The 72,089-nt window shown below is 39.7% G+C and overlaps 3 protein-coding genes and 1 pseudogene across 5 annotated transcripts in view; all 4 read right to left on the bottom strand.

Moving 5' to 3' along the window:
- The window catches only part of LOC103463001 (retinal cone rhodopsin-sensitive cGMP 3',5'-cyclic phosphodiesterase subunit gamma-like), a 1,022-nt gene extending 487 nt beyond the window's left edge, over positions 1-535 (bottom strand). The window contains exons 1-3 of the mRNA XM_008406107.2: positions 405-535; positions 142-250; positions 31-68 (exon numbers count right to left, since the gene is read on the bottom strand). Coding sequence (XP_008404329.2) covers positions 31-68; positions 142-250; position 405 — 148 coding nt within the window. The 5' untranslated portion in view covers positions 406-535. The remainder of the gene's footprint in view (positions 1-30; positions 69-141; positions 251-404) is intronic.
- A 3,761-nt stretch (positions 536-4,296) lies between these two features.
- LOC103463000 (retinal cone rhodopsin-sensitive cGMP 3',5'-cyclic phosphodiesterase subunit gamma-like) lies at positions 4,297-5,695 on the bottom strand. Its single transcript, XM_008406106.2, has 4 exons — positions 5,586-5,695; positions 4,909-5,043; positions 4,792-4,829; positions 4,297-4,721 (listed from the first exon to the last, which is right to left on the bottom strand). Exons 2-4 carry the CDS (start codon positions 5,031-5,033, stop codon positions 4,645-4,647), a joined length of 240 nt encoding a protein of 79 aa, XP_008404328.1. The 5' UTR covers positions 5,034-5,043; positions 5,586-5,695; the 3' UTR covers positions 4,297-4,644.
- Positions 5,696-7,086: 1,391 nt separating this feature from the next.
- LOC103462999 (ras association domain-containing protein 7-like) lies at positions 7,087-14,250 on the bottom strand. 2 transcript variants are annotated; one of them, XM_008406104.3, is made up of 6 exons: positions 13,858-14,250; positions 12,625-12,738; positions 11,546-12,151; positions 10,788-11,065; positions 7,765-7,941; positions 7,087-7,639 (listed from the first exon to the last, which is right to left on the bottom strand). In XM_008406104.3, exons 1-5 carry the CDS (start codon positions 13,949-13,951, stop codon positions 7,786-7,788), a joined length of 1,248 nt encoding a protein of 415 aa, XP_008404326.3. In that variant the 5' UTR covers positions 13,952-14,250; the 3' UTR covers positions 7,087-7,639; positions 7,765-7,785. The 2 variants fall into 2 exon arrangements, with proteins under 2 accessions (XP_008404326.3, XP_008404327.3); XM_008406105.3 differs by having other exon boundaries at positions 10,794-11,065.
- A 7,673-nt stretch (positions 14,251-21,923) lies between these two features.
- On the bottom strand, positions 21,924-50,289 carry LOC103462998 (up-regulator of cell proliferation-like; annotated as a pseudogene). The gene is made up of 6 exons (XR_014087038.1): positions 50,156-50,289; positions 49,789-49,843; positions 48,528-48,577; positions 45,041-45,106; positions 32,304-32,361; positions 21,924-27,852 (listed from the first exon to the last, which is right to left on the bottom strand). The product of XR_014087038.1 is annotated as an up-regulator of cell proliferation-like (transcript).
- Between the last annotated feature and the right edge of the window lie 21,800 nt (positions 50,290-72,089).

Genomic DNA, 72,089 nt, shown 5'->3' with positions numbered 1-72,089 from the left:
GTCCAGGCTGAGTTTGACCCTCAGACTCACCGTCCAGCCCCTCCATCCCCGGCAGAGCGCTGTCAAAGCTGGAGCAGAAATGAAAACTGAATTAGAAAGAGGAGAAAACCCAGAAAGCTGCGTTGGGAAGACGCTCCTCACCCTTTCTGTCCCGGTTTGGGAGCTTTGCTCTTAAACTGTCTGCTGTCCTTCTGCTTGAGCTCAGCTGGACTCGGCTTACCGGCCTCAGATGATGCATTCATGTTCTCCACTGCGCATCAGAAAAACGAAACATTTCATAAGTAAACAGGAATCTGTGGCACATTAGAAGAAGTTGGTTAAATTCTGCTGTATAATCTGAAAGAACAGGGAATGTAAGTAAACATAAATCTGGTAAATACTGTGTAAATATTGAATGGACTTACTTGCTGTCCAGATGTTAGAGATGTTTCTCTCTGCAGGTCAGATAAAAAGCAGCTGCAAGACAAAGAAGGAGTCTTCTTTCTTCTTTCTTCTTGCTGTCTCTGTCTGGGTTCTCCTCGTCCTTCGCTCTGCTTTTATACCATGCAGGGATCAGCTTCCCTCAGCACTCAGGCCGATTACGCCTCATGACTAAGCCTCATTAATTCAAAATACCCACAGCAGCTTGTTGGGACTCTTTGTTTATGAAATGCAGAGACTCAAAGACAAATCAAATTAGGATTTTTTTTTCTTTCTTGGGAAACATGGTGGCCAGTCGGGAGCACTGCTGCCCAGTCTGGGGTCTTTTCACGGCGTTCTCCCTGTGATCACTGCGCTTCTCTCCAGGTACTCTCACTTCCTCTCTGGTCTCTTTAAACTGAGTGTTTTCATGGCTTTCTGTCCTGTGAAAGTCCTTCTGATTTAGTTTCTGAAAGGCCTTTAAACACTATTGGAGGTATTTAATTTCCAGTGTTTCACCTTGCAGTTGTTCTCCACTTTAATTGGTTAAAATAAACCGCGGCTGACAGAGTCGTGGTTGGACGGCTGGTCTGATAACAGGATGAGTCACAGATAATAAACGTTGCATAACAAGGATCATGTCCAAATCTGCAGGTGGGTGAATCAGCCTCAACCTTTCAGCAGCATCTGCAGATACACGTGTGTGTGTGTGTGTGCCTGTGTGTGTGTGCCTGTGTGTGTGTGCGTGTGTGTGCGTGTGTGTTACATCTTCATACGTTGCTTCCAATGTTTCAAATGAGCGAGCGTTACCGAATCCTCTTTCCGACACCTGTGCTGAATCACCTGTTCAGCTTTACTGGTGCTGAGAAGCAGCATCACACACAGAGTGATGCAATATCTCTCATAGGATTAAATAAACACCAAATCTTTTAAAGTATTTTTGACCTTAAATTAGAAAATAATGTTAAAAATATCAACATCTCAGGAACAACTGTTGTCAAACAAAAACATCAACTAAATTGATTTAGAAATATCTGCAAAACTTGACAACATTATCAAGGATCTCCTGGTTGGCTGGACATCGACACTGATGTAAAAAGATCAGCTTAATGAGACATTTAGTACAAAGTGGTGAATTATATTGGAAAGGATCATATTTACACAATGCACAGGTGTTTATTCTGCTACAGTCAGATGGTTTTAAACCCAAACGTGGGGCTGACATGCAGTGGCGGAGCTAGACTTTTAAAGTTGGGGGGGCCAAAGGGGGCCCAGGACTACCTCTGGGGGGGCAACATTTAAAATGTGTCTGTCTGTCTGTCTGTCTGTCTGTCTGTCTGTCTGTCTGTCTGTCTATCTATCTATCTATCTATCTATCTATCTATCTATCTATCTATCTATCTATCTATCTATCTATCTATCTATCTATCTATCTATCTATCTATCTATCTATCTATCTATCTATCTATCTATCTATCTATCTATCTATCTATCTATCTATCTATCTATCTATCTATAATTTAAAAAAATAACCAAACTGAATATTTGGTTATTTTTAAGCCCCTCTGTCATTTGACATGTTATAATTAACACCTTTGACTGGCGCACATGGAGACATGATAGACTTTATGCAGAGTTTATCGCTTAGGAAACTAAAATCAATCAAATAAAAGATCCTTTCTGAATATCATCTCATGGACACTGAATTAAATGCGTCTTTCTGACCGAGAGCTGACAGCGTGTTGAAGAGTTATGGACACCTTGGTTAGGAAACTCTGATTGGACAGGTAATTTGACAGGTAACAATATTTCGGGTCGGACCAGAATTATTTGCCTGATGGTGGTTCGGGCTTCTAATGAGTTTACATTTAATGAGTTTGCAGCACACAGAGAAAACCTAAAGAGAATGTGATCTACTTATTGTAGTTTAAGTAGAGGAATAACAGCTGACTGTTGAGAGAGGAAAGAATTTAAAGTGCAGATCCGTTAGGCAGAAACAAGCGCAGAGCGCTGGGCAATAAATGCTCCAATTAATCACACATGAGACGACAAACGCAAAATATACAATATATAGTTACACTGCTTAGTTAATGGTGTTTTAAAAACAAAACCAGTAAAAACTAGTTAATATGTCAGATTCCCTCCTCAGCCTCGTCTTGATAAGAACAGAGAGCAGTTCGCTGGTTTCTGTCCAGACTGTGATCAGCTGACCACTTGGTGCGCAGACAGTTTCAACTTTACGCACAGAGAACATCGTGGAGCTCATTATTAATCATACTAAGAACAATATCAGTCAGAGAATCATCTCTGATCTGGACGCTTTAACGGACCAGAGGCTTTGGAGCGTCCAGCAGCTGATCCGCTTCTGCTGGTTTTTCTCCCGCTGAGGGAAGTGATGCGGGATCAGGAACCGATCAGAGTTCTGCCGTCTTCTAATCACGTCATTTCCTGAATTGTTACCTGATTTCAAAAACGTTCTAACAGAGAAATAATAAATGTTTCGTTTGATGACTACAAATTGGAAATAAAATTATTTTTTTCTTTGACGGACAATGAAAAAACTCTAGCGCCACCTCTCCTCCAAACTATGAACATTGTCTGCCCCTCTTCGGTTTTTTCTTTTTTTTGCGGAGGATCAATAAATAACTTATTGGTGTTTTACCATCACCAGGTATGAAGTGCTTTAGCCTTTGAGTTGCACCACAGCGCAGCAACTGAAACACCCAGGACAAGAATTTCAGCTTGTTTTTATGAGTACAAAGGAGGCTGGTATCGCGCCTGATCTAAATCTATTTATTTATGTCATCACATGGACTTATATAAAGTTTTATACATTTTCTTTTGATATATTTATTATTGTTTTTCTTCTTTAGATATTAGGTTGACTTAGAATGATTCCAAATAATGTACAGGAATAACCTAGTGCTGTTACATGTCAATCATCTGGGGGGGCCACTGGGGGGGCCAATCAGATGACAGGGGGGGCACTGGCCCCCCTGGCCCCCCCTCTGGCTCCGCCACTGCTGACATGTCGACACCAACGCAGCTGAGAAATGAGCTGCAGTTGCCACCCGTCAACCCACAGGGGGCAGCACTGAGATGGTTTTAGGCCAAATATTTAAAAAATTGCATAAAAATGTCTCAGTTTGTACAGAAACATGAACATAGCAACTTTATTTATTCTTTAAGGTCCGACTAGTGATGCAATAATCAATAAACGGTGGAGAGGAAAGCCTGAGGAAGCTAACATGCTACGTTCAGTCAGAAAAACAGAGAACATTGTAATTCTGTTGGGAGAGATTAAGAAGAAATGTGTTTCAGGTGAAGATGACATCACTACAGTGTGTCTGTTCACACAGTTAAAATGCATCAGAAACAGCAGACTTGATGGTTTCTGTCAGTAATCTGATGCACTCCGGTCAAATGAGGCATTTCTGGTTGAATCTCAGTTAATCCACCACGGTTCCTCTGGGATTAGCTTTAAAATCTGATCTGATCAAACTTCACCTGCAGCTCATGTTTGCTGAACTGGTGCAACGTTTCCATTTGTCAAATAAAACCAGAAAACTGGGAGCTTCATCCAAACCCTTACATACTTTGTTCCTTCTCCCTTTTTGTAACTCCTGACTGAAAATATAACCTCCGTGTTAAAGAACGAGAGAATATTTGACTTTTATAAAAATATTCTTTATTTTCTCTTGACTTTCCTGAAATATTCATTGGATGGGAGCAGGAATTTTTTTTATCTTTACTGAAAAAAAGACCCCAAATTTCTGACTTTATCACGTCTTTTTAAAAATATTATGTTTTTTCCTTTTTTGTACTTTGGAAGAAACACAAACAGAGACATTCAAGGTCAGTGACTGGATGTAATAATAATCCTAAAAGAAACAAAACTCAATGATTAAAATTATTTTATTTAAAATTGTAAACTTGGACAAATGTTAGAGCTTTTGTGTGAAATACAGCAGAATAAATGAGAAAATTGAAGGTAGAGGTATCTTCTCTATTTTATTACATAACATAATTAATATATTCAACAGATTTTAATAATCCTCTCTTCAAACAGACAGATTATTTTATAATATTATACATTTTATCAGGAGCTGGTAAAGCTCTGATGAGTTCCCATCCTGTCACAGATGATCATAAACTTTTATGTTTTATTATTATGCTTGTAGATCTGTGGTGCTTCTGCTCCTCATCCTCAGGACGAAGGGGAACAGCAGGAAGTCTTCCTCGGGTCTAAACGGTTCCAAACTGGGCCAGTTCGCTCAGCTCCACGTCTCCGTATTCCTCCCAGGGACAAACCACTGCAGCGTCTGCAACAAACCAACGAAACCGGTTCAGTGTTTCACAGACACCATCAAACCCACTGGGCAGTAAACTCACCATCCAGGCCTTCCACGGCCGGGTCGTGGCTGTCCACTCTGTTTTCAGGGAGACAGAAACGTTTCTCACTCTGCTGCTGATCATTAGCTTCCTGTCTGAGGTCAAAGTTCATCTCACCCTTTCTGTCCTCGTTTGGGAGCTTTGCTCTTGAACTGCCGGCTCTCCGTCTGCTGCAGCTCCGGTGGAGTCGGCTTGGTGCCTCCAGCTGCTGCTGCAGCAGCTGCTGCAGCTGTGGAGTTCATCTTACTGACTCTGCATCACAAAGAGACCGGATTCAAACCATCAACCAACCCGGAGACGACCTGACTGTCCTGTTTTACATGCAACGCATCTGTTAATGTAATTATAGGAGATGAGTTTAAATACATTTAATAGCTTCATTTGGACAAAGCAACATTATTAGTTGCATTTTTTTATATTAATTTAGGTAAAAAAAGACCAAAAAGTTTGATTAGAAGGAAACCAAACACTGAGATAATAGAGACAAATCTAAAGTGGGTCGTAAAATATTATAATTTATGAGCTGTGAATATAATAATATAGATAAATAGTCCTCCAGTTGAAGAACACAAAACTGCAGCTTTAAACATATTTTTCTATATTTTTATTAATTTTTACTATTCTTATGATGGTTTAACAATATTTAGTTGCATAATATTTAGTTGCATAATATTTAGTTCCTCCCTCTTTATATTCAGTCTTTACTTTCTAGATAGTTTGCACATTCACTCTTTCAGTTGAAATGAAAAATGGAGACACATGACAAACGTTTGATATAATAAAAATCCACCTACCTGTTTCTGTTGGTTAGTTATAGAAAAGCAGCTGTGAGACAAAGGAGCCTCCTTTCTTCTCACAGTCTCTCTCTCTTCTCCGGTTTCTTCGCCTCAGCAGCGTCTTTATAGGCCTGCAGGGTCCGAGCGCCTCTCCTCCCCCAGAGCCGATTTAGGCTGCTGGCTTACGACTAAGCCTCCATAACTCTGAACAACTGGAGAACAAGCTGGATTTTATTAATGTTAGCTCATATCACAGCTGTTGAGGTTTCATAATTGACATTTTTACCATAAATAAAGTGAAAAAAAAAAACATTTACTGTGGGAATCGAGGAAATACTGACCATCTAAACATCTGTTTTATTTTTATACTGTTTTTATTTGAGTTTTCAGCTTCAAGCATTCCAGGTGAAGCAATGGATGAATATGACAAAGTATGGTGGAGGACCTGTGATGCTGTGGGCCCTGTTCTCTGTCAGATGAGAAGATCTCACCTGTCTGACCAAGACCAGACTCCCAGTGAGAGTCTGGTTTCCATCTGTCTCTGTCCCTGATTTCACCGGCCTGCTGAGCAGAGACACACCTGCAGATGGCGCTGTGATCCAGACTAACAGCCACAGACTGAGCATTTCTTTATTCTGCCATCCAGCCGGTGGATAAGTGGACAATCTGATTTGGACACAGTAAATTGTGAAAGTCTTACTCACTGATCTGTTCTCTCTCCAAGCCAATCGGATCCAATTTGGCACAATTGGATTCAGAAGGGAGGCGGTTAGATCGACGGGCTGCAGGTTACAGAAGGAGGCTGAGAGGCTGGGTCAAAGGTCGGACCTCAGTACAAACCTTATGGGCTAAAAGAGATCTGGTCCAGGTTCAGACGTCAGGTAACGTTAAAAAATTCAGACTAAATCATGTCTCCGGTTCTAGATCCGTCCCACACAGATGCTGATGTCTGCTGGTCGTCTGAGGACAGCAGCTTTACTCTGTGCTGCATGTCAGGAGGCCCCTGGTGTAATGTTACAATCCAGACACCAAGCAGTGAATCCTCCTTCACTGAGAGGCGGAGCAGACAGGGATTTATAGAAATCTACATGAGACCAGAGGAACATGAGGAACATCTGCTCAGATGGACAGCATCATTTACTACCTGCATCATTTACTACCTGCATCATTTACTACCTGCATCATTTACTACCTGCATCATTTACTACCTGCATCATTTACTACCTGCATCATTTACTACCTGCATCTAGGATCTGATCTTAGTCGGTTTATCAGTCTGGGTCACAATATGCTCCTTTAACGCAGATTTAGTTCAACCACATTGCTGAACTTCTTCTTCAAGTCTCCTCTTCCACTTCCTGCAACTAAAATTATTCTAATCTCAATTGCAAATTAGTTTTAGTACAAAATTCAAAAATGTTCAATTAAAAAAAAAATCACCTGAGAACAGCTAAAAAAAAGTTAAGGCTGTTTAAGAGGATGGGATTATGATTTCATCTGAACTGAAAAAAAAACTGTTTTCATTATGATCCTAAAATTATTCCAGCCCCTGATCAGAACTGCTGAGATGCAGCTGTAAGTTATGACTGAGATAAAACAAAACCTTTAAATACCTGAACCATCATCACTGCAGCTTGGATGAGTATAAAGTAGCAAAAAGTTTTATATACTTTTCTTCTGTTTAATATATACTATATACTTTTGATCCATTTCTGTTTAATATAAAAACATATAGTTAGCATGAATCAGTGTGTAAGCTTAATAAAAGCCTCATGTTGCAATAAAAGGATGAAGCTTTGGCGGCCTCTAGTGGTTCAAAGATGAACTGCTGAGAATTTATTTCAGAGATGGAATAAAAAACTTTATTTTTACATATAAAAAATGACATTTCAGGCTAAACAACTGTACACTCTTATAGAAATAGTCTAGTTAATTTATTTTCATGTGTTTTTACAACAAACACAACATTCACACACACACACACACACACACGCACACACACACACGCACGCACACGCACGCATACACTCATACACACATTAACGGGACTTCAAGGTTTCTCCTTCTGGTTCCTGCAGCAGATAAACAGAACACATCACAGTGAGTTATTCATCTCATTTTGAAAACATTGTTTTAAATGTGTGACAAAAAGAGTTAAATACTCAGTAAAAACAAGTCTGATCTGTTTCCATCTGACCTATTGATGCTCCGGCTGCTGCTACTTCCTGATGCGAGTCTTGCTGAGGTGAACTTCGGTGCCAGGCAGCGGGCCCGCCTGGTCGGCGTACGGGTTCCCACCGGCCTGCTGGATGAACTGCTGCAGGTCGCTCTGCCTCAGCTCCTTCTTCAGCCCATCGATCAGCTGCAGTCTGTCCTGGAGAACATCGGAGGGATGATACGTTATCAGGAAGAACAAACTGCAACACCATCAAACACCTTAACACAGACATGCACCAGGGGTGGCAGTGGTTAATGTCGTTCTGATTCTCAGCTGCTGTGGATATTTAAATCTGCAGTTTGAGGGAGTTAAAAGTTTGCTTCAGAACATCAGCATGTTAGTTTGGGTGTTTCCACCCAATTAACCGGTAAAATCAGTTCATCTCCAGCTGCTGTTTCTCTTTCTCTCTGCTCTGAGTCAAACCAACCAGTTCCCCTCCTGGCCTGTGGGGGCGCTGCACCAAGAACCACTGAAGGAAACGACACTAAATCCTCTGAAGACACTGAGAGCAACTTCCTTTCTTCACCAAATAAAAATGGAGGCGTCAGATTTCAGTAGTTTGAGGATTTCTCTTCAGTCTTTGGCTAAAGGCTCCGACTGACGCTGGAGTCTCGGGTTTGTTTTGGTTGTATTTACCCAGAATGCCCTTCACTGTAGTGCACTTCCTGTTCTGCTTGACGTTCACACGTCCATTCAAACCGCCCTAGAGTTCACTTTAAGCGAACCAAGAACGAGGTTTGTATTCGGACCAGAGTTCACTGTTTTGAACTTTGAAGCTCATCTTAAAACCCATTTATTTTACTTGGCTTTCAACACCAGCGGGATCTAGTTTTAAATTGTATGTTTTTGTTTTTAAACTGTAAGAGATGTTTTTTTTTAAGTTCTTTTTTTATTTATTTATTTTATTATGTTGTGTTTTACTGTACAGCACTTTGTATCAGTGTTTTAAAGTGCTTTATAAATAAAGTTGGATTGGATTGGATTGATAAATATGATTCCATATTCACATTTCCCCAGTCGGACTTTCTAGAAAACGGGCTTGAGTTGAATTAAAGTGGATTAAACAGGGACGATGTTGACGCACCATCTGTGTCACATTCATCTAAAATGTGTCTCAGGCATATTTCTGATTATTTTTAGTTCAAACAAGAAGAAAGGTTTGAAGAATGATTATGTTTGAACAATAAAATATTTTAATATCTAAACAAAAAGATTAAAAGATTAAAAGGTGGATTTCAGATGTTTTTTTAACTTCAACTTTGAAAATCTAGAGCTAATCTTAAGTATATAGAAAAGAGACTTTGTTGTCAGTTGCAGCTATAATTTAAATATTTGTAATTTTTCTGCTTGGTTTGGTGTTTGTGTCTTCAGTCCTGAGCGCTGCTGTCGTGAACAGTCGGGTTTTTTCTGAGCCTGATCTCCTTCCTGTCTTTTGTAAATCCGGCTCCTTTGTCTGTTCCGGTTCTTCCTGTTCTCAGGTTTCTCTTCTCACCTGATCTCAGCCTCTCTCTGTCTCACCTCCGTTCCCTTTGTCTGCTCCTTTTATTCCTGTTAAGTCATCGTTTGTCAATTAAATGCATTTAAATGCTTCACATTTTAAAGATTGTTTTGACTCATTATTGTCTCATTTTGATCTAGAAGGACATGTGGACACATCGGAGGGGACAGACATCCGTCTCTGACCGTCTGACTGGAAACTGCTCCGTCCAACCAGATCATCAGCTGCTCTGAAGAATCTGCATCATTAGAAATAAAACTGCAGGTGTGGCTGAGAGCCTCACAGCACTTTGTAATCTAGAATGTAGATTATGTTTGTTTTGTTTTTATAATTTTAATTTAAGACATTTTGGTTTGTGTTTCAGATCATTTTAAGAAACGACTATTTAACTTTCAGCTCCCTTTGATTGGATGTTGGTTTCTAATACAATTCTGAACAAAATGACGATTCTTCATTTGTTGTGGGTCGTTTCTGAGACTGATTGATTTTCAAATTTAAAAAATAGCGAGGGATATCGCATGGACATCAGGGGCAGTTCCCCTGGATTGGCAGACTGGGGTGGTGGTCCCCCTGGGGGGACCTGAGGGTGTGCTCCAATTACAGGGGGATCACACTCTTAAGCCTCCCTGGTAAGGTCTATTCAGGGGTCCTGGAGAGGAGGGTCCATCCGATAGTCGAACCTCGGGAGCGGAAGAACGAGATCACGGGTACAAGTGGCCGAAATGGGTTTCCTCCTCTGCAGGGTGGCTGGGCTCTCCCTTAGAGAGAGAAGCTCTGTCATCCAGGAGGGACTCAGAGTAGAGCCGCTGCTCCTCCACGTCGAGAGGAGCCAGTTGAGGCTCGGGCATCTGGTCTGGATGCCTCCTGGACGCCTCCCTGGTGAGGAGTTCAGGTCCCACCGGGAGGAGGGGAGACCCAGGACACGCTGGAGGGACGATGTCTCTCTATGGCCTGGGAACGCCTTGGGGTTCCTGGAGGAGCTGGAAGAGGCTGGGGAGGGAAGTCTGGGCCTCCCTTCTGAAGCTGCTGCCCCCGCGACCCGACCCGGATAAGTGGGAGGGTGGATGGATGGCGAGGGATGTAAACAGTTACATGAGATGTATTCATCTTTCATCCATGATGCTGGCGCTCGTCATCTATCAGCCAATCAGACGTCCCCTTACACTTGGGACCAGCTACGTTTTGGGAAATTATATTCTGTGATTTTACGGAAGAGTTACGTTGAAATGACACCATTTTTTATGAAAAACAAACTAATTCTAGCACAAAAACTTTTTATCAAACTTTTTTCAGAATTTCCATATTCTCATTATTTATTTTTATAATGTAATTTGTCACAGCTCTGTGGTCGGTGGAAACGCAGCTCCTGCTGTCTCATAGACTTTCCCTCTCAGTCCTTCCTCATCGCTGCTGAAACTCGTCTCCATCCGTTAGCTTAGCATGACGGTTAGCAGTTTGTGTTTCCTGATCCTCCCTCAGCCAGAATGGTAGTGATGTGGTATACCTTTACCGTTTCTTCTGCCGTCTGCAGCTTCCACTGCGTCTCTGCCAGCGCCGCGTCCAGATCTTCCCCCAGCTGCAGCCGCTTGTGCAGCTCCTGGGTCAGCGACCTGAGGGCCTCGTCGGTCAGCCGGGCCTCCTCCTCCTCGGCGCTCGGGTCGCTTGTCTGGGCCCGGTCCTGTAGGTCCTGCTGCAGGTGTTCGGAGCGGCTCTGGAGCACCTTGATCTCGTAACTCTGGTCGTCTATAGACGAGTGAATCTGTTCCAGGCGTCTCTGCATGTCTGAAGATGACAGGATGATGGTTTTAGAGACGGATCAGAGCAAAAACACTTTATGTCTGCTGCTGCTGTGTCAACCTTCCAGACCTCTCAGGTCTTCTGGTTCTGGTCTGCTCTACAGAACCAGAACCAAATGTGGAAAAGCAGCATTCAGCTTCTATGCACCACAAATCTGGAATAGCTACTTAGAGTTGATTTTGAACCATAAAAACTGGAAGATTAACCAACATATTTGATAAATATCAATGATTTTGATGATGGAACTCGTCAAAATCTAAGTTTTTTTCTGGTTTCTTAATTATCCATTTTTTTGTGTTTTTATAACTTAAAGCATTTTGAACTGCATTTTTACTGAAATGTGCTTTACAAATAAACTGATTGATCGATTAATTGACTGATTGACTGACTGAAACCTGAGAGGATTCAAACTCCAGATATTAAAGCCCAGACCGTTCTGAGTTGAGGATGGCTGTGGACGTCTACCTTGCTCTCGCTCCAGCTCCACCTTCAGCTCCTCCTCCCAGTTTTCTCCGTACATCAGCTCCACCTCGTACTGCTTCAGCCGGTACTCCAGCTCCTGCAGGTCGTCTGTCAGGTCCGGAATCGGATCTGGAGCAGCAGAGGTCGTGACCTTCTGCTCGAATAACTCTGTGTCTTTCTCCAGAGCTTCGATCTGAGCCTCCAGGTCCTGCAGCATCTCCTGCTGCTGCAGGATCTGCCTCAGCATCTCCTCCTTCTCAGAATCAGACAGATGATTCTCTTCTGCTGATTCCTCCAGACTGGGAGACCAGTTCCTGCTGGGTCTGTTCCTCCTGGGAAACGTTGAGGGGCCCAGGTTGAAGGAGAGGGCTTTCTGGGGGCCCTTATGCTGAGGTTCTGGTTCTGAGGGCACCAGCAGGGGGCGCTGGCTTTCCTTGCTGGGTTCATGTGGCCCTTCGCTGAGGCTGGGGCCCGTTTTCCGCAGGACGAACTGGACCTCTGCAGCCAGCTGACCCATCTGAGCCAGCAGCTGCATGGGACAGTCGTCAGCCACCAGAGGGCGCTCCGAGCCCCGAAACTTCCTGACCAGAACATATCGACCCGTCTGACCTGCATGTGCAGAAGGAAAACGTTTATCTTCTGCAGAAAAGTTTCATTTTTTTTTATGCTTACAGAGCAATTAGCAAACTGAAGAGATTTTTAAAAATTTTTAGACTAAAAGTAAAAGAAATATCTCATTCTCAGTGGCATTTATCCAAGGAGTTCCCCATGGCGCTGTCTTTGGTCCTCCTGCTTTTATTATCTGCTTTCTACCTCTAGGTCTCATTTTATTGAAATAAAATCAAACAGTTTAATTGCTATGCTTCATAGATATACATAAACTCTCCTATTTTCCTTCTTTCACTGTTTTCTGAAATCAGTTCCCTTCAGCATGCAGTGCTTTCAGAAAATGTTTCCAATAATGAAACCGTCCTGAAAGCTGGATCTGAGCATGCTCAGTAAGACCAAACCTTAAACTGCATGTTCAGTGTGAATGTTCACCATGACTCAGAGTTTCATACGGATGAAGAGGAGCTGCCTACCGATGGCCTGAGCCAGAGAGATGACGACTTCCTGACAGGAAGTGTTGAGAGAAAGGCCGCAGACGACCCTGACGACCCCGTCCACCCAGACCTTCAGCTCCATCCCGACCCGACCTGCAGGAAGAAACGGCACGAAGACTCAGGTCAGTAAATATACACATTAAAGCAACAGGAAAATGTCTGTTGCTACATGTCTTCAACAACAGACACAGAGTCACTGTAATAATGTTACTATAAAATAATAAACCTAAATCTGAATCTCTATAGATCATTATCAGCCTGATAACAGAAAACCAGCATCAGCTCAGTGTTTTACACATGATCTCCAGGATTCTTACCTCTGACAGCATCTGACCTGAGTTTGGATCTACGACTGATAACAGATTTATATATTTTTATCATCAGAGGAGCTCCATGGTCACATTTGATCCATTTCTATTTAATCCAATAAAACGTTCCAGCCTGCAGGTAGTTTCTAAACATAAAGTGTTTCCCATTTGAACATCAGTCTGCAGGTTTCTGCTGAAGGCAGGAATGCTGCAGAACGCGCCGACATTCCTGCAGGTTGTGGCTCCGCCTCACATACCTCCGGTCTGTTTACTCTGCTTCACGTCAGTATCACCTACAACCAAAACCCACTGATGGAAACCGGCTCTATTTATTTACAAGTGCCTCTATTTTATATTCATTTAAGGACTTAAAGCTGGTTTTGTTGCTTTTTAAAATATTTTCTGCCCCTCAACAATCATCTCAGTGATTTTAAATGGTCGAAAACTGAAACTTTACAATTATAAAGTTATTTTGTTGTTTTTTAATGTTTAATGATTTTATGTTTTTGAGCTTCTATCCACCTTCAAATAAAAAGTAGGCAAACAAAAATATATTCAATTTACTTCCTTTCATTTGAAATGTAGTGTTTTAGTAGTTTCTATGTTTTTGCATATTAGAAAAAAATGTCAAATTTAATGCAGAATAAGTTAAATTTTTTTATGTATTTTATCCAGATTTTCTACATTAAATAAATGAATTAGCGACATTTTATTTAAATGAATAGAAATAATAATTCTACAGTCCAGAAAACAAACTCAGCACTTATCAAACACAAGAAACACATGAACTAATAAATGTTTTATCTGATTCTTCTCTTACAAACCTGCCTGTTTTATGTAAAGAGTTTAAAGTTACAGAGAAAAAGCTCAATAATTATTTCTTCTGATCAGAGCCGACACTCACCTTCCTGTTCAATCTTCTCTGTTTCAGGTTGAGTGGAGGAGGATGGCTGGACGGCTGAATGAATGTGCCTGAAACGTTCAAACACAAACTTCATCCAGGTGGGAGGAGTAGGAGGAAGAGGAGGAGGAGGAAGAAGAGGAGGAGGAGGAGTGCAGCTGAGGAATGCAGCTCATCTGGCTGTTCTGCATCAAGTGATGTCAGCCTGAAGGTAATGAGGACTTTTACCGAGAGCCACTTTCATCTCAGGTGCTAAAGGTTTAGTTTAACCAATCATGACCTCTGACCTTATCGTCATCTTTTATTTTTCATTTATTTTATGTTTTCATTAAACTACTGATCTGAGGACAGAAGTAAATAAATTGTGTATTTCTTGTTATTATTTGTTCTCCCATCTTTTCCCACCTCTCTGAGTATCAGATCTAATATCAGACCCAGTATTACCTGCTCTGAGTTTTTCCTGGTTTTGAAGATCTTGTTGGTTTAAAAAAGTGTAAATCCGCTGCAGTGACGTCACTGTGACGCGTCATTTGGCTCCGCCCACTGAGAAAAACAGGAGTGTCTCCAGATCTGCATCGTTCCAGGCTGCAGGACGAGTTTGTGTCTCTGTGGCTGTTTGTGTTTGAATCTGAGGGTCAACAACTCAGAACAGATTCATCAGACTTTGAAGTTTTATAATCAGGACAACTGACAAAAAAAGGTTTATGCACCATCAAGCAAATCTAGCTTTAAAACTCAAGTAAATGTGGGACAATCTTTCTGTGTGGATAAAGTCCAGGTTTATAAATAATATAACAAGGAGGAAACAGTTATGTGAATCTTTTCATATACTGATAACATAATTTATATACAGGTTTATATTTTGACATATTGACACAGAACTAGGTTAAAATCAGAATTGTTTTTGTTTCATTTACCCTGATATTGTTCTGTAGAAGTTTTTATAAACAGTATGAGCGGAGAGTTATTCTGGTATAACTGGTATAAAATGCTCTGAGTCGTCAGTATCACATGAAAAGTACATGAGATTCAGGGTGAATTTTCCTCCCCTTCCAGTCACATCATCCATCTCTGGTTGCTCCTTTTCTCTTTGAAGAAATTCTCCTGCATCACATTTTGCCGCTCACCTCGTCCCCCACCTCGTCTGGACACTGCGGTCAGTTACTGCTTATACAGTCTGCAAACAACCACCATTGTGTTCTGCACTGCTTATGGTGAAACATTTCTTATCTCCAGCTTGGTTCAATCAGCTTAACTCCTTTTAGTGTATAAAAATGATGCTCAAAACTGTCATGCTGTTCTGGACTTATTCTTTGGATGGATAACATATTTATTTTAGCAGCTTTGCTTTCCCAGGTGAAAAAAAAGTACACTTTAGTATACTTTAAACATACTTACATTTGTGAAAGTACATTTTAAGTATACTAAGTATTAAGTGTACCACATATAAATATATATGAAGTATATTAAAAGTATGCTTGTACCAAATTCTAAATTAGAACTTTAAACATACTATATAATGGTACCGAAATACACTTTTAAGAAATATATTAAATAAAAGTATACTTTAAGTGAACAAATTATGTCTTTGCCCAAGTGTAAATATACACTTGCTTAAGTGTATATTTAAAAGATATTTAAAATATATGTAAAAGATATTTTGTGTATATTTTAAAATATATGCTCAAAATAGAATTTTTTAAAATGTACTTAACGCTTTCAATAATTAATTTCAGTTTGTTTTAAATTACACCTCAGTGTATACTTTATGCCAGTGTTTTTCAGCCTATTTTGAGCCGAGGTACATTGTTTTAATTGAAAAAAATCACGAGGCAAGCCATCAACCAAACATGTAAACAAAGATTCTCTGGAGCCGCCTGTATTACAAATATAGTCATTCTTATCAAAGTGTCTTGAATAGGAATCAAATAAACACAAAAATTTATTTTAACACATTTTACATTTCTTATTTCAAATTGCACTTAACATGTCCACTTCAAAACTACACCTGAACAGCCACAACAATGTCGTGAGTGTGCATGAATGTTAGTGCATGAATGAACTAATTCTCTTGTTTTAATGTAAAATGCTTTGTACATACTGCCATCTAGTGGTAATAAAATCACATGATTACGCCGCTAGTCACGACTACAGCAGAGACACTCAAAGATGACATTATTTGCAGATAATTAATTCGTTTTCAAAAAATCTTTTAAGACCAATTACCGTATTTTCCGGACTATGAGCGCACTACTATAAACCGTACCTTCAAATTGTTTGAAATCTCCCCCCCTTACCCAAGTAAAAAAAAAAAAAAGTATACTTTAGTATATTAAATTTTAACATACTTTAGCATATTTTGATTGATGTACTAATTTGGAACAACTTTTTTTGTGCTTAGTATACTTTAGTAGTATTTAAATAGTATTAAATTACAACTTATAGTTTACTTTAGTATACTATACGGACTTTTTTGGAACAACTTCAAGTTGTACTTAGTATACTTAAAATATACTTTTTAAATATAATATTTCAGAGCTTTATATTTTGATATAATTATTATATTTTGAGTGTAATTATTCTGTCATAGAATTATATAAAAATATTTATTTAATATACTTCAAATATATTTTAAATATACTATTCATGTATTTAAATTACACTTAATTTTTATTTTTGATTTCCTGCTATTGATAAACTACAATTTTAATTACTCATAATTAGTCTTTATTCCTACATACCTATTTTGTACATTACATGCATAACTACACTACAGTACTTACATTGTTTTTGGCTACAATTGCATGGAAAGATTAATTACACAAGATGTCCAAGGTAATTCAAATATTTTGTTTTATTACCGACATTTTAAAATTGTCCAATTTTAGTCACAACTTTATGAACTTTACATAAATTATCAGTTTACACGGTGAAGCGGCCGGGATGAGGCTCAGTGCCTCCAAATCCGAGGCCATGGTCTTAAGCCAGAAAAGGGTAGAGAGCCTTCTCCGGGTCAGGGGGGTCGTCCTGCCTCAAGTGGAGGAGTTTAAGTATCTGGGGATCTTGTTCACGAATGAGGGAAGAAGGGAGATCGACAGGCGGATTGGGGCAGCGTCTGCCGTGAAGCGGGCGCTGTACCGGTCCGTCGTGGTGAAGAGAGAGCTGAGCCAAAAAGCGAAGCTCTCGATTTACCGGTCGATCTACGTTCCCACCCTCATCTATGGTCATGAGCTTTGGGTCATGACCGAAAGAACGAGATCCCGGGTACAAGCGGCCGAAATGGGTTTCCTCCTCCGCAGGGTGGCTGGGCTCTCCCTTAGAGAGAGAAGCTCGGTCATCCGGGAGGGACTCAGAGTAGAGCCGCTGCTCCTCCACGTCGAGAGGAGCCAGTTGAGGCTCGGGCATCTGGTCAGGATGCCTCCTGGACGCCTCCCTGGTGAGGAGTTCAGGTCCCACCGGGAGGAGGCCTCGGGGAAGACCCAGGACACGCTGGAGGGATTACGTCTCTCGGCTGGCCTGGGAACGCCTTGGGATTCCCCCGGAGGAGCTGGAAGAAGTGGCTGGGGAGAGGGAAGTCTGGGCCTCCCTTCTGAAGCTGCTGCCCCCGCGACCCGACCCTGGATAAGCGGAAGAAAATGGATGGATGGATGGATGGGTGCCAGGTATCCTCAATCCTGGGGGCAGACTTCATCCTGCTACACTTGCTGGGCGTTTATTGGTCCAAAAGTTGTTCTTTTCAGCAGGAATCCGTTCTAAGCAGATGCAGGTGATGGCTCATTGCCCACCTTCATTCAAACAGTAAACATAAACTTCTCATTGGACGAGTTCATGTTACTGAGGACAATGAGATGGTTTCACTTTGCTTCAGGCACGTGCAGAGGGGGGGTGGGGGGGCTTGAGCACCTGCCCTTTTTGCTCCTTGCCCCCAAGTGCCCTTTTGGTCAAATTTCATTTATTTATTTTATTTTGGTATTATTATTTTCTAAGCCCTCTTCTGACACATAAAAACATGTGCTAAAATTCTTTGCTATTTTGTTGGGGGTTTTTGTACAACATAATAAGCCCTCTGGTCACCTTGTTACCTTTGACCTTTTGCCCGTGACGCATGACACAGTTGCCTCTCACGCAGTGAGATGAGGCGGCTAACTGGAGCTCAACGTAGCGAACGTTCCAGATTACTGAACAGTTTTTGGTGGATTAAAAAAAAACGTTTTTGGTGAATAAAGTGGAGACTTGCTGCTTGTCAGATGACGGAAAACGTTGAAGTATCGTTTCTGCTTCAGCTCGGAGTCGCGGTTTAAGCAGAGAGGTAATGAAATACAACAGACACTGACAGGCCTCTGCGTTGCCTTTCTCTGAAGAACTACTGAGCAGGAGGAGACAGCCAGGTGAGGAGAAACTGTTCTTATCTATCGATTCACTATTTTCATCATACAGACATTAGGCTGTTGTTGTTGTGCTATTAGCTAGCTGATAGCTAACGACTTTGCTAGCAAAGCTAGATAACTAAAAGCTTCTTCCCTGTATCTTTAATGATATCAGTCATTCTTCAGTATTTATTATGCAATAAGGGGAACATCGCCCGTCCAAAACCGATCATCTCCATAATGGATATATGTCCGATCTTCTAATTTCCTTTGCTGCATAACGTACATTTCATTTATTCTGGCGTTAGGTAAATGTAGTTTGAAGGAGAATAACACTTAAATAAAAGTCCCACAAGGATATTAATTTAGAATTAAAAATAACTCACCCTGAATTACCATGATAGATATAATGAATGTAATAAAAGTGACATTAATGAAGGGGAAAAAACTCAATCCAGACTTTAAGTTTAGTTTCTGGTTCACAGAGTATGAAGTTAAATTTGTTTCCCAATTATTCAATGAAAAATCAAACTAACCTCAGTTAAGTAAAATAAAATTGTAATCAAAACTTTTGGAATTGTAATAATTCCTTTAAAAAAAAGTTTTGTTTAAAAGATTTTTTTAATTAACACATTTTTACCAAACAAACATTTATTTGCACACAACATAAATCTTTTGTTGTGATTTTAGTCTCTGCTCAAGACGTCATGTGAGAATCACAAGCAAAACTTTGAGTCACAAACAAAAACTCAGAATAACAAGAAAAGATTTCTGACATGCACAAATAAGTTTGTTTTGCAAAAAAGAGAGTTAAGTTCATGAGTCAAAAATGTGTGATTTAAATTTTTTTTAAAGTTTTTTTTTCAGCTAAACTCAGTAGCTTTTCTCATGGTGACATTCATTAACAATTAATTTTATTTAATTGTTTTTTTCTGCAGTTCCAGTTAAAGTTTGCTGCAGCTCTGCTGTCCTGAATGGACCGTCTTCATCTCCACTGCAGCAAACAGGCAGATCTGTTTATAGATTACAGTCACTAAAAGGTTGCATTGACCCCTTGTTTATATTTTTAATAGTGTAATTCTGTAAAGACAATATGTCTGGTGGTCCAGCTCTGATTTACATATCTTGATAAATTGCGGGTTTGAATATTTCAATACTTTCCTATAACAAAATAGGCCTGCAGAAAGAAATTACTAATAAAATATCCTACATAGTGTTATGCTCTATATAGAGATGTTCGTTTGCTTTGATTGTATCTCACAATTTTGTAATTTATCATTGTTTATTAAACTCTGAAAGCTGAGTGGCTTTAATATTCTGTCCTATAATACGGTTAGATGGCCCTTTTTTTGTTGTTGAGCACCTGCCCCTGTGGTGGCCTCTGCACGGGCCTGCTTTGCTTTATATCATATCGTCAGGATCAGGTTATTTTTTAGCTATGGAATCAATAAAACTGAGGAGGACCTAAGAGAAAAAACAGAACACCAAATGTAAACAACAAACTCTTCAATCAGGTTAAAAGACTTGCTCTCAAATTTAATTCAAATTTTAGATTCAAGAATGCGACAGTGGGGCAGAGATGCAAAGGACACAGTTGTCGCCCTTTGACCTTTGCAGCATGACTTTCCTCTCTCTCCAAATTTGCTTTCCTGTCTGATCACTGTAAAATAAGTCTGGTTTGGCTACTAAAAAAAAACAGACTTAAAAAATGATTCACAAACCACATTAAAAGTGTAACTAATTTTATATGTGAAACAAAGGTACATTACAGCTTCCTTAAAATTTAGTTTCAAGAATGTTAAATATTTCTCCACATCTATCAGCCTGTGGAAAGTACCTGTCCACTTTAGGACTGTATACTTTAACCCCCAACAGTCATGGAGGTACCAGGGTCCTCATGGACTCATGTAAGCATTCTGAGAGTGATAGTTAAGGGGTAAGTGATGTTAGCCCAGATTATTTATTGGGTTGTGTTTTTATCCAGCATGACCAGACACCTACAGCAAGAACTAAAACCCTTGATTAAAGGGTTAAAGATGGATTAAAGATCATTCTGAAGCTGCTGCCCCCGCGACCTGACCCCGGATAAGCGGAAGAAAATGGATGGATGGATTAAAGATCATTCTGAAAAAGAAAATTCTGTCAAAATTACTGGTGGCAGTATTTAATGACTTTCTCTATCCAGGTCTTAACAATGTTTCTCAATTAAAGTATTTTAAAAGATAAAGTTTACAGGATGCTTTGGTGGTGCAGGGGTTAAGCACACCCCACATAAGGCTGTTGAGGGTTCGATTCCTGGCCTGGTGACCTTCCCTCTCTCATTACCCTACTTTCCTGTCATAGCATTTTCAAATAAAGGCCATTGGAGCCAAAATAAAAGTTTATGTCCATAAATGTAAACGTTGTAAAACTCAGTACTACATTAAAGTAGCATTCTAATTTTCTACAGCCAGGCTATTTTAACAACAGAAGACATCAAATATGTGAGGATGATGTTGCAAACTAAACCAAGAAAATGTGTAAAGTAATAACCCTATTGAAATAAATGCTTGTTTAATTGTTAAAAACTACTATAAAATGAAAGCTGAACTAGCTCCATGCGTGACTTTTAACAATCTGCCAATGTGTTTATGCCTGAGTGTTAATATGTTTGAGATCAGCAGCAGCAAGCTGTTCTTGGGCATTACATCCTTAAGCATTACACACCAGGCAGAAGAAAAAGTAGTTCCTATCAACCCCGTCTCATTCAGGCAAGATTTCAATCATTTAGTTACTTTTTAACGTGCTCTTATTAAGAGACATTGTCTCAAATGACTGAAGTATTGAAGGTATTGATACCTCAGTATCAAGCTGCACATCACTACCTTAAGCAAAACAGGATGCAGGGAAGAAGTGATTTAAATCTAAGAATGGATTAATATTTAAAACTTAAAACTAACTTTTATATAAAAAAATATGTATTTGTTTAAACTGTTACTATTGTGACAGTTTGGTATGAGCCAATCTGTGAAGGAAACTGAGCTCCTCTGCTTTCTTCCATTGGTCCCTGATGGTGTATTAGGGCCATTTCAGATAGAAAACAAGAAGTAACTTTTTGTCCAAAAGTCTCAAAAAAATTTTCTGTAGAAACAGAAAAATTTGGAAATTTGAAAATTTCTATTAATCTCAAATTTTTTTTTTTTTGCAAATTATTGACTTTTCAAACTCAGAAATGTCTTTGCTTTTTCTAGTAAATTTCTGAGATTGATGTGAAAATTTCCTTTTTTAGTGGCAATGTTCTTTTTTGTGACTACAATGACCCTTTTACGCAGTAAGAGCTCCCAGTGCCAACTGGAAACCAATCAGTGAGGAGGACGGTGTTATTATTGTCAGTCACAGTCTGGTGTCGCGCTGCTTGTTCCTTTCTTCTCCCCTTGCTCTCTGCAGCCAATTCCTGATCATATTAATTGTCATGATGCTCATGCTAGTTAGCATGAAGACGGATAAATGGTTTTTCTGTAATGGTAAATCAATTCTCTGCCATTAGCACATTGAGCATTGACTATACAAGGTTGATTGACAGCGCTAAGACCTTCCTCCTGGGTCTGATTGGTTGGTTTTTGTTGGAAGAGCTGCATTTCTTAAAGCTTCAATAGTAACTCAAGGAGAAGATCGATCGGGACATAGTGACAGTTTTGACAAAAATGGAGCAAATATGGCAGCCATGTTTTTATTAGTTACAAAAAATCTGACCAATGTTAATTCAAATCGATGTCCAGTTTATTTCCAAACTAAATTTTAAAACACATTTAAACAAAGTGCTAAATAATCACAAAAAGAATAAAAAATACGGAAAACCAAGAACCATTTTAAAAAGTGATGAAATAAAACATAGTATTAAAATCAGCCTATCAAATCACACTGTGCTAAAGACCAAAGAGAAAAAATATGAAATAAAATATAAAACAATTACCTTTGCCATCTTTAAAAATATGTTTCCATTAGAAAGAAAATGTTTCATGATCAATGCAATTAGTAATCAGTCTAGAATCTACAACAAAAAAGAAAAATATAATAGTACAACTTTGCATAACATTTGAAATTAATACATGTAGACAACTTATTTTTACGCTTGAGTTTTTTTCAAACAAAGAAAACAGCAAAGTGGACCTGAACTTAAATACATTGTGCACAAGCTTGGTGGATAAAGACGATTCAGATTTTGTAGTTCTACAGGCGTCATTCACACATTGCAATTCAATTATTACAGCATGAAAATTAGAAACATACTTGGAAATAAGGGGGTTAAAATTCATGAAAAACAGCCTGTGCGTGGCTGCACAGTGGTGCAGTTGGTAGCACTGTTGCCTTGCAGCAAGAAGGTCCTGGGTTCAAATCTGCATGGAGTTTGTATGTTCTTCCTGCATAAACTGGATGGACGGACATGGCCTGCACACCTTATATTTGTTCTCTTGTTACAGGATACAAAAGCACTTTTAAAACAAACATAATTTTAAAATACTTTAAGATGAACAACAAAAATTAAAATGACTACAATGAAATTTTAGGGGTATATTTTTACAACACAACTTAAACAAATAAAAGGAGAGAATGAGCTGGACTTAAATAATTTTTTGCTTAAAGGAAAAATACAGAGAAAATTGTAGCTGTAATAATAGAAACTACTAAAAACTTTGTAGTTTGTTTCATAATTGCTTGATTAAAATGATCAGTCATTCTAAGTGAAACCATTTCTTTCATTTCTGTCTTTTCCAGGTAATTTTTACAGAAGAGAAGTAGGGCCACTGGGGGAAAAAAGAAGTCTGAGAAAAAAGTCATAATTATTTTTTTCAGTGGCCCTAATTCTCTTCTGTAAATTGTTCAATGTTCTGATAAATTTGATCCAAACTCTCTCCACAGTCCTTAGGATTTTCAGACAAGTGTGCATTGATATACGCCGTATTGTGATTTTCCTGTTTAGTGTGTTAACGACACTAGAGGAATTTACTTTATGTTGAAAGCATCTTTTAATCCTTTCAGAGCGTCTTCCTTTGTGATGTTCAACCAGGCCTGTGGAACATCTGCTGGTTCTGCAGAATATTCTTCAGCAAATTGATCATTATATTTCACCAGGATGAACTTCCAGTAGTCTGAAGCCTCAATGCTGGGGTCTGGTGGAATCTGCCAGTCTGGATAATATGTTGTGTAATCTTTGTAAGGATGAGGCTTCCATTCAGTGAGTGAATTTTTGAATTTGGCATTACTTTGGACATGAGTTGTACAGAGTTCTGGAGCAAGTTTTTTGGTTTGAAGATAATGATATCTACCCAGACCTTGTGGTCGATGTATAGCTGCACTGTGCAGCTGGTGTTCTTTGCCTCCAGCTTCACATGGAGTTTTACAGAATGGACACTGATGCCCACATCCAAAAACTCGCTTAAAAAGTTCATCCTGAGGTTTAACTGTCAGTTTTTTCACAGTTTCATCGATGTCTTCAGATGTTAAATATTCATTCTCCAGCTGGGTTGTCAGGTTCTCCAATTCCATCTTGATACTGTCGATAAATGGATGACATGTGCTTTGGATTTGAAACAGGATGGTTTGTTCAGCTTCAACTGGAATTGAGATTTCTTTAACCAAAGATCCTCTGATGTTTTTGATGAGCTCTTTAGTGCTTTCAGTGTCATCTGGCAGAGGAACGTCACCTGGTCCTTTAGATGCTGCTTCTATAGCCTTTGAAATCTTTTCAGTTATGATTTTGAGGTTCCTGTTCTTCAGTTTATACAGCGTTTTATTCTGTGACATTTGTTGCTTTATGTGCTGAAATATCCAGTTCTTCATATATAGTTCATATTTATCTATGTCTTTTACAAAACATTCAAAGTCATCCTTCAGCAGCAACTCTTTGTGAATGTTGTGGAAAAATGAATGAGAGCTGTACTCTGCAGAATGATGGCTCGTTAAGATCTCATCCACAATGTCCACTCCCAGAGATCTGCTGATGAAATCTTCCACTGCTGGTTTGATACAAGCTGAATGTAATCATTGGCTTTACGTTGACAGTCATCTCTCTCTTTGTACAAATCAATAAAATCTGACTGATACTTAGCCTTGTACTTCTCCAGATGATTTTTAGGATTCAGGTTTGACAGAAACCTTTGATGCATTTTCAGGAATTTTCTTGAAGCGAAGCCACAAATGTGTAGCTTCAAATCAATCTCATACGTTGTATTTGTTTTATATTTCTTGTATTGTTCCAAATGTGTGTCGACATTTTCTAGTAGCTCTTTTGTGAAAGAGTCATGATAATCTTCATTTGTTTCTATTTTGCTCTGTAAAAACTGTTCACAGGATTCCAGGATAGAATCTGTAAAGTTTTGTAGTTCACTGGTCTTTATCTGCTTCACAACAGGTAATTTAACCATCCAGCCATCAATATATTCAGATTTAATTTTGAGTGGTTTTTTTCCTTCTTCATTCAAATCAACATTACTTAATTCCTGGTTTACATTTCGATTACAGAAATGGCCCTTCAGCTGCTTGAGGACACATCCAGCAATGTCTCGTTCTTTTAGGCCAGACAGATTTGCAGTAGATTCAGACCACATCTTCTCAAACTCATTTGTCAGCTGATCTTCAGACAGAGTGTAGGCCTTGGATTCACACAGGAGCCTCATGACAGCCTCTTCATTCACAACTCTGTATTTACTCTGTATTTCTTGAGCTTTCTTCATTTTTACTTTCAGTTCTAAAGTACGATCCAATTTATTTTCCACTGAAAGTTTGATTTCATTGGCAAGGCTGTTGATCCTGTTCTGAAAGTCAACTTTATATTTCTCTATCAGATTTACACCTCTGTCCGTCCTCTTGTAGTACTCATTGAGCTTTTCCTTCATTTTCTTTTCTTTATTCGTCATTTTGACTGATCCTTCCACTTTTTTTCTTATAATCTTGTTAGTTAAAACTTCCAATTGAGAGTCATTGTCATGGTTTAATATTTCTACCTCTGTCTGTTGCTGCCATGAGTGAATCTCTTTTCTGAACTCCCATTCCCATTGACTGAACTCTTTACACAGATTGTCATAAGCCTGAGCCACCAGGGTGTTTCTAAAACTAAAGATGAAGTTTTCATATTTAACTGACCTCCAGAGACTTGTTACCCATTCTAGAAACTCTGGGATCTGATTGGGTTCGTTGGTTTTGTTGCTCTTTATTGTCTCCAGAAGATTTTTCTTGAATTCAGCAACAGCTTCGCTGTAACCAGTGTTTATTGGAGCCATTGGTGGAGTGCCATGCCAGAGACCTGGGATGTACCAGTTGTTTTTTTCCACATCGTAGTCCAGGACATCAGTGAAAAGTTTAGTAGATGGAAGTTTTTCCATTTGAGATGCAATCTGAGTCATTTCATTGAGCTGATCCAAAAGACGTTTTCTCTCAGTCAGGCACTTAGAATCAGCTGAAACTCCAGCAACATTTTGGTGAACAAAGTGACACACATGGTTCTTTCCAACGTGGGTCATTCTCAAGAATGCATGGACTGTAATTTGCAGGATATCTTTCATTTCAGTTACATTCTCCATTGCTATATTGATGATGGCGATGTCACTTAAGCCAATGACGAAGGTTGCCAGCTGGTTATCATGTTCGTAACTGTCCTCAAGTTGAGCCAAATCAGGAGACTTGAGACCTTCTGTATCAATGAGAACTATGAAATCATAATCCAGTTCCCTTTTGTAATCTTCATTAACTCTGAGGAAGATCATGTAAACTCCTCTTGTACATCTGCCACTGCTGACTGGAAACTGGACACCAAACATGGTGTTGAGGAGCGTTGACTTCCCAGAACTTTGAACACCCAGAACCGTCAGAACCAGCAATCTACTCCTGTTTCCAACTTTCTTATGGACCTCAGTAAGTACAGCTGACACCCATTTTTCTGGGACGTTGGAAGCATCTCCATCCAGAAGCTCTAAAGGATGTCCATCCATCACCATCTCAGCAGCCAGTTGAGGGAGACGAGAGATTTCCTCTGTGGGTTTTTGTGAAAACTCGTATACCAGACCCATCTCTCTCATGAAATGCTCAAGTCCTAAAGAACTGTCTAACAGAGCCTGATCCAGCTCTTTAATGAGTTCTGGGTTTTTCTTTCTGCTCTGTTCTATGAATTGATTTCGCAGTTCAGACATTTTTTCTCTTGAGTGAGAGTCAAGTTTGAGTTTCAGCCACTTCAGGAAAAAATCTCGTTCTTCTTTGTTGCTTGTGGAAATGTTATCAATGAAACTCATACTTTCTTTACATAGTTTGCATTCTGCTTGTTGCTGTTTGATTTGTTTTTTTTCCTCCTGCATTTGAGATTTATTATCTTCTGCTCCTATAGCATCACACATATTTAGTCTACATAGGTTCATTTGTAGTCTTGATAACTTTTTCCAGTTTTCTCCCTGTAAAGGCAGGTCCTGTTTCTTGTAATCAGGTATACTCTGCAGCCTGATTCCTCTCATAATTTCTTCAGCTGCTCTCTCTTGTTTTTCACTTCTGCGTTCATCCACTGACAGTCCGAGTTCAACAGCTTTTTCACGGATGATGTTTGGGCCATTCTCTGTTTTTGCATGCTCCAATGATTTCTTTATATTTTCACAAAGTTGTTTTGAAAATTCAACTGGGTTTTCCTTTTTGCCTTTCACTATCACTTTGCTCATTGGGAAATCAATATTTTCCAACATTGTCTTGACAGACATCATCTCCTCCCTGTTTCTCTCCTGGCCATTCACAACCAAAAACAGTTTATTTTTCACATCTCCAGGAGCATTAAAAGTTTCCTGCTCATTTTCTTCAACCTTGTCCAGGAACACAAAGATAGCTGTAGAAACTTGAACTAGAAAACTGAACTGTGCATGTGACTCATTAATGTCTCCTCTCAGATTGACAAAACCAACTGGCTCTGGAAAAATGTCCAGATTTTCTTTCCCACTGGGAAGGTACCAGCAGATCTCCACCAGTCCATCAGATATCTGTCTTTTAATTGTTCCTCCCTCCATATCTCTGTGAATGAAGATATTTTGAGTTTGTTGGTCTCGACTGAGAATGTGATTCAGGATCTGAGACTTTGATAAACTGCTGTTCTTCAGACGAACAAAAGAAAACAAAGGAATATTTGCCTCAACAATCGTGTCCACAATGAAACCTTTTGATTCAGTCAAACTGTGAGGACGCCACTCTTTAACAATGCCTCTGAGAGCCCAAAGCATCAGGCCGCACTGACTGTTATTAACATGAGGCAACAACAGTGGGACAGAAAACTGACACATTGACATCTTGAGAGCCATTTCTTGCTGCAAGAAGCTGTCGGCACAAAGGAAAAGTGCTACTATCAGGTCGAGAGCATTTATCCTATGATCACTGGCAGTATAGAGGTCTATGTCAAAGGAGTTATCTTCATGTTCATCCTCTTCATTAGCTGGTAACAAAATACAGCTTCTACACTCAGCTTTAATCTTCAACAATTTTTTGAGGAAATGCCATGGAATGTCCTTTACTGATGAAGCAGGATCTTCATGCAAAGTGTCTTTGTTGATCTCCAGTAGAGATCGTAGAGTGAGCTTGTTGGGATAAAACTCTTCCAGGCCAAGTTTGGAGAGAGTGTTGTTCAATCCTGGAAGAGCAAAATAATCAGGTTTAGAAATTTTGCAGATTAATCTTAACAATTTAGGATATCATTGAAAAGTTAAATTACTTAAGAAATTTAGTTAAAAAAGAGGAACTCAAAAGAAGATTAATTACTTACAATCTTGTATAATATTGAAATTTTCAATGAAGCTTCATTTTGAGTTTCAATTTGCTTTAAACCATAATCACCAAAATAATTCAAATAAATTACTGAAAAAAATATGACTTTTATTGTAATGACATACATATAATGTCTTAATTTTGTCTGGATGCCAAGAGTGTTGTGCTTGTCTTTTTAGACTGCCACTGGATTTCTCATTGGATTTCCGTCTCTGACTTTTAGCTACACACTGTCATGGTGAAGTGCAGAAGATAAACCCAATAGCAGCGGGCATGGGCGCGGTATGGGGGGGGGAAAGTGATGACAATTCTGACAATTTAACAACAATTTAATTATTTATTTTTTGTTTATAGAAAATAAAAAACAAAAACCTGAGCCCTGTCAATTACAAAATTAATCATATTGTATTTTCAAAAGATTGTTTTTAGCAATCAAAATTTTATGTTCCCACTCCCAGAACAAAAACAAAAACAAAAACACACACACGCCCCGAACCCCCCTATCTGGGTTAAATGGTTTGCTCCTGCTTGGAGAGCTTCAGAGTGACTCTGTTAGCAGCAGGCAGTGGAAGATACGAATGATTGTGGCAGTTACTATGCTGCTAGAAGTTAGAAAATTAGGTTTTCAAAAAAATAGAGGGAAAGAGAAAAAGGCAAGAGTGTTAATTTGTAACCCAGTTTTTCTCCAAGAAGTGGGTAGACTGTGTGAGATTATGAACCATTTAGCATAGTTAGCTTAGCTACAAACTACTGCTTACCTCCTTTTCGCTAGCATTTAATGAATTAAGGGGAAAAATTAAGAACATATTCATATATTTAACTTGTCCCTTTTACCTTTTACCACGTGACAATAGATGAGTCAGTCAGCAGCAGCTCTGACCCACGTCCCTTCTGATCTGTTCTCTCCTGAGTGAAATTAAAGCTGCAGTTATGTAACTTTTATAAATATGTGTATATTTATATAAATAAATATACAAATGTTATATAAATATATTTTTTTCACATATTTTTTTAAAACTGTGAAAAAATTATGTTGTGACAGTATGATATCAGAGGTAATCTGTGAAAAATCTATTTCCTCTGCTTTCTCCAATTGCTAGAAACAACTAGTCTGAGGCAGGAGAGTTTTAGTGCTGTCAATCACAATCTGAACCCATATTTTTTATTGAAGTGAAACTGCAGCTTGAATAAAGTGCAATTACATAGGACTTTTGAGAAATCTGGATTGCTCTATGTGTAGTTCCACGTTGCTTTTGACTGTTGCTCATGGGGAGAGACATTTCAGTATCTAAAACTAATAGAAAAAGTTTACGCAACCTACTTGCATACTGGATGTGAACTGTTGGATGTTAAATCCATGAGCAGTAAATATTGTGCTAATTATCAGTATTGAACCAAAGAAAGGAAGGCAGATGCAAGCCTTCAAAATTGTGATGCTTTTTATGGGTCAAATAGACTCAAAAAATTGTAACACCAGCTGCACCAGCTGCAAATTTTTTGTCAGGGAGCCCAAGATTCCTGGCAGCGCCCCTGGCAGCAGGCAGGAGACTCATAGATTAATTTAATCCAGAATCAAAACCCACTTACACAAAATACAAAGTTCAGGTAGCTGGGGCAGACAAGACAGAAATGTCAGCACATGTGCTGAGCAAATAGTGAGGCTCGATCAGCACATGGTGAAGGGGGCGTGGCGAAATGTCATGGGGGCTCGAGAAGCAGGACATTATAATTGTCTTTATTCATGTAAACCAGAGGTTCCCAAACTGTGGGGCACGCCGTGCCATTGCAGGGGCGAGGGGGTTTCGGGTTGGCAGGGGCGGCTGGATGAAAAAGAAAAACAAAAAAAAACCATGAACGCTGTATGCGCTGGGTTCTTACCTTAGAACGGCCGACTCTGTTATTCCTCTGTCAATTTGATACAGTAACCCCTACTGTATGTTCCACACTTCCCATATCTGTGTCCTCTGTCACTCTATCAGCAGTTAAAACGGTTTAATCCGTTGTTAACATGTGGTAACCTGTTTTTCCGAGCCGCCTTTAAATGCAACATGAGCGTTACGACGCTGGGTTTACACCTGTGTGGCAGCAAAGGAGACCTGCTGGTGCTGTGCGGAGCTGCACAGGTGTGTTAGAATCATGGCAGCAAACCAGCAAAACGCAAATAACTTTTCACAGTTTTTCCCCAAACTAACCGACTGAGTTGAGTAAAGCTGTTGGATGCATGTAAAGTTAGCTAAAAGATGACTAGTTATATCAATACATCACCTTAAGCTTGTTAACAAATAGCTTATAGGCTAAGTTGTTGTCTATGTTCAGCTACATAGATTCATTTTGCCCCCCAAAAAGTCGAGCCCCCCACACACACACACAAAAACACATTGTTTAACCACACAGCTATTTGTAGGGAGGGGGGGGGGGGGGGGGGGGGCAGAAAATGTTTGGAAACCACTGGAGGGGCGCAGGACAAAAAGTTTGGGAACCACTGATGTAAACTAACAAACAGCAGGAGTTTAGGAGAAGCTCTGCTCTCACTTTGTTTAGACAAAGGGGACAAATGGCCTTTGATCTTGGAAGCAAATTGTAGGGAGTTTCCAACTTTTAAGAGGGTCAAAGACAATATATTAAAGAGAAAAAACACACCTTTACTGTAAAAGTTTGTACACAGGAGTAACAAATCAGATTGCTGTTTTATTTTGCTTTTGCATCAGCACTCTCCAAAGATGCATCTTTGCTCTTTTCCTTCTGTCCTATTTGTCTCAGGTAAATAAATGTATGTTTCTGTTGTTCTGCAGTTTCTGATGTAATTTCATATGTTGTCTTCTATTGGATTAAACTGAAATTCTGGAACGTCAACACTCATTGTTGTTTTCTGTGTGGCTTCACTTCGGCCCGCTGGGAGAACGTGGGATCCGTGAGAAGAAAATTGATCCACAGATTTTCTTAAAATATATTATAATCTAAATTCTTCTTTAACAAATTACACAACAAAAACAATAAATTTGTTGCTGACAGAAATTCAAACAATCTTTATAAAACGATAATAAAAAAACAATCTCCTGTCTGGACTGGAGCCAGACCAATTTTACCGTAACTTGCTTAAGGTAAAACTGTTTTGCCTTAAGGTAAATCTTAAGTTTTTTGTCATGGGACCCGAGATTTTTGGCGCCGCAGTGTTATGATGCGGTGAATGGAAGGTGGTGAGGATGAACGCAGAGACCCAGGTTGTGAAGGAAATGATGAATTTAATGATGAAGCTCGAACAGTCCAACACAGGCGGCACGGTAGAGAGTTTAGCACACAGCTAATTACCGGTAGCAACTGATACACAGAGGACTGAAAACGAGAGCTAACGCTAACCAGGACTTAGCAGTTCTACTGGAGAGCAGACGTGAGATGACAACAACTGACTTTAGACGAGGACCCGATAAGAGACAAAGACAACAGGTGGGTTTAAGTACACAGGGAGGGTAATCAGGAAAACTAGACACAGCAGCGATTAATCAACAGGGAGTACAGGACATCACAGAGACTCACAGGGGAACAAGGGCACAGGAAAAACCAATAAATAAATTTAAAAAAAAAAACGCAAATCGTCACACGCCCCTGCATTTATCTGTTTCAGTGCTTGGATGGATTTGGAGTCAACTGGTGACATCGTAGTGTAGAGCTGTGTATGGTAGCTAACCTTATTAGTTACTTAACCCAGAGAGACATTTAAAAATATGCAGGATACTAGTCCCTGAGGACCATAATTGAGAAATAATCCTCTATTCCAAGTAATTATGAATCTATCGTCATCATAATGACATACTCTGAGCAGTTCTGTCATTTCAAGAATCACAGTAATGAATTTGTGTATTGCATGAGCTACATGATCGTTTTAATTGCTTTTTTCATCCATCCATCCATTTTCTTGCACCCTTGTCCCTCAGTGGGTCAGGAGGTGCTGGTGCCTCTCCAGCTAACGTTCCGGATGAGAGGCGGGGTCACCCTGGACAGGTCACCAGTCTGTCGCAGGGCAACAGAGACAGACAACCACGCACACACTCACACCTAAGGACAATTTAGACAGACCAATTAACCTGACAGTCATGTTTCTGGACTGTGGGAGGAAACCGGAGTACCCGGAGAAAACCCACCATGCACAGGGAGAACATGGAGACTCCATGCAGAAAGACCGGGAATCGAACCCAGAACCTTCTTGCTGCAAGGCAACAGCTCTACCAACTGCGCCACTGTGCAGCCTTGCTTTTTTCAGTCTAGGCTAAATTTACACAAATAATGTACAGATAAAAATGCATATACTCTAAAACTTACCTTTAGTCTGTTGTTGATTAATTGTAGGCATGGTCTGACTTCCCTGTTTAGTAAAAACCTAAAGCAAAAAAATAAAATAAAATCATATTTTTTAGTTTCAAAATGCTGATTAATGTAAAACAAAGGAGCAAAAAAACAAATCTATATATCAAATCAATACATCATTTCATTAAACATTAGAAGGAACTATCAAAATCATTTCCTTGTTTACTTTTAATATTTTTATCTAACAAATGTGAATAGACAAATACGAAAAAAAGTTTCAAGTTCATCTTGACTTGACAGAAACTCTGGTAAAAGAAGATTTCAGATTGTGACAGGACCTGTGTTTATATCGGGTGGGCAGTCCTGGTCCTGGAGGGCCGGAGTCCTGCAACTCTTAGATGTCTCCCTGGTCCAACACACCTGGATCCAACAGCTGAATCTCCTCCAGGTTCTCCAGAGTCCTGCTAACAACCTCATTATTTGACTCAGGTGTGTTGAAGAAGGGACACGTCTAAAAGTTGCAGGAGACCAGCCCTCGAGGCCTGGAGATGCCCACCCCTGGTTTGTATCATACCTGCAACAAAAAGGAAGTTATTTGATAAGACTTGAACAGCAAGTTTCTCCCTTTATTTAAATTTGAATAGATTTGCATGACAGTAAGACCTATGCTGATGTTATTGTGACAGTGAAACTTTTCACCTGCACTTGTGATTGTGGGACAGTGTGGATGCTCTTTAAAGAAACAGCTATATGGCAGGTAGCTGGGCCATATAGCTGTTTCTTTAAAGAAAGGTGACATCCTCTGGTGCGTGTAACCCGGGGTGAAAAAAAACTGCCCTTAGTCCCACCTTTGCTGCCCCATTGGTTAGAGTGACAGTCAGTCACAGTGCATGCAGCCAATTGACACACCTGATGTAATTATTTAGGCTCCAGCTTTCCCCAGTCAAGTGTGAGGGGGAGAGCTGGAGACAAAGGAGCTACAGGCTGGTGTTTCCAAACAATCAGTTCTCTTTGTTTGTTATGCACTTTTTTTAACCTTACAATATAAAAATCATGTAGATCTGAAAAGATCCAGTGAGTTTGGAGCCCTGAAGCTGCCATGCTCTCTACTGTTGATGGAATTGGTGAGTAGTGGACACAATGTTGTTTTAGCATGTTGGTGGTAGCCAATGCTAATTGTTGTCTGATCTAATGTCTTAAATTCAACATGTTTAAGAAAATGAGATAAATATTACTTTATTTGGTCTGACAGATTAGATCTATTGCATTTATCTCTATGTATAACTGAAAAGAAAGTCTAGTTAACTAGCAGGCTGGAAATTTACTGGTCCTGTTTATTTTAATACAGGCCAGGTGATCCCTTTTTAGGGTAAAAGATGGCGAGCTTCTGAAAACTGGCTGGAGCCAGGAGAGCCCTAAGAATCACTTCATCCTGGTCTGTATCAGTTCCCCCTCCATCTCACCACTCAGGCACACACTCCATTATTCATCTCTTTATCCGAAAGAACTTGCGCTGGGACATTGTCAACTTAAATATCTGGATAATCCAACCATGGACTTCTGAATGTGTGTCGGTCAGACTTTGGACTGACCAGCGGGGAAGTTGAGACCAGTTGTGCACAAATCAATGAAGGATTGCCGCAGTACTGTGTATATTTTTTTTGTATTTATTTTGGGTTCTAAGTATGTCTTATATTGTTCACTTTAATTTTTTCCTTCAAAATACATGGTATTGAAAGCAGTTCTTTTGTATTATTTTATTAATTACTGACAACGGCTCCAGTAGACGAATTCTAGTCTTCTGATTTCTTCCATCCAGTCCTTTTACACTTTAAATAGTGCTACATGTGCACCAGTCAAGTTTGTGCTGAAGTGTTGTTGTTGTGAGTTGACTGCAGCAGTTCATGATTTGTCATCTTCAGACATCTCATGTTGGCTAGCACTGCCAGAGACGGCAGGTCACTTCCACTGAGTACACACGTGGACAAAAAACCCCACAATGGTCACAGAAATAACTTGAATATGACAAAGGAAATAATGAATAAAAATTGAAAGTCAGACATTGCTTTTAAAACATGCTTCAACAGGATTATTTAAAAAAAAAGATACTGGCTGGTATCATGAGCTGCCGCGCAATGAGCAGCAGAGCCTCCAAACGTCCAAAGCTCTGGTCAGAAGTTAAGTTGGCAAAACCATAGACATTAATATGACACCTGATGGAGCACTGAGTCCTACGTAACAGCATCCACCATCTTCTATGTGGCAGCAGGGCGATCAGAGCTCCTTAAGTCATGTGATGTGTGTTTCAACCGTTTTACGAAACAAACTTGATTAATTGGCATTACCTTTCACAGGTAAGGATGAAAGATCAGAATTACTTGACTTTGCAGCCAGAAATTCGCTTCTAAACAAGTAATCGCCATAGACATAAGAGTAGATCCCACATTGGCTGCTCCGGCACAGGAAATACGGCGGCCATCTTGGAGCGGTACTCCCTCCTGATTTGTTCAATCAAAACAGCATAAAATGCCTCAGCACTGAGGGATATTGTTGTTCGGATCGATGGACTATTGATGTGATGTGTTAATAATAAAGAGGGATAATAAAAATATACAATAACTTTTCTTTTATTTAAAGGAAAATCTCAGTGCGTCCAACCAGTGGCGGAGCAAGAGGGGGGCCAGTGCCACCCCCCCCCCTGTCATCTGATTGCCCCTCCCCAGTGCCCCCCGCCCCCCTGATGATTGACATGTAACAGCACCAGGTTATTCCTGTACATTATTTGGAATCATTCTAAGTCAACCTAATATCTAAAGAAGAAAAACAATAATAAATACATGAAAAGAAAATGTATAAAATTTTACATAAGTCCATGTGACATAAATAAATAGATTTATATCAGGCGCGATACCAGCCTCCTTTATACTCATAAAAACAAGCTGATATTCTTCTCCTGGATGTTTCAGTTGTGCTGCGCTGTGGTGCAACTCAAAGGCTAAAGCCCTTCATACCTGGTGATGGTAAAACACCAATAAGTTATTTATTGATCCTCCGCAAAAAAGAAAAAACCGAAGAGGGGCCGACAATGTTCGTAGTTTGGAGCAGAGGTGGCGCTGGAGTTTTTTCGTTGTCCGTCAAAGAAAAAAATCATTTTATTTCCAGTTTGTAGTCATTAAACGAAACATTTATTATTTCTCTGCGAGAACGTTTTTGAAATCAGGTAACATTTCACGAAATGACGTGATTAGAAGACGGCAGAACTCTGATCGGTTCCTGATCCGCATCACTTCTCTCAGCGGGAGAAAAACCAGCAGAAGCGGATCAGCTGCTGGACGCTCCAAAGTCTCTGGTCCGTTAAAGCATCCAGATCAGAGGTGATTCTCTGACAGATATTGTTCTTATAATGATTAATAATGAGCTCCACGATGTTCTCTGAAGGGAAAGTTGAAACTGTCTGCGCACCAAGTGTCAGCTGTGCGCTTGATCACATTCTGGACAGAAACCAGCGAACTGCTCTCTGTTCTTATCAAGACGAGGCTGAGGAGGGAATCTGACATATTAACTCAGTTAAGATTTTACTGGTTTTGTTTTTAAAACACCATTAACGTAAGCAGTGTAACTATTGTATATTTGGCGTTTGTCATCACATGTGTGATTAATTGGAGCGTAACGGTGGAGCATTTAAGCGCATTTATTGCCCAGCGCTCTGCGCTTGTTTCTAACGGATCTGCACTTTAATTTCTTTCCTCTCTCAACAGTCAGCTGTTATTCCTCTACTTAAATTACAATAAGTAGATCACATTCTCTTCTTGTTTTCCCTGTGTGCTCCAAACTCATTAAATGTAAACTCATTAGAAGCCCGAACCACCATCAGGCAAATAATTCTGGTCCGACCCGAACTATTGTTACCTGTCAAATTACCTGTCCAAACAGAGCTTCCTAACCAAGGTGTCCATAACTCTTCAACACGCTGTCAGCTCCCGGTCAGAAAGACATTTAGTTCAGAGTCCATGAGATGATATTCAGAAAGGATCTTTTATTTGATTGATTTTAGTTTCCTCTGCGATGAACTCTGCATAAAGTCTATCATGTCTCCATGTGCGCCAGTCAAAGGTGTTAATTATAACATGTCAAATGACAGAGGGGCTTAAAAAATAACAAAATATTCAGTTTGGTTATTTAAAAAAAAAAAAAAAATATATATATATATATATATATATATATATTAGGGCTGTTGTAAACGATTATTTTAGTAAATCTATAGATTTTTCTTGCGATTAATCGAGTAATCGGATAAAAACAATTATGAAATAAAATATTGGTAAATCTTCCATAACACCAGTGTTACTATCGGATATCAACATCAGTCTATTTTTTCCACATTTGAGCTTCCCTACCAGTTACTGTTTTGTAGACCGGGGAGCAATACGGGATATTTACGGCTCCTCCGTTCAGAAACTCATCTACCCGCCATGTTCCGCCTCCCGTTTGTTCAGACCGGGATGATATAAGTTTATTGTGCGGTTCGTCCGTAAAGCTGCTCTTACCCTGTAAGCATCAACCCTCAGCCGCCCGCCGTGTTCAGTCTCTCCGCTCACCTGTAGAAATCCTCCTCAGCTTCTTCCCGCCGTTCAACCAGCAGCTCCGGAGCAGAAAGGCTGCCGAACTCCCGGCATCGCGCCGGTCATTTTAAGGATGTTTATTGGTCCCACAAAAACGATGAAAACCCGGAATTATCACCAATCAGTAAAATCCCCGCGGGCCGAACTTGAAGATTGGACGTTATGCCGCTAACACGTAGCTTCCGTCAACAACTCAGAGGCGGAAGTCAGAGCTCCGCGCAACGCAAATAATGTTCCGGCTGAAACACGGTGCGCTAAATGATAAAACATAAATTAACGAAGCTTCGAGGCAGGTCAATTTTCCTCGAGGAATTTTAATAATCGAGGTACTCGAATCACTCGAGGAATCGTTTCAACCCTAATATATATATATATATATATATATAGATGTGCACATACACATATTAAATTTTGCCCCCCCAGAGGTAGTCCTGGCCCCCCTTGACACCCCCTCTGCCACTGCATCCAGCAGCTGCAATAATCCAGACTGTCAGTCACTTGTGGGAAATTTAGAATCACACAGAAAAACTAAGAAAGGGAATCAAACTTAAAACGGTACTAAGAACTTCTGATCACATAATAGCAATTAACCATAGCTGCCATGGTAATAATTACTGATAACTATTGTGAATAGTCCCTAACATTAATATTATTAGACGGCATGTAATCATATGTATTATTGTTATAAAGGCCGAGCCAAGAAAAGTAGCCCTTTGTGTTGCTCTGGACCCGTGAGGTAGCTCCCAGGCGCAAAAAGGTTGGTGACCCCTGTTCAAGACCAAGGTTTTTACAGAGAACATCTTGAAAAATATGAAGAACAAAATACAGATTTTCATTTATTAATGACACTTTTGCATTCAACTTATTTGTAGGAACTCGAACCACAAACACGACCTACATTTACTCAAACGCAAACCATGTAACCCAAATAAGAAAACGATACTCAACCCTGAAAAGTTTGAAACTTTGAGCCTGTCTTATAATGCAGACATGCACAATCTTTGTTTTGTATCTACAATCATTTAAATTTTTTCTTTAATTTAGCAGATAAACTTTAAAAAAGACCAAGTTTGTTTTCAAATTATTTTACAGCCCCAAAGTTCTTTTAACATAATTTTAACCCTCATGCCAAAAAGTTTGGACACCACTGCCCTAACCAGTAACACCAAGCCCTTTCAGTAATGAGTGAAAGGGTTATCAGATATTTAAGCCTTAGTCTGATATGAAATTTGAAAAGTTGCCCATTTTTCTGGATTTTTTTGCTGCAAATTCCTTGACAAGATCACTGAAGTCCAGCTTTCTCATTAGATCACTCTCAATAGACATGAGACTCAAATGGTTCGTCTTTCTTGTCCCATTGTGGATCTGAGTCTATTTTTAACCATTTTAAGCTTGGAGGATGATCGCTCACCACTTGCATTTGTGACAGGAAATGTCAGGTAAAGCCTGAAAGCAATATCCACATTTGGGAAGATGTCCTGCAGTTTCTTTTCCCTAATGAATTGTAAAAGCAATGGAGCAGATGTAATGCCTTTATCACGAATAAAATCTTTAAACTGGACAATTTCCTCCACAAAGTCCATCTCCAAGTCAGCTGAATATTTACTTTGGAGATGAGATGCTTTGTTTCTTAGCTCTGGAACAGTAACACCAGAAAAATTGTTCAAGAAGCCAAAAGTGTTATTGAGGTTATATGCAATATACCTGTGATTGATTTCAGAAAGCAATCTGTCAACAATCACCAAAAAAAACACTGGTGGAGAACTTTTGTTGAGCTGATAAGTCAACCTCTGAGGTGGCGCTCTCTCCAAAAAATGTCTTTGGAGTCTTTGATCTTCGACCAGTAACTCTGTAAGCTTGTGAAACTGTTGGAGACAACTTCTTTGCTTGAGACTCAAACCTATCAAATTGATGCACTCCCGCAAGGATCCCACCAAATCCACAGCTGTACACAAGTCCAGTTCCACAGACTGCAAAGCTGCACTTGCTTTTTCAAAGCGCTGCAAAATGCTATGCCAAAATGTACACATAAAAGCTGTTTCAAGCTTGTCCATTTTTTTTTATCAAGGGATCTTGCTTCATTTCTTATTGCTGCGTTTTGGTTTGTGTCATTTACAATATTATTCAATGATTTTTGAATGTTTGCATAGTTAAGATGCACTGCTTGTGTGGCATCTGCATGTGCAGCCCATCTAGTGTTCGAAAGGGACTTCAATGTTTCAATGCGCTTGTTTGCATTAGGCTGCAGTCCATCGATTACCACCTTCCACCTTGCTGTCGACTTGGAGCAAAAGTTAAATAAGTTTTGCACAAACTGGAAAAAATCAGCTGTCTCAAAACAGCAGTTAACACTATTAACTCCAACCAAATTCAGGGTATGTGCAGCACATGGAACCCATTCAACTAGTGGGTTGAGTTCTTTCATACGTGCTTGTAGTCCATTATATACTCCTGACATGTTGGTAGCATTATCATAGCATTGCCCCCTGCAGTTTGCAATGTCAATCCCCATCTCTTCCAAAACCTTGAGTACAGACGCACATAAAGCTTCCCCAGTATGACTTTCAATTGGTAGAAACTTCAGAAAGTGTTCCTGCGAGTGTCCTTCAGGTGACACATATCTTAACACAAATGTTAACTGATCAACATGTGCCACATCTGGCGTGGAGTCAACAGAGATTGAGAAGTATTTTGCCATTTTTACTTCACTCTATTTCTGATAGAACACGATCACCCATCAGCTGAATAAATTCCTCACATGTTTGGGAAGAAAGATATGAGGGTTTTCCTGAACCTGCATTTCCATATTTCTCTATGTGAGACTTCAGAAAAGGATCAAACTCGCTGATTAACTCCAGTATTCCCAGATAATTCCCATTATCAGTTCTTCCAAATTGGTCACTGGCTCCTCTCAGAGCCAGTCCCCTCTCTGCTAAAAACTTGACAACAGACACAACTCTTCTCAACACTTCAGTCCAATATGAACACTCAGATTCAAATTATTTCTGCAGTTCTGTGTCTATACTCCTGCTGGCTGCTGCAAGTGAAACATATGTCAGCATTGCTTTTCTATGATGTTCCCTGTTTTCGTGCTCTCTCTGCGTTCAGTTGCGTGCTTCCAGTCACTGAAACCAGTTTCAAAGTTTGACTGAGTATTAGCATTGCTGAAAATGCGGCATGCAAAACAATATGCAGCTCCGGTGGATGGAAAGTAGAGCAGCCACGGTCTTTCGATGTACTCACCATTTAACATCTTTCGTTTAAAGTGAGATTTGGAGAAGTGACGCTTTTGATGCTTGTACACCTGTTCCGATGCTTGAAAGCTAACATTCGTATTTTGACAGCTCTCCGGTCCTCGCTCAGCCCAGTAAACTTGCACGGACTCGTCAATTTCCCCCCAATGCGCCGGATCGGTACTGTACGGATCCACAGTCGTCTTTCCATCTGCGGAAGAAGATCCCGCTTCCACCGACTCTGACTCCACAGACGCCAGTCCAGCCACCGACTCGGTCACGGTTAAAAGTTCTGGCGGGATCGTAGTGCCGGTGTTAGCATAGCTAAGGGTTTGAGGAGTGGGGGATAATGATGTTTCTGCGCCATCTCCGCCAACAGGTTAAAAAAAGCCTGTCAGTTTAGGCATTTTGTTTGTCGCCTCTTTGGCACGATGCTCTTTTTCTTTTCTCTTCCTTCTTTTCTGTGCTCCGCTGTCATATTTTCTGTTGTCTGCCACTGTAAAATAATATTCCCTTGACGCTCCTCCTCCCCAATGCGTAAGATGCGTCAAAAGTGGACCAATAACAAGCAAGCAATCAAGATGGACGTTTGCCAGAACAAATTGGAACATTTTTCATCGGTGCTGTCAAAATCATCGTAGTCATTGATTAAATTCTGACACTATCCATTCACAAAAACATAAAACATCCTTCGGGGTCCCCGAAATGCCGGGGCCCCGGGCTGCAGCCCCGGTAAGCCCCTGCTAAAATCCGGCCCAGTTAATAGGTGTCAACTCTGACAGCGGCCCCGTCCCATAATAACTCGTTTACATTATTACACTGCGCCAATATTTTACGACGTGCCAGTGCCCAGCAGCGAGTATAGGTGGGGGATTCCACAATCTCCATCTTCCCTGATTTTACCGCTCCGAACGCAAAAGCCCGTGCAGCCTTCATCGACGTCAGACGCCAGCTGAGAAAGGTTCCAGACATACGGTTTGGGGTGCTGCATCCAGCTCGTCTTTGCATCACTAGAGGAGGTGTCACAAGAGAGTTTACTTCACCTGTGGAGGCGACTACCTTCGTAAAAACACCCAAGATAAAATAAAATTGGCTTCACCACATTAAAGCTAAATTCTGGTTCGAATGCAAGTATAGCTGCAGCCAAATTTCTCTTTACTCCAAAGGGACTTTTGGCAGTGATGGCTGTAATGCACGTTTGTACTTGCATAGTTTAATTTGATGTGAGTGGAACCACTCATATTGTTCCGGCCAGAAGCATAAGAAGGTTAGGCGATATGTAATTTATCTGTTCTGTTCTTAGCCAAACTTCTGTTTACACGTGTTTGCAGGAGCTCCGACTGAGTTGGGGTGATTTGAGGATGACTGTTGGGTACAAAACCTTAAGTTTAGTCTTTAGGCTCATGACTCAATTTAGAGTTTGCCTGATATCCCATCGTTTGGGGATGGGGTAGTGGTAGGTGCTATCTGAGGGAGGGGTAAGGGACGTGGGATGTGTCAGTTCAGATATATTGTCTTGGTTTTTTTTTTATGTTGTTTTTTGTCCCCTTTCTTTTTTCTCATCCTTGTGCCTGGTGCGTAGGGGTGGATTCTGGTTGTCACATCTCACATGGCTAATGCAAACAACTCAAATGTCAGATTCAGGGTCGCAACTACATATTAATCAGGCTTATGCGAAAACATAAATCGCCCTCCTCGCCCCCCGAACGAAAGTACGTCAGGGTGAAGGAGCGTAGAAAACATACGCTCGCTAGAACTCTACATAGTTTCATGCTAAATAATGGTTGTGTTGATCCCTGGAGATCTCATAATCCGAACAGTAGGCAATATTCTTTTTATTCACATGTTCACCAGACTTTTTCACATATAAATTATTTTTTGTAGATGTTAAATGTATACCTAAAGTATTAAATGTTGCATATCACCCAATCATTATTTCGGATCCTCCTGTCTCTCTCGATCTTTAGATTTCGCCTGTGCCTCGCTATCCCTCTCAATGGTGATATAACACTTCACTACTATCAGATGGTAAATTTCACAATTTCACATTACAGATGCAATAGAGGATTTTATTGCCTTTAATGACTGATTCTGAACCCATTTTTAGGGCGCTCCTGTGGGATTCTTTGAAGGCATACCTACGTGGTCAGGTAATTTCAAATTCTGTGCACGTGAAGAAATTGAGGATATCAAACATTCAGAAGCTTACTTCCGAGTTGGAATTGGTTGACCTACAGCTTGCAGCTGCCCCATCTGACAGTCTTTCAAAGTGTTGCTTGGTCTTACAAACTGAGTTGGATCTCATTACAACTAATGATGCTTTCTGTGTTCACTGACGATGCTTTCTGGAAGTATTCCTGAACCCATGCTGTTATTTCCTGTTTGAGGTACAGTGACGTTTAAGGGCCCGGAGATCACGAGGATCCAGTAGAGTTTTACGGCCTTGACCCTTACGCACAGCGATTGTTCCAGATTCTCTGAATCTTTTGATGATGTTATGCACGGTTGATGATAACTTAAAAGTCTTTGCTATTTTATGCTGGGTAACACAATTCTGGTATTGCTGCACTATGCTACAATGGTGGAATTGCTGATCCTCTTACCATCTTGGCTTCAGAGAGACACTGACCCACGCCGTCTTGTTCTGCTACTGCGTCACATGTTTGCCTGAGGAGCGGAGGCAGCAGTATGGCGTCTTGTCTGGAGCTTATTGTAACAAGGTAAGTTCCATGTTAAAATGATCATGTTTTTGACTATTTCTTATGGAGGCCTTATTTTTCCGTTTACACGAGTATTGATTAATATACACAGTTCGCTTAACGTACATTTATTTGTTTGGATATAACGGTATATATGACTGTTTATTATCTTAAACTAACATTGAAACAGTCAGGAAAATCTGGAGGCCATTTGAATTAGCATTATTTATAGTTATTATTATTTTGTTATATGTTCAATTTCCTTTTTCCAGACATTTATTGCTACTTGTACCAACTTGTTTGGGATTTGTAGATACTGTGAAATTTTGAATCAACATATTTTTCCTTTAAAATGTTACATTTACTCAGATTAAACTTTTGACCTGTCATCTATGTTCTATTATGAATAAAATATTGACATTTGCCATCTCCACGTTATTGCATTCAGTTTTTATTCACAATTTGTTTAGTGTCCCAACATTTTTGGAATCCGGTTTGTATGCAAAACAACAAAGTTTCAGAACCAGATGGGTTCCCAGTTGATTTTTTTTAAAGCATTCCAAGCCAAACTTATCCCATTGCTTCATTCTGTCTATGTTGAGTCTCTGACACTCGGTTCACTTCCCCCCTTGCTAAGACAGCCTTCTGTCAGCATCAACTTTATTACAATGTTTGCACCTTGTTAAATGTTTTATTCGAGGGAGACTATGGTAGCGCTTGAGGTTGTCATATCAATCGACCCTGAAAAGGTGTTTGATTGGGTTGAATGGAGATACCTGTTTGCCGTTTTGACAAAATTTGGATTTGGTAAAAATGTTATATCGTGGATACGCCTCCTTTATACACTGTCCTGTGCCAGTATTATTACCAATAACAACTGTTAAGAAAAAAAAATTAAAATATGCTAGTTTTAAAATTTAGCAACATGTATTGATTGAAATAGCCTAATTATAGTTTTCAGACTAATAATTTATTCTGTCCAGTTGACCTTTATATTATCTGTAGATCTTTTTGATCTGCCCTTTGTCTGTGTGGGAAACAATCAGGAGAAGTTTCAGCTTCACACTGATCTGTGAAAAGCCATTAAACAGCATGTTTTCAGGCCAGTAGAGGAGAAGCTCTGCTTCCACTTTGTTTAGATAAAGGTGACAACTGGTGCTTGATCTTGAAAACAAATCACAGGGAGTTTCTAACTTTAGAGAGGGTCAGAGACAGCTGCTGGTTGGATAAGCAAAGATACGCCTTATCTGAATAAATTAACAAGAATACGCCTTTAGTTTAAAAACTTTGTACACAGGCGTAACAAATCAGATTTGTGCTTGCAATTCCCCAAAGACGTCTTTACTTTTCTTTCTTCTTTTTTTCCATTTGTCTCAGGTAAATGAATGTCTACTTTAGTCTGTATGAAGTGTCTGTGTTGTTGATGTCATGTTTGTGTTGTTGATGTCATGTTATACTTTAAATGTTAGAATAAACTCTAAAAATGTATGATGTGGAGCGTAGGCTGTCATCTCTGTGGTTTTTGTTTCCACGCATTGAATCCGGGAAGATGAGAGAATATAACGAGCCAGAAGTTAATAATTTTATTCTCTTAATACAGGGGTCCCCAAACTTTTTCCTGTGAGGGCCACATAACTTTTCCCTTCTCTGGTGAGGGGCCGGAGTCAGTTTGTAACAGAAAAAGTGTGACGATTTCATTCATTATTACCTTTGTGAGATTTAAGTTATTCCTGTGACAATTTGGGGTTTTTCTTTCATTAACCGAGGGGTGACACTTTTGTCCAAGTGTGTAGATAAAACTTGCAGCCTCTTACTATCAGGTTTTCAGGCCATCCTGTATTCCCCTTTATGGGCAACTGTTTGGAAAGCTGTTGTTTTGGATCACAGCAATTGTTTTGGTAGGAAAATATGTTCATTTATATTGATTTATTTTTTTTGAGAGATGCCCGTCTCATAATTATCAGGAACAAAATTCTTGGTTCAATAACAAATAATTTCCCACTAAGTCAGTATGACTATACAGGCTATACTGTAGGTAGTCTTTTAACTTAAATGAACAATTCCGATCAGTGAAGCAAAGAACTCAATAACATAATTTGACATGTGTATAATATATGATGTTGCATCAAAACAATATGTAGATAATCACAAGAAATGAACCATATGAGAAAAAAGTAAGTTATTGAATCACATCTTACCGATCCCATGATGAAAGAAGGTTTGGAGATGGTGTTGGCGCTGCTCTTTTGTACACCAACCTAAAACTGAAAGCAAAAATACTTGCCCAACTAGGAAAAACAAGTTTGTCTCTGGTAGAGTTCTTATTTTACTCCCTTGATAATTGACTTACTCACAATTTCAACTATCAAATAACTGGCCTCTTTAAACATTCGTACAATTAGTGAATTAGAATAGAAGAACTGGGACACAGAAAACCAAAGTAAATTTGCTCTTGTAGGCATCCATTAAACAATTTTATGTCAAAACAAAAAATTAAAGGCTACCTAATGGTACAAGTTTATACTCATGATGTGGCTTTGTTTAAGTTTGGCTTTTGAAGAAGAACAGATCTAGTCATTCATTCATTTAAACATTATTCTTTTTTTATTTTTGTTTGCTAAAAACATTGTTCTCCTGTTTAGAAATGTCAGTTTTCCAGTGCAAGTGTGTTATGATAAAAATACAGTGTTAATTCAACAACATGAGTGTTAGTTTCACTAATGCTCACCAGTCCAGTGTTGATTTCTAAATGATCTCCAACAGTCTAACTCAACACTCAGTCTGGAGTTGATTAGATAGCTTATATAGTCGGGTGCCCCATTGTTGACTCATGGTTGCTAAAAACTTTACCAGACTGACTGATTTTAGTGACATAGTGGGTGTAAAATATTGAATAAAATGTTGTGCCACATGACTGGCTTTATTTCCACTCTTATATTTGACTTTATGACACACAAAACTACAAATTAATCGTCCTTACTTTCTCCAGGTGCATTCTGGGTAAAGCTTGTCACCCATTTCTTATGGAGGCATTATTTTTCTGTTTACACGAGTATTGATTCATATACACAGTTTGCTTAACGTGCTTTTATTTGTTTGGATATCACGGTATATATGACTGTTTATTATCTTAACCTAACATTGAAACTGTCAGGAAAATCTGGAGGCTATTTGAATTAGCATTATTTAGCTGCGGGGTCGTTTTCTTTAAGTTTTTGGCTGTAGACTGCAAAATAGGGGAGTGGCTGTGCTGGACCGTTGGCTTGATCTAAGCCACATGTGTCAAACTCCAGTCCTGGAGGGCCACTGTCCTGCAACATTTAGATGTGCCGCTGCAGCACCACACCTGAATACAATAATTAGGTGATTAGCAGGACTCTGGAGAACATATATACACAATGAGGAGGCAATTGAGCCATTTGACTCTGGTGTTTTGTACCTGTGGCACATCTAAAAACTGCCAAATGTTTTTTCTTTGTCAGTGTGTCATGTTGGTGACTGAAGCCTGTTATGAAGACTCCAAGACATGTCTTCAGACATGTTGGCACGACTTTTAATGCTGTCCACATTTTTTTTTCTATAAGCTGACTCATTTCTTTAGTAATTATTTCTGACTTTTTTTATGTTGTAAACCAGATGGGCAGAGTAATTTGAATGAATATGACGGTGACACACACAGGTGAGTCTGATTAGTTTTGCTCACACTACTTTTTAAAATATGTATTTATTATTCTAATATTTCTGCTATATTTCTTGTTTTTCCTTCCAGGCTGGAAGTCTTCCTCCTTCATATTGGTGAAAACAAGAGCAGCACCAAAGACATTTCACCATCAGTGATCACAAGACCATCCATGGCCGCTTCCAATGAACTTTCAAAGCTTCACCTTCAGTGCAAAGTACTATGAATGTATGACCTTTGTTGTATATTGCTGTCAGTGCTGTTTGATGTTTTGAAATAAAAGTAGGGTATATTCTGTGAATGGTGCTGGTATTTTTGTAGCATCTAATGTCTTAAAATGAATTTGTAGATTATTGGTGGCCAGTAGTTTCTGGGGGGGGGGGGTGGAGGGGAAGGGTTTTAATTGCTCTATTGTCTTTTATTTGGTATTAAATTGACAAAAAAAAGTGGGTAATGAGAGAAGGGGAAGTGAACCCACGACAGCCGCCCTGAAAACTAGAACCTTCATATGTGGGCGGTGCTTAACCCCTGCACCACCACAGCATACCCTGCCAGTAGTATGTCAAAACTCAGATTTCTACGTTAATTATTTTTACACCGTTCTGTGTTGGGTTAACACGTTCATAGTGTTAACTTTTAACAATATACACTAGTTTTTGGGTAGATTAACACTGAAGTGTATTTGATTTCAACTACTGTGTTGATTCAACTCTATCACAAATAACACTTTCAGAAGTGTAACTTCTACACCAGGGGTCACCAACGTGGTGCCCGCGGGCACCCTGTCGCCCGCGGGGCAAGTTCTAAAAATAGCCATTCTCTTTAGGGAGCATTGCCAAATAAATTATTTAATATTTTTACATTGAAGTAGTAAAATTTGTTTATATTCAGAATTAAAAAAAAAAGCTAATTATAAAAAAAATTTTAAATGTAAATTTTTATGCATAAAACTCTAATATGGTTAAAGTTCAGAATATGCGCCTGCAGGATGTTATCGGAGGGCAGCAGCGCCTGCTGCTCCCTCTGCCTAGCTTAGCCTAGCTTAGCCTAGCTTAGAGTGGGAGGAGCTCTTAGGTCTTTTTTTTTAAACTTGAAGTAAAAAAAAATAAAATAAAATTTCCGAAATTTTAATTATCGAACCCTCTTTACAATTAAAATTGTGGAGAAAAAAATATATTATGCGTCAAAACATCTTGTACGTAGCGCACATCTGAGTCTGTGGGGGTCAAAGGGCACCCAAAGCTTAAATCTTATTGGTCAGTTTGCTTTTGTTTATTTGGCGGCTCGGTGCTTTTTCTGTAAGCTAAAACTGAATGAGCGGGGTTTGAACCTCCCGCAGTTCTAGGAGCGGTTCGGATTCCGGTTGAGCTTTTTACCGTGTTCGGTTCTGACGGGTCGCCGGTTATGAGCTTTTTGATGTTTCCCGAACCGGACAGTTAGCAGGTCACCCGATAGCTGACATCTGCCGCTCCTACTTAGCGTCGCGCTAAGACTGTGTGTAAAACAATTTAATCTAGTTGAAACGTTTTCTAAAAGAGTAAAAACTAAGCAAACAATGTTGCTTCACCTTCTCCTCTGCACGTCTGACACCTGAACCGGGATCAACATCCTCCTCTTTCCGTGGATCACAGGTCGGCTGCGCTTCCATGTATTTATTAGTATTTAGCATCGTTTGTGTTAAAAAGGATTCGCTGCTTTAGTGGTTTAAGTTTGCGCTGGTTTTGTGCGACGCGCACATGATGCGCATTGGAGAGATGCGCACTTACAGGTCAGGTGCAGGGATAGTTTTGTGCTACCTTATAATTTGTCGGACATTTTTTTCTCTGCACAATTTGTTAATAATAAAGAGGGATAATAAAAATATACAATAACTTTTCTGTAGGAGTTGATGGAACACTTACAAATTTGCTGTGCAGCAAAATAAATTATACACACAGTATCATAATTACTATATCAGCAAATAAAACCTGAAAAAACAAACATTCAGTTGCTGAAGTGAATCTTACCTGCCACCTGATGAGAGAAGGTTTTGAGATCTTTTAATTTATACACCAATCTAAAACCAAAAGAAAAATGTTTTTACAATAGGAAAACAAGTTGGTCTGATAAGAGTTTTTATTTCTATTGTTCAATGACAATAACTGTTAATTATTACATCTGAATGAAAGCACACAGAAAGCCAAACCAAAATTACTTTTTACAATCTCTATTAAACAGTTTTATATTATTACAGAAATTTAAAGGCCATAAATTTGAACAAATGGATTAATACCGTGTGGCTTTAATTATGGCTTCTGACTTTACATCTCTGCTTATAATTTCTATTGATAGTTTATCTGAATTCAAACAAAGAAAAATGAATCCAGTCATTTGGTTTTAACACTGACTAAAGGTGTTTTTCTTCTCACACCAACTGAGGAACGCCCTCATTGCCCGTTATAACATGCTATAACAGGAACTGCCCCGGGTAAAAGTAAAACTGAAATTAGTTCCAGCAACTGCCAGAATGTTATCAAGCTGCTGTAAACAGCCACACCCCACCTGCTGTAAGAGACTATGTCTGTTTATCTTAAAACATCAAGACAACTGCTTTTCAAATCTCGTTTTTCTAACTCCACTAAGAAATAATTGTATTGTATTATCACCATGTACCACAAGAAAATAGCTGAATACGTTTGGGAGGTCTGTAACATTTACGAGGTCTGCTCTCAGTCCTAAATAAAACTAATTCAGAGCCCTAAATGTTATCTGACCTTTTTTTTTTTTTTAGACTAACATTTCCTATAAATATATACTGGCGTAAAATTAATTTACATGTTTAGGTTTTAATGTAAAACAAAACCTTGCAAAAAGAGGATGGACACATTTTCTTCTATGGGATGATAATTGTGAAAAATTGTGAAATAAAAGTAGTTTCCAGCCTAATTGCAAGAAGAATGCATCTTAAAAAGCTATTATTACCGGTACTATTATTATTGTGTTATTCAGTGCATTTATTACATTAAATAATGAAAATCTTCTGAAAGCTGTATTTGTTATAGCTATAATTATACACAAATCGGTTTTTTATCTTTTTTCCCCCCAACATTATTAAACAGCATCACAAAGCTTAATAATGTAGAGTTAATGTTAATAATGCAGACATAGATGCACATGAGAGCATCTACATCTCATGTGCCTCCAGAGACGTTGATGCTGAGGCTCATTTTAAATATGACAAAAATGTGAAATATACAAGAGAGAGGTTCATGTTCTCTTAAAATTCACCTTCAGCCTGTTGATTCATCGTAGTCGTGGTCTGACTCCTCCCTTTGCTGAAAAACTAGAGGAAATAAAAGGGAAAATTTCTTTCATTCCAAAATGCTGATTGTAAAAAGAAATAAAAAACAAATCTGTATATTTAAATCATTTAATACATTTAATATTGAAGTGAAAATCAAACCAATATGACCTTAACATGCAAACCCACAAATACTTTACATTTATCTTGATTGATCAAATAAACTTTCTACCAAACATCAAAATCACCTTCTCATTTACTTCATATTCACACTTAATATTTACATCTAATAATTGTGAATAATTAATTATTAAACAATAGTTTTAAGTCCATCTCGAGTTGACTGAAACTTACCTCAGTCAATGCATCTGGTGAAAAAAGATTCTGGAACTGAGACAAGCGCCTGTGTTTATATAGGATCTAAAACAGAAAGTAAAACATTTAATTTACTTGAACAACAAGTTTCAACAGGTTTCTCTCCTGTGTTGTCTGAACTTGGTGGTGGAAACCAGAAATGTGTGTTCTCTTTGTTGAATCTGTTTTGGTTGTGTTTTTCCAGACTTTCACTTCTCCTACAGCAACTTGTTACATAAAAACCCTAAGCAGTTAGTTTGGAATTTTTCAATGACATTCTGTGAAGTTATTACCAGGAATAGTTTCCTTGTTCGTTTTAGAAAGATATTGTATGAAAAACTTGAATATAATTTTTAAGCTGACCTTAAAGGTGTGAAAACTTTGCGCTTTGAGAGCTTTGGATTCACTTTGAAAGAGAACATTATCTTATTTGTCTGAACATCGTCTTTTGTGGAAAGAGGAAGTGGGGACCAATAATAATAATAATAATAATCAATTTAATTTATAGCGCACTTTTCATTAATAAAAATCTCAAAGTGCTACATAGTGCAGCTAAAAACGGATAAAATCAACAATCAAAAACAATAAAAAAAACAGTCATTTAAAAGTGGAGTAGGCTTGTCTAAAAAGAAAAGTTTTCAAGCCAGTTTTAAAATCGGACAATAATTGCGGGTCTTTTTGTATGAGTTACTGCAGAAATCAGTCCAAACCAGTTCTGTGGATGGAGGATTGAGAATTGTATGGTTTAAAATCTTGTTTGTATTCTTTGGTTTTGTTGTCAGAGCTTGACATCCTTCAAATCAATGTTTTGATCTTCTGAATAAATACAATGACAAAAGTTGTTGTTCTTAATTGTCCCAATTGTCTTATCTTAAATAGGATTATTATGTTCATATCTATTGTGGAGAATTATCCTTTCTCCAGTAAGTTTTGATGTATATCATTAATTCCATTTATTAAGACTAAAATACAGCTGGTATATTTGTTCAGGCTGAATTTATGGGCTAACAGTGTCATGAAATGGATGGTTTGTGGTGAGGATTGACGGCGGCAGACCCAGGTTGGTGGAATAATGATGATTTTAATGTTGAAGTCGAAACCCAGAGTACAAAATCCAGGCAGCACAGGTGAGCAAAAGGCAAAGAGCCCAGACACTGATAGCAACTAGACTTGAACAAAGGCAGAGTAGACGAATTACGACACAACACAACAAACCACGACAAACAAAAAGGACCCGACAGGAAAACACAGACACTGGTGGGATTAAATACACAACGGAGTAATCAAGGAGAAAATGTAGAGACTTGATAAACTAGAAACCAACTTCATGTTTGCACAAGAGTAACAACTTATGCTTATAAGTCAAAGTGAACTGTGACTATTTCCCCACCCTCTGACCACGAACCATGTTTTTAACGAGGTCTCTGCAGATCGGTATGAATGGTTGACTTACATTGGACTTGAATCCAATGTCTTGCTGGAGATGGGCACCAGCACCCCTCCTGACCCCATTAGGGATAAGAGTTTACAAAAAACGAACGTCTGTTTTTATTATGTGAAGCACTTTGAACTGCCTTGTTGCTCAACTGCACTACACAAATTTTTTATTTGACTCGACTTGTTTTCCCCTCTGCTTTGCATAGCCTGATAAAACATGTCTTATTGTCAAATGTTTTCACATACTGGGGCCTCCATGGAAAACCACAAAGACAGGAAGTTTATTATGAAAGAGAAGTAGAGACACAAAAAGCTCCTCTGTAATTATTAGATGGATTTGTTGCTGTGATGTTAATAAAGATGTTTCATTGATTATTGAGAAAGCTCTAAAAATTTGACATGCAACTTTAATAAAATGTCAATAAAATTGTCAAAGAAAATTTTGTCAGAAGCGAGGCTGCCATGCACAAATGCTAAACTAAGACATTAATAAAATACACATTTTATTAATGTCAAAATGTAAATTTTATTTATCATTTTGATGAGATGCCTGTCTCATGCCTATTAGAAACAAACTACTTGGTTAAATGAAAGCAGTTTCTTTGTCTAAATCAACCAGGAGCAAAATAAATGCTTTTGGGCTAAACTGTAAATTCTCTGTAGCTTTTCTTGTAACTTGAATAAACAAATGGACCATCAAAATAAATTATACACACAGTATCATAATTACTGCATCAGTAAATAAAACATGAAAAAACATTCAGTTGCTGAAGTGAATCTTACCTGCCACCTGATGAGAGAAGGTTGGGAGATCTTTTATTTTATACACCAATCTAAAACCAAAAGAAAAATGTTTTTATAACAGAGGAAAACAAGTTGGTCTGATAGAGTTTTTATTTCTATTGTTCAATGACAATAAATTTGTGTTAATTGAATCTGAATGAAAGCACACAGAAAGCCAAAGTAAAATGACTTTTTAAAATCTCCATTAGACAGTTTTATATTATTACAGAAATATAAAGGCCATATATTTGTGCAAATTGATTGACACTGTGTGGCTTTAATTTTAGCTTCTGACTTTACATCTCTGGTTATAATTTCTATTGATGGTTTATTTGAATTCAAGCAAAGAAAATTATTTCAGTCGTCATTCAGTTTTAACACAATTCAATTTTATCTTTCTCAGTTTACCAAAGGTGTTCTTCTTTAAATTAAAATTCACCTTCAGCCTGTTGATTCATCGTATTTGTGGTCTGACTCCTCCCTTTGCTGAAAAACTAAAGGAAATAAAAGAAAATTACTTTCATTTCAAAATGCTGATTACTGTAAAATAAATAAAAACAAATCTGTATATTTAAATATTTCAATATATTTAATATTGAAGTGGAAATCAAACCAATATGACCTTAACATGCACACCAACACTTTACATTTATCTTGATTGATCAAATAATCATTCTACCAAAATAAAAACTACCTTCTCATTTACTTCATATTCACACTTAATATTCACATATATCAACTGTGAATAATTAATTATGAAACAATAGTTTTAAGTCCATCTCAAGTTGACTGAAAGTTACCTTGCATCTGGTGAAAGAAGATTCTGGAACTGCGACAACGGCTGTTTATATAGGACCCGAAACAGAAAGTAAAACATTTAGTATACTTGAACAACAAGTTTCTGTCCTGTGTCGTCTGATCTTGGTGGTGGAAACCAGAAATGTGTGTTCTCTTTGTTGAATCTTTTTTGTTATGTTTTTCCATATTGTCAACTCTATTGCAGTAATTTGTAACAAGGTTACATAAAAACCCTAAACTGTAAGTTTGGAATTTTTTAACGAGATCTTGTGAATTTATTACCAGGAATAACTTCATAAGTTATTCCTGGTAATAACTCGTGAATAACTTGTGAAAACTTTGTTTTAGAAAAATATTGTATGGAAAACTAGAATATAATTTTTAAGCTGACCTTTAAGGTGTGAAAACTTTGTGCTTTGAGAGCTTTGGATTCACTTTGAAAGAGAAACTCTGTAGAGTTTTACTTCTGATCTATGCACAAACTGTCTGAACATTGTCTTTTGCGGAAAGAGGAAGTGGTCCCTCTTTCCGTTTACTTGCGGAAACTGCAATTCTGCAGCAAATCTTTTTGTACGAGTTGCTGCAGAAACCGGTCCAAACCAGATCTGTGGGCAGGGGATTGAGAGCTGTTATTGTTTAAAAGCTTGCTTGTCCTCTGTGGTTTTGTTCTCAGTGCTTGAGTCTTCAAAACAATGTTTTGATCTTTTGGATAAATACAATGACAAAATGCATTTTGTTGTTCTTAATTGTCTCAGCTGTCTTATCTTAAATAGGGTTATTATGTTCATATAATAGTTGTTAACCCCAAACACAAGACATTCATGGACCAGGATTCCCTTCTGCAGCTATGTGAAGCTGACACCCCACCCACGTCAAAAAATCCAGCAAATAGTCTGAATGGTTAGTGCTCCGTTTGTGCAGGTTTGTGCCGTTAAAATTTTCGTTTGTGCAGTTTTCATCTTTGAGATATTAAAAGTTATAATTTTGGCCGATGACGTCACCATCCCCCCATATGCTCCAAAACAAACCAAAGTGGGCTAATTCGTTAGTGCTCTGTTTGTGCCGTTAAAATTTTCGTTTGTGCAGAGAACCTGGGATCCGTGAGAAGAAGATGGAGCCAGAGATTTTCCAAAAATATATTACAACCTAAAATCTTCTTCAACAGGCAGAATGAATCTACGTAGCTGAACATACACAACGACAATAGCCACGGGCGTCTTGTTAACAAGCTTAAGGGATTGTATTGAGATTAGTCATAACTAAGCTAACATCACCTGCATCCAGCGGCATTACTCTACTCGGTCGGTTAGATTGAGCAAAGTACTAGACGTTATGCTAGCAGCTCCTACGCCGTTGGCGACTGGTGTGAACGTCTCCGGGCTCAAGTTGCGTTTGTAGGCGGTTTGAAAAATAGTTTATGATGCGTTAACGGCACATAAAAACTGTTTTAATTGCAGAACAAGGTTGCAGAGGACACGATAAGGGAAGTGGAGGAAACTGTGGTACCAAATTGATGCAGGAATATCAAAGAGTTGGCCATGTAGGTAAAACACGGGGCTTGCATAACAGCCGGGACACAACTAACTGAAGCTGGCAATGCACCCAGATGTCCGCCCATGCTGCCGGGCCTTGGTAGCATAAGTTATAATATAGCTCAAATGACAAAGAATAGTGCGCTGACTAGCGACAAATAACTAATGTGAAGCAGATAGGTAACTGCGGTGACCAAACGACCCGTTAAAAATGGGCTGCACTGCTCTGCAGTTGAGTGCACATGCGTCTACTATTTATACGGAAGATAATCCCTCCATGACTGTCTGGATTCTAACATACGCCTTGCAGCTCTTATGCAACAGCTGGTCACCTGCTGAACTAATGTTATGTTTAAAGGCACCTCGGAGAAACAGGTGACGATGTTTTGACTAAGTCAATGTTTGGATAAAAGTTCTTGGAGAATAGAACTCGAATGGAGCATGAATATATGGCCTACGTGTTCGGGAGGGGATAAACTAATGACAGGTGTCTGCATTACGAAGTATTGCGATACTCAAATTCGACATGAGAATGCTACGTCTTATCCTGGTAGCTTGAAACAGGCGTAGTGAGTGAAAACCAGAGAGGTGTTGCTGAGCGGGCTGATGGCGACCATGCAGGAGAGGGAAACCGTAGGCATTGCTGATCCATAGCGTGGCACTGGTGTGAAGGAGCCTCACCTCCTTTCAACCCGGTGCGGGTTGAAAACAGTGGGATCACCTGTCCGCTTGCCAGTGGTGGATCGTGGAGTAGGCGGCGAGGGAGCGGGAGATGGAGAAAGACGCTACTTGAAATCATCAAGGCGGGAGACATTGCTTGAAATCATCGAGGAATCTCTTGCATCTGAGGAGCGTCCTTGTTAGGTATTTTCTTAAACCTACATAAAAAAAGAGAACCACAGACAACTTATATGAGTTTTTAACCAAACTTCTGCAGAAGGAGAAGGCACAGTGAACTGCTCCTCCAAGCCGCTCACCATGTGTTCTGAAAACCTTCAGTTTGTTTGTCTCCTTTATTAGCAGGGGAGAGAAAGGTGTGAACAGGAATGGAGGGGGTGAAATCAACATCCTATATTCACAGTAGGATGTGAATTCAGACAGAGGGGAGACACGGAAACTAAATTAACACATAGATAGGTTTTACAGCTCAAGACTTTCCCAGGAAGATCCAAGTCATCATCTGTACAAACATGCTTGATTAAGGAAGATTTAATTTTGTATCCCCAGTTTCAACAAATTTGAACACTAAACCTCTTAATAAAAACTAGTAACATAAAATTACAAATGTAAGAATGATAACAAACATAATAATTCTAACAGTCCTGACAGCCTGAGACAGGCATAGAGGGGGAAATCCGGAAAGGCGCTGACCATGACGGCATGCGGAAGTGAGAGAAGCTTGGCGGGCGAAGGAAGACGGCCTTTTGCTGCTTCCATCAGATCCTCTCCTTTGATTCTGTCGTCTTTCTTTACGTGGCATCTTTAAACAGGCTGTCATCTCCACGTAGAGCTCCACAGTTAGCTACCTTGTTTCACTGACTGTACGGGAGGTAATGCATCGTGCGTCACGGGCCAAAGGTCAAAGTTAACAAGGTGACCGGAGGGCTTGTTATGTTTTCGGAGGTGGATCGTGGAGTAAGTGAAACCCCAGGCAGGTGAGAGATAGGCGGGAGAAGCTGCTTGAAATGATCGAGGCTGGGGCCAGGAGAAATCTCTTGCATCCGAGGAGCGTCTGAGGGGAAAAAGAAAGGACCAACGCAGGATGCGAGGTCGAAGGACGGGGAATCACGAAGCTGTGGAGAAGCTGAGACGTGCTGGCTGAGAAGCTGTGGCGTGCAGATGAACGGATTGAACGCAGCTGGGAAGCGGCTGACGGCTTGGGTGTGGATCCTTTATGCAGAGCATGATTGCTGATTGAACGCGCCGGGTGAGGTCCAGTGCTGAGGTCGGAGATGAGCATGACGTCGATGGGCAAATGGAGGGGGCGGAGTCTTCCAGTCTGAACTTCCGCTTTAGCTCCATTTTAAAACTTAACAATTTTGATTGAAATAGCTTAATTATAGTTTTAAAATTAACAACTTATTCTGGCCTAGTGACCTGTATTTTACCTATAGTTACAGCAGATCGTTTCCTGAGATCTTTTGATCTGCTCTTTGTCTGAGTGGGAAAATAAATCAGGAAAAGTTCTAGCTTTTCACACTGATCTGTGAAAGTCGTAAAAACAGCAGGAGTTCAGGAGAAGCTCTGCTTCCACTTTGTTTAGATAATGGTGACAACTGGTGTTGGATCTTGGAAACAAATGGCTTTAAAGAGAGAGGCAGAGACAGCTCCTGATATGCCTTATTTGAATCCTTGACTATGAAACTTTCTACACAAAGTAACAAATTAGATTTGTTCTTGCATGTCTCCAAAGACGACTTTGCTTTTTGTTTGTCGTTTCCATCTTTTGTCTTTTTTCCTCTCAGGTAGATTCATGTGTCGTTTATGCTCTGAGTTTTCTGATGTTGTGTGATGTGCTTTTTTGGTGATAGTATGCATCTGGTCTTGAATAAATACTGATTATTGTGACGCTGTTATCTCTGTGTGGCTTGTTTCCACGCATGGAATCATTGAATCCGAGAGCACAAGAGAATATATAACGAGCCAGAAGTTAATGATTTTATTCTCTTATCAGTACATTTTATGATGGTAGCTTTTTGTCCAAGTGGGTTATTGGATAAAGAACCGTCAAAGATAACAGCAAAGTGGTCCGACAGGGCGACATCAGTTGCAGAAACATTGGAAATATTCACACCCTTACTGATAACCAGGTCCAGTGTGTGTCCATGAGTGTGTGTTGCTTGTTTGACATGTTGTGTTAAACAAAAACTCTCTAATATATTAAACAGCTTTTATGCCCCTCTGTATTGGGGGTTATCAACATGAATGTTGAAATCACCGACAATTAAAGAATCATAATCAATGCAAGCCCGTAAAGAAATTTTCCACATATGTTGGAAACAACACCCCCATTCTCTTACTGTGGTATTGACTGTTTTGGACCTTTTTATGTAAAAGAAGGTAGAAAAGAACTCAAAAAGTATGGTCTTTTGTTTACATGTATGTTGATTACCTTATCGGGTTGTTTTACCTTTGTTTATCTTTGCTGTAGCGTGTTACAGTCGCTGTAGTTTCTGAACGTTCAATAAACGACAAACTTGGACTAATTACTTATACTCGCAGATGAACAAGGTAATTTACAACAAACATCCATCCATTTTCTTGCACCGGAGAAAACCCACGCATGCACAGGGAGAACCTGCAAACTCCATGCAGAAAGACTCCCGGAACCTTCTTGCTGCAAGGCAACAGCTCTACCAACTGCGCCACTGTGCAGCCACAAAAAACATCAAACACGGTAAATATGTTTCATTCAGTTATTTAACAAACAAATGGCTACTACTGTGATAATTATGTGAAATTAAATTAATTGTCTAATATAGAAATACAGTTTGGTACTGTCGGGCTGAGGGTCTGAGAGGCTTTTCCTTTATCAAACTATTTTTTTAATTTTTTTTCCCTCTTATTTAGTGGAAATATTGATGCTGATGAGATTTTCTCCAAAATAATAACCTTTTTCAACCTTTAGAGCTCCACTGTTGAAAATGAGGCTCTAACATTCAATGACAGTGAAATAAAATCCAGTCCAACATCTGGTTTGAGGTGATTCCTCTGGAACCTGTTGGAGGAAAAACATCCCAACTTCAGAAGATGAGCTTTAACCCAACAGAGCTCTGTGGCTCCTCCTATCAGTATGAGAGTCAGGGTGAGGAGGCGCCAGGTTAGGAAGAGAAGTATAAGCTGCAGGATCTTCAGAACAAACAGGTCATGATGCTGGGCTACTGATTATCCTTCTATCGGGACACAGGATCAATAGAACCAGTTTAAAAGCTAAAATAAATGGTTATATGTCAGACATGGAAAACTGGGATGCTCTCCATGCCATGATGTTCAGGATTTAGGTCTCATGGCATCTCAAGGTGTCAACATTGCAGCCAGTGGGCTGAGGGAGGAAATACAGCTTTATTTTGTAGCAATTCAAGAGCTACCAGCTCGCAAAAAAATTAATCCGCACAGAAACTCCAAAGCACACAAAGAAGCTATATATATATATATATATATAGAGAGAGAGAGAGAGACGAACCCTCCAGCTCCCAGGCCTCTGGTAGAGGACCGAAGCTCAGAGGATGAAACAGACCACCCACGTAGGGTGAGAAAGGAATTTTTATTTTATTCTTTTGGCAGGGTGCAAGATGCTGGCAGGGAAAGCGAACATGGAACGACATAACCAAGTGGCGGGCATAGTGTACAGGAACATCTGTGCAGAATATGGACTGGAAGCCCTGAGATCAGAGTGGGGAACACCCCCGAAGGTGGTGGAGAATGACAGAGCTAAGATCCTGTGGGACTTCCAGATCCGGACAGACAAAATGGTGATGGCGAACCAACTGGACATTGTGGTGGAAAGCCAACAGAGGAAAGCCATTGTGGTGAATGTAGCAATACCAAGTGACTACAACATCAGGAAAAAGAAGAAACTGGAGAAATACCAGGGCCTCAGGGAGGAACTGGAAAAGACCTGGAAGGTGAAGACCACAGTGGTGCCTGTGGTCATTGGGGCAGTCACTCCCAAACTGGAGCAGTGGCTAACACAGATCCCAGGAACAACATCAGACATCTCAGTCCAGAAATGTGCAGTTCTAGGTACAGCCAAGATACTGGAGGAGAATCCTCAAGCTCCCAAGCCTCTGGTAGAGGACCTGAGCTCAAAGGATGAAACAGACCACCCGCAGAGGGTGAGAAGGGAATTTATACATTACAATATAGATATTATATATATATATATATATATAACTTATTTTTTGTCATACCCCAAACAAGAATTTAAAACTACTTTCACCCCTGCTTACTACTGTTGCTTTTATTAATGCATTGCATTGTTTTATTTCTATTTCACTAGCAAGGACCACGCCACAAACCCGTACGTTTAAAGATTTATTTATGAAAGGATGAGTGAATGAGGGGATGGAGGGATGAAGGGACGGAGGGATGAAGGGATGGACGATCTTGATTCGGTCGTCTGGGAGAATGACGGGAGGCTTGGGATGTGGACACTCTGAGTGGGGTTATGTCTTCGGGAGGCGGTTCCTCTTATTTATTCCCGAGCCAACATAGGAGCCCCAAAAGTGTCTGATTTGCATTGAGATGAGAAAAGAATGGGTTGTGAAACTCACTGAGGTTATACGAATGCATGAAGGCTACGCCTGAGATGACCGGTGAACTAAAACTTGAACCGTCTTGTAGGAGATAGCCTGAGTAGATGTTGAAGAGGCGGCTCCTACGTGAAAGAATAGGCGGAATAAGGTTTGAGGGGGATGCTGGACTTGACTTAAATAGCTTGAGCCAGACTTAAGTGACTGCATTACAGGATGCTGAGGTGAGGCGTGGACCTTGAGAAGAAATGGTTGTTGAATTTCTGATCTGAATGTGAAGATCGGCTCATATGGGTTGAGGCTGGAAGAGATGAAGTAGGTGAGAGAAAGCGAACTGATCGGTTAACTTCTCTGAAGACTGATGTCTGAATGTTATGACGAATACATGACGAGTATGGGTGGATAAAGAATTATGCTTGAAGAAAGGCACAGAGGAGTCAGTTGGACATTATAGAAGACTGAGGAATCGAAGATTAATTTCTAAATCTGGAGCGGAGAGTCGGAATTTGAAGGAAATGATGGAACATCGGGGATGTTCTGAGTTACTGGAATGTGAGTTGCTCGAACCTGGAACTGATGCTGCGTTGAGAGCTGAATGAGTCTGAATAGAAAAAAGTAAGCTTCTTACACTGTTCGTGTCCCCAAAGTTTCGCTGCCGTAATGATGAATTCGAATGAGAGGTGAAATGGATTCTAGGCTGTTTGTTTCGTCTGTTTGTTTCTGGATTGGCTGCCAAGCGTTGGAGGGAGTTGGATGTCTTCGGGTTGAAGAGAAGTCATTGTAGGAGAGAAAACTTGCCCTTGCTAGAGAAATTAAGGATGAGTGAGTCTTGAACGAGAGGGGTGTTGACTGGAATGTAGGGTTTCTCTGAGGAGTGATATGGATGGCATGGTTCATAGAACTGTTGGAAACGTCCTTCAGTGGGTACGATTAAGAATAAGTGGTTTCGGGGTTATGTGATGAACGGAGGTGAGGTAAAACTGAATTGGAACCTCCTTCCTGAGACGTGCTGATAACGTCGGAATCAGGGTGAATGAAAAGGACTTTGAAGTGCGGGTGATATCTGCTTTAGAGAGCCCGTTGTCTTGGCTGGCTGAGCGAATGAATATGGTGATCTTATCTAGCCTACTTTTTTGGCTTCTGTGGCTACAAGTGAGATGACTGAGTTAGGGCTTAGGAGCCGGTTGAGATGAGAACAATAGTAGATGATGGATGGATGGAGATTGAATTTGGAATGTCTATGCGGGAGAGAAACCCTTGGATGAATCCGTAAGAGAGAATTGAACTCTCCATTAGGATAATGTCTGAGGTAGGAGTGAGTGCATTCACCTTGGTTTGAAGTGAAGAAATGTTCTGGAAAGCTGGGAGAGGACTGGGACTGAGGAGCCAGAGAATCCTGCAAGGAAGCTGACGTGGATTGGTGGGCGGCGGGTTGCAGCTATAGCCTGAGCTTCCGGGATCGTTGAGGTATTGCAGATCATCTTGCCCCCGGGTATGGGACGGCATGGCCCAATTGTCGGTGCCCTCGGAAGTTAATGGGCTTTCGTGAAAGATTGATGTCTGAGTTTTGGGTTGATGTGAAGGAGAGGGGCGGTGGGGGATAGCCGTTTCTCGTCGTATAGAGAAAGGGATGGATGGATGAATGTGGATAGGTATAGAATGAGGATGAATGGATGGATGAATGAATGAGGGGATGAATGGAGGCCGGGGGGATGGATGCGAATGGATGAGCAGATCTGGATGGTTGGATGGATCTGAAATGGATGAATGGATGCGGATAGAGGGATGGATGGATCAATGGGATGGAGGGATGATGTGAATGGGTGGATGAGGATGGATGGATGAATGGATGAATGAATAAATCAGTGGGTGGATGAGTGGATGGAGGTGTGTGAATGGATGGATATGAGGATAGGTGGATGAATGAATGGATAAATGAATGAATAGGTCGATGGGATGAATGAATGAATGAGTCAGTGAGTGGATGGAGGGATGGATGATATGATGATGGGTGGATGAATGAATGAATAGATTGATGGGATGAATGAAGGAATACGTCAGTGAGTGGATGGAGGGATGTGAATGGATGGATATGAGGATGGGTGAATGAATGAATAGATCAAAGAGTGGGTGAATGGATGGAGGGATGGATGGAGGAATGTGAATGGGTGATGTAGGGACGGATGGGTGGAGGGATTGATGGATGAAACGAGGATGGAGAGGGAGAGTAATGGTACGAGTAGTGCTGGATGAGAGGAGTGCCGCATGAACTGCGAGAAAGACATGCAGGGGTGAATGCGGACGTGCAATTCAGGTTGAAAGAGCCCGGTCTGGTGCTTGATGAAATGGTAGAAAGCGGCCTGATATCTGGGCTGCGGACAGCATGCGATGTAGATGGGAGCCTGATCTTCTAGATTGAAGAATCATGTGAAGAATGATGAAGAGATAGCTATGGAATTCAGACCTGGGACCTTAATACTTGATGTGAAGTTCCTTTGAGGTTTGCGGTGAGATGTGGACGTCCTCTACAATTCTGTTGTTGAGAGAGTCGTCTCTTCTGCTGTCGTCTGTTGGGGTGGCAGCATCGGAGTCGGGGACCTAGAAGTTCGACGGCCTGATGAAGATTGGTTCAGTTCTGTAGAGGACTAGAGATAATTTGGATGGCTCTGGCTGAGCCGAAATACTGTGCTTGTGTTTGGCTAAAACTTAGAATATAGAGCACATCACTATGGTTCTAAGGTCTGCTCTGGCTCCCTGAAGCTTGGAGAGTAAGCTAAGAATACTGCTAATAGTTTATGATTCTTGAATGGCTTACGCCGAAATACGTAGAGATTTGCTTTGAGATGGTTATTTGAATAATGTTCGCATGATCCCCGGCCTGAGAAAGCCGAGCATCTTGGTTAGAGGTTTCTTCGGATTTGTGTTGGACAGATCGCTACGGAGTATATTTCCTGCCAAGGTACAACAACATCGTTAGAATTTGATGGTGAAAATAATGGTGAAGCGGGAGAGGGATGTCCTGATATGTTATTGCATGAAAGGGGCGGAAGGGGGAGCTTTGATTATGCATGTAAGAGGGATGAAGAACGAAGAGAGAAGAAGGGAACAGAGGGCGGATGGTAGTCGGTTTGGAAATAGAGTGAAACCTAATGTAAATCGCTACTGCTCAGGCTGGTAGCGGTGTACTTAAAGACAAGTGAAGATGTACTACTGACCTGCTGAGGTATTATGGAGTGGACAAACTTTTTTAAAAAATTTTTTTATAAATTCGAACTTTGAGAAGCTTGGGATTATAGTAATGAAATGACGATGCAGAAAGGGTCTTTGGACTGAGAGGATGCAGGCAGAGAGTGTGATACAACCTGGCTCTACTAGGGGAGCTGTCGGTCCAGGTAGAGGTCCGAATCGGAGCGAGTGAAGGCGGAGGTGATGTCTTCGAGGATGCTGTTGGACGAAGCGGGAGCCTGGGATGTTTGAACTTCGGTGGTGGTGGTGTGGTTGACTGTTGAGTTTCGGAGGAGGAACGCTGAAGTGAGGATATGTTTGTGATGCTTGGCTGAGAGGCTCTGGAAGTTCGCGGTGATCCGAGAAGAGTCTGGCACTCGGGTGGAGGTCTGAGCCGGCGTCGGAATGACGTCACCAGGGATCGTGGATGAGGAAACGGACTTGGACTTGCTGGGCGGCTGAAAAGGATTAGTTTCACCTGTAGAGAGCGTTGGAGGTGAGGAATTGAGACTTGGATGGGTTGATGCGCCTGCAATGCAGTGCTGAGGTGAGGAAGTGCTGGTGTTGTTTAGCTGAATGGCTCTGGGCGGTGCCCCGGAAGAACGAGCCTGCTGTCTGGCGTCTCTTGGCCTTCTGCGTTTGCTGAACTGGAATGTTGGAGGTGGAGGGCAAACCTCAGACTGATGTAGGAACGGCTGATGAGGTGCGAGACGGAAGATGAAAGAGCGTGCAGCGTTTGCTACTTGGAGCTGACTAATTTCTGGAAGAGGAAAAGAATGTCTGGGGCGGAAGGAATATTTAAGAACGTTGTCTGAATCTGAAGGGAAAAGCTGGGTAGCCATGTCGCTTTCGGTGGTGAGTTGAATTGTAGGCTTGTAATCGTAGCCGGAGTCATGGGTCTGACGTTTGACAAAACGCGACAGACTGGGTAGAGTGGGTGAGCGGAGTATAAATAGGCCACTTGGAGAGTTAGAGGTGGAACAAAAGTCTCACACTGCAGATCCCATGAGACGACTAACAGGGAGAACCCCTCACCTGGATGAATCAGTGCGGCCGGCTGAGCCAAAACCCACCTTCAACTTCAACACCTGCTCCGCCAAAGAATAGCAAACAAGCAGCTAGAACCAAAACGGCTCCACCGACCCTGCTCCCAAGGACAAAGCGACCAGCCCGAGCCTCAAAACATTCCGACTCCGTGGGAATCCCACTGAAAAACAGATTTTCTGCACTTCAGCACGAGCCTCTGAGTGAAAACCCACCTTCAAACATCAACAATGAGGCTAAACCAACGCATCCACCGCACAAAGCTCCGAAGGACAAAGTGACCACCAGGAAAATGAAAGGTATGCCAAGAGTGCTTATTGTTGGAGATGAGGCAGTAAATGGAATCAGTCATGTTTGCAATCCCAAGAAAATGAGAGTGGTTTCTTTTCTTGGTGACACTGTATCTGATTTGACTCGCAAAGTGCTCTCTCTAACCACTAATCAGCCAAACATTGAGACTTTAGTTGTGCATGTTGGAGTCAACGATCTGGCAAAGCAAAAATCCGAGATTCTGAAAAAGGACTTTAATATTCTTCTGGACACTATGGGAAAATTAAACATGAAGTTATTTCTCAGTGGTCCAATTCCATCGCCTCAATGGGGAGATGAAAAACATTCCAGGCTGGACATGATAAACAAATAGCTGATTAAAACCTGCTCTGCCAGCTCAGTGACCTTCATCGATAACCTCTGGATCTACTGGCAGCGCTTTCACCTCTTTGGAAGAGGAGGACGCAATCTTAACAAACATGGAATAAGGCTGCTCACTGCAAATATTTTTCATTTTATCAACAAGAACAACAATGTGACCATCACTTCAGAAGAACAGGCTCAAGGATGTCTGACTAGGATGGAACCCTGCGCTTATCAGAAGCAAAGTGTCCCAAAACAAAGTGATAAAACATCGACTGGGGACAGAATGACTGGTTCCCCTCCTCCTTCCCCCCTCCCTCTCTGCTCCTACACTCACAAGATACCTTTGAAGAAATGTCTTCCGGACCAGAGTTTCTCAAATTTACGGATGGAATAGATCAACAGGTTCGCCTCGGCACGACTCTCCTTAGCGCTAACATAGCAGACCTCACTTCATCTAAGCCACCTGCCTCTGACCTCCCAGAGGATCCAGGACTCTGAATTTCTGAGGTCTGACACCGGGGTCCAGATATTATCTTTACACCCGTCTTCCTCCAGAATGTGTCTGGCCCCCTGACACTGCATAGCAGGACATTACCTGTCCAGATCACTACAAGTTACAAAAAACACAAATTCTAAAAACAGCAGTCTTAATTCAAACCTCAGACTGAAGAACTTTCAGCCTCCAAGTCACTTAAACTGGCTCTTTTAAACACCAGAACTCTCTATGCTAAAGCTATATTAATGATTTCGTCACCGAGCATAATATTGATGTTTTAGTTGTGACAGAAACATGGCTGAATGACAATAATGAACCAATCGTACTAATTGAATCAGCACCTCCTACGTACAATATTTTAAGTAAGAATAGAAAACACAAAAAAGGAGGACGTGTGGCTTCAATATTTAATAATACCATAAACTGTTGTAAAATCTAATTGGGTAATTTCACGTCCTTTGAGTATCTTGGAATTGAGGTAAAAGGCCACAAACAAACTTTGACATTAACTTTATACAAAACTCCAACATATGTGGAAAATTTATTTACGGACTTGAATGAACTTCTCTCATATGTATTGATTATGATTGTTTAATAATTGTCGGTGATTTCAACATTCATGTTGATAACCCCCAAGACAGAGGGGCATAAAAGCTGTGTAATATATTAGAGAGTTTTGGTTTAACACAACATGTTAAACAAGCAGCACACACTCATGGACACACACTGGACCTGGTTATCAGTAAGGGTGTGAATATTTCCAATGTTTTGACGGTTCTTTATCCATTAACCCACTTGGGCAAAAAGCTACCATCACAAAATGGTACTGTTAAGAGAATATAATCATTAACTTCTGGCTCGTTATATATTCTCTTGTGCTCCCGGATTCAATGATTCCATTTCGTGGAAACAAAAGCCACACAGAGATAACAGCGTTATAATAATCAGCATTTATTCAAGGCAGATGGATACTATCCCCCGAAAAGCACATCACACAACATCAGAAACCTCAGAGCACAAACGACATATGAATTTACCTGAGAAAGGAAAAAAGACAAAAGATGGAAACAACAAACAAAAAGCAAAGACGTCTTAGGAGAAAATACAAAGAGCAAAATTTGCTTTGTTACTGTGTGTAGAAAGTTTTATATTCTTGTATTTAATTTATTCAGATAAGGCGTAACTGTGCTCATCCAACCAGGAGCTGTCTCTCACCCTCTCTAAAGTTAGAAACTCCTGCAATTTGTTCACAAATTGAGGTTTGAGAATCCTTGTATGATGTCGCTCTGCTAAAACTCTGTTCGAGGAGACCCCATTAGGGCAAGTCCTCACATGGATCGATGTTTTTAATGTTTTTATCTTTACTTTTAATAATCTTTTTATCTTTTTTAATCTTCTTAAAATCTATCTGTTTATTCTGTTTTAATTTTTAATTATGCAAAGCACTTTGAAATGTCTTGCTGCTGAAATGTGCTATACAATTAAAATTTGATTGATTGATTGAGTGATATGTACATTACATAACAGACCAACCTGATATTCAGATCCATCATTTCTTATCCAGTTTCTGTTTCTGTTGATGAGTCAGTTCCTCTCTGCACTCCACCAAAGAGATGTCCACTCACTACCAGATTGTCTTCAGGTTGTTTGACTGTTCGTGACGTTTGGCCGGAGACACCAACATGCTCCTCTACTGCATCGGACAGTCTTCAGTCTCTGAGTACCACAGCAAGTGTCGGTCTCTGGATCATAACAACAAAAAACATAACAATGAGAAGTGGAACGAAGGAATACATTTTACTACAACTCTAACAACAAGCCTACATTACACAAATGTAGAGTGTTAGAGATTTTTTGGTATTATCAATTTTGTTATTACTTTAGTTCATATTCAGTCCAATATTAATCAATAGTTAATCAACATTCAGACTAATGTTAATCAGTAAATGGCGTGCTATGCGAATACTTTTGACTGTTCTGTTGAATATCTGTGTTCCTGAGAACTGATTGTTCCCTCCAAAGTTCGCTCTAAAAGGGAAAGAGCTAGATGACCTGTGTGTTAGATAGAGCCTGCCGCCTGTTTTATCTTTTCTGACTTTGTTTTCCCAAATAAAAGGCCTGCTCAAGCAGAGTGAGGGAGAACGCTCTGTGAACGACTCGGAGGAGTGCTAAAATGAGGTTATCCCAACCTCGGACATATACATTTATAAAAAGAAAAAAAAAAAGCTTTGAGTAATCTAAAAGAAAAAAAAAAGCTGCTAACTGCAGCAAGACTGGAGGCCACATAGAATAGAAAAATAACCCAAAGTAAACAAATTTAACAAAACAAAAGCAGAAAAATTAAGGAAACAAAGCAGCTGGGTCCCCACTGCGCTGCAGCAGCTTTTTGTCTGAAATGAAATTACAGATTAATAGGTGATTTTGGAAAATGGTAGAAGGTAGAGGAAGTCATTGCCACCTACCAGAGCTGGATGACCCCATCCCAACCAGAGAGTCCCTTCCGGCCCAACAGCAGGAGGATCAGCTTGCCAGTGCTTTCTATATGAATGGTTGTCATTTCTGTGCTATTGAACTGCATGGGTGCAATACAAAGCACATACCTGTTTTATGTTGCTAAGATGTGCCAAATTATAGATGGCCCATCTATAATTTGGCATACAATAAACTTGATTAGATGGTGAATTAAATTACCGTATTTTCCAGACTATAAGCCGCTACCTTTTTTCTAAGCTTCAAACCATGTGATTTGTAGCCCAGTGCGGCTTATATGTGGGGTTTTTTTTTTTTTTTCAACCGCCAGGGGGCTCTTTAGTAGGAAGTGAATCATTGGAAGTCAAAATTTGAAATAAAACGGAATTAGGTTTTAATAGAGAATTTAAATTTGAGAATGTTGTTGATCAGTTAAATATCATTGAGGGGAAAAAGATATTTTGTTTTTTTTTAAATAATACTGGGATCATTATGAGAATTTGAGGTATAGATATTAGGATCCAGTAGATGACAGTAGTGTAACAATAATGGATGCAAGCTGCTGTTGAAATCTAAAGAAGAAGAAGAAAGCGCCCATTTTCATTTAGCACATGCTAGTAGCATCACGAAGGATCAGCACTTTTACTGCTACAGTTACAGTTCGGAAACTACCGTAATCAGTTCAGTTAAATCTAAACTTGGCAACCTTTCTTTTTCAACCATAATAAATGTGATATTAATTGACCTGTTATGACTCAAATGTTGGGTGTCCGCCCCCATCTGCTGCTGCATCATTGTGAAAAACCTAGTGCGGCAGAGATATCTACGGTTTATAGTTTTGTGCGGCTTATAAGAGTTTACTGGTTTAAAAAAAAACTTTGGGGTGCTGCTTATAGTCCGGAAAATACGGTATAAAGATGGGCAATCTGAGTCCAGACTTTGAGGTACTGAGTAAAAAAGGAGACGTGTCAGATGAAGCATGAAATGAATCTCAAAAATACTTGTGCATTTGTAACCAGATGTGAGTGTAAATGCAGTTTTGTGTGTGTGTGTGAACCTGGTGATTTGTGTGTACTGTTTCAACATTTATAGGCGTAGGACAAGATTTATTTTATTTTTAAGGTTTACAAATCCAGTATTACACACGCAGATATTTTTACACACGCACAAATCCTTTTATGCACATGTAGCGTAGTTGAATCTGCGTTGTGTCTTGTGGAAATAACAGCCAGACAACAGCTGAGCTGAAGGCACTTTTAATGCTCCTGCATTCAAATAGCAGAAAATATTAGTCAAAACAGGCGTTTTCTCATCACAGTGCTCCACGGCGCCTGTTTAATTTCTCCCACATAATCTGAACAGAAAGAGCCTGAGCAGCGCGTGTGCAACTTGTGTAAAATAACACATTTACCTTACAAAATAAAATAATTGCAACAGTAATTAATAACTAAGCCCAAACATGAGCATAATAACCTTGAACAGTACATGAATAACAAAAAAAATTTAGACAAAATATTCCCACCAAAAGCAATGAAACATCACATAGTAGCAGAAAATAGCGATCAAAACAGGCTTTTTCTGATCACAGTGCTCCACAGCGCCTGTTTAACCATGAACTACTATTTTCAGCACATGTAGCATTTTCATTAGCAATGTCTCATGTAGCATAAGAGCTACTAAATATCTGCTAACACAGTTATAGCTCTGTTTAACAACGTTCAAGTGCCCCAAAGCACATTATTTTACAAGAACAGTAATCAAACTATTACTTATTATACTTAAAATACACTTATTAAACACAGAAAACAAAACTTCATACCTTCTGCCACGGGATCCGAACAGAAAGAGGGCGACGGAGAGCGGGAAAACCTTTCACGGACTATAATGGTATGACCCGTTAATTTTTCTTCTTAAACCCCGAACTGACACTCAAAACAACAATATGTGAACTCTATATGTTCAACAGTGAAGATAACAATTCACATTTTCATTCACAACACACCAAATTTAAATAAGAATAATAATTTTGAAACAGAAAGTTACCCACAGTTTTGCAATGGATCTGCCGTCTTTTCAAAATAAAAGCTGCCAGTGCTCATATGAGTTCCTACGGGAATAGCTTATCACTTGACAATCTAGTGTAATAACATCACACTGCTACACACACACAAATCCTTTTACACACCACAGATATTTTGAGACTATTTTCACTCTATAAAGGCCCGCTTCGATGTTTGTGTCTGAAAACCACGTGACTGACAAACGACACCTCGCGTCACCTGGGTCACGTGACTGCTTCATGGGTTGTTGTCCATTTGGTCTCGCATCAGAGGAGAGTATTTGTCTTCAGTGGCCAAAATAAAATTAACGAACATATTTGATGTGTATTGATGATGGCACTCATCAAATGTAATGTTTGTTACTGGTTTTCTCAATTGTAGATTATGGTTTTTTTATGACTTTATATTTTTGTGATTTTATGATGTAAACCTCGTTGAACTGCTTTGTTGGCGAAATTAGCTACACAAATAAACTTGATTAATTGTCTGAAATGGAGCCAGCAAGAGGAAAATCTGACATCTGGGAATATTTTGAGATTATCCTCACAATAAAATTCTTCTTAAAAATAATTAACCCCTTTCTTATCTTCTGTAAATTTCCACTATTTTTAGTTTGATCAGCAAAGATATATCAGTCTTGCACAGAAGACAAAGATTTAATGCTGTTGAAAGATTAACATTCTGCATGTAGCCAAATATAAGGGATGAGAGCCAATTAGAAATTCAAGAAAAAGTGAACAGGCACTGCACTCCCAAGACACTAAAACATCAAATGTCTTTATTGTCAAATCAGGATGTGACTTATAAGAAACCCCAATACAACCATTGATGGTCAAGGATTAGATTGGCTACAAATCATTTTAGTAATTAAAACATGACAATTAAATATGGTTTCATTGATTCTCCTGTTACTAAACATGAGTTGATTGAAACTTTGTGACAATTTTGCATTTAGTAGTTTTTGGAAGTTTGATCCAAATGAATGACAAAGCTGTTACAGTTTCACCAGCAGGTGTCACTAGTGAGTCATGAATGAAGCATTTAGTAATGAACCTTTTTGCAAAGCAAAGGGCTGGAAAGGTTCATGAGGCTTCATTTGCCCATCACTAGTAAATTACAGCCACACCCCAGTACCAAGCAGGAGACTCCAAGCAGTTTCTAAATTTAAACAATTTGAGTTAACCAACTGGGCTGCACAGTGGCGCAGTTGTTAGAGCTGTTGCCTTGCAGCAAGAAGGCTCTGGGTTTGATTCCCGACCTCACTGAGGGACAAGGGTGTAAGAAAATGGATGGATGGATGGAGTTAACCAACTGAAATTGCAGATCTTATACAGGAGGAACATTACTTTCTGATGTTAGAGTTATGACCACCACAAGCCAACCAAGTGACCTTTTTACTGAGGCGTGATCATGTGCAGGCATAAAGAAAACAGATGAGAGAGTCTCCTTTTATGCACCACACCCATTAGGAGTTAATTGGGTGCCAGGTATCCTCAATCCTGGGGTCAGGCTTCATCCTGCTACACTAGCTGGGCGTTTATTGGTCCAAAAGTTGTTCTTTTCAGCAGGAATCTGTTCTAAGCAGATGCAGATGATGGCTCATTGCCCACCTTCATTCAAACAGTAAACATAAACTTCTCATTGGACGAGTTCATGAACATAAAGAAGAGAGATGAGCTGAGCTTTGTGATGTTACATTTTCACAGGGAGTGTATTGAAGTAACATCGATGCAGTAGCCCCATCTGGTGGCAGGACAGAGTAATTTGCTGTTTTAGATTTAAATGATCTCTTTGACCTCCCTAGTAATAATGATTAATATGAAGCGCTTTCAGACCAATGCTAGAGGCAGGAACTCTCTCTGGAAGTCCTGCTCCAGTCTGGTGTCTCGGACTCTGTGATGGAAAAATTTATTCTAAGACCTTCAGAGATGTTACTGAGGACAATGAGATGGTTTCACTTTGCTTTATATCGTATCCTCAGGATCAGGTTATTTTTTAGCTATGGAATCAATAAAACTGAGGAGGACCTAAGAGAAAAAACAGAACACCAAATATAAACAACAAACTCTTCAATCAGGTTAAAAGACTTGCTCTCAAATTTAATTCAAATTTTAGATGCGACAGTGGGGCACAGGTGGACATGACTTTACTCTCTCTCCCAACTTGCTTTCCTGTCTGATGTAGCAGTGTAATGTTATTACA

Source organism: Poecilia reticulata, chromosome 3 (assembly GCF_904066995.2).
Source record: "Poecilia reticulata chromosome 3, P_reticulata-male-v2, whole genome shotgun sequence".
Lineage (NCBI taxonomy): Eukaryota > Metazoa > Chordata > Actinopteri > Cyprinodontiformes > Poeciliidae > Poecilia > Poecilia reticulata.
Note: the sequence above shows the minus strand (reverse complement) of the source record. Positions and strands in the feature narration are given on the sequence as shown.

Excerpts from the sequence above, each read along its gene's own strand:
- LOC103463000 (XM_008406106.2), bottom strand. The coding sequence starts at position 5,033 with ATGAACTCCACAGCTGCAGCAGCTGCTGCAGCAGCAGCTGGAGGCACC. Across the intron at positions 4,830-4,908 it reads CCCAAACGAGGACAGAAAGG|AGTGGACAGCCACGACCCGG; the intron begins GTGAGATGAACT and ends CCCTGAAAACAG. Across the intron at positions 4,722-4,791 it reads GGCCGTGGAAGGCCTGGATG|ACGCTGCAGTGGTTTGTCCC; the intron begins GTGAGTTTACTG and ends GGTTTGTTGCAG.
- LOC103462999 (XM_008406104.3), bottom strand. The coding sequence starts at position 13,951 with ATGAAGTTTGTGTTTGAACGTTTCAGGCACATTCATTCAGCCGTCCAG. Across the intron at positions 11,066-11,545 it reads GGAGCTGGAGCGAGAGCAAG|ACATGCAGAGACGCCTGGAA; the intron begins GTAGACGTCCAC and ends TGTCATCTTCAG. Across the intron at positions 7,942-10,787 it reads CGGCAGAAGAAACGGTAAAG|GACAGACTGCAGCTGATCGA; the intron begins GTATACCACATC and ends GATGTTCTCCAG.